This window comes from Ascaphus truei, chromosome 9 (genome assembly GCF_040206685.1).
Source record: "Ascaphus truei isolate aAscTru1 chromosome 9, aAscTru1.hap1, whole genome shotgun sequence".
NCBI classification, from domain to species: domain Eukaryota; kingdom Metazoa; phylum Chordata; class Amphibia; order Anura; family Ascaphidae; genus Ascaphus; species Ascaphus truei.
This window is the reverse complement of record NC_134491.1, coordinates 62,631,191-62,703,279: the sequence shown is the minus strand read 5'-3', so window position 1 is coordinate 62,703,279 and position 72,089 is coordinate 62,631,191. Positions and strand designations below refer to the sequence as shown.

Sequence of the window (72,089 nt, the reverse complement as noted above, 5' to 3'; positions counted from 1 at the left end):
AATGAAGTAAATGGATTACTCACTGCTGACCTTGGGGATATCCTGGTCCTGTCCTGCGTGCTCCTACCAAGGAACAATTGAAGAAAGTACAGGGAAAACGGCGGTGCATCTGCTGCTGCTGCTGAAGATTGGAAACCACAAACTGCAAACCACAAAATATCCTAGGTGCAAAAATTTATTTTAGGGCATTGTAACAGCCAAAAAGAACACTCTGACGCGTTTCCCGTGGTATCCCACGCTTTATCAATGTGGGATACCACGGGAAACGCGTCAGAGTGTTCTTTTTGGCTGTTACTATGCCCTAAAATAAATTTTTGCACCTAGGATATTTTGTGGTTTGCAGTTTGTGGTTTCCAATCTTCAGCAGCAGCAGCAGATGCACCGCCGTTTTCCCTGTACTCTCTTCAATGATTACACATTAGGAGGGGAGGAGATTAATGGAAGGGGGGAAGGGGACAGCATTTGAAATCATGTAACATATTAAATAACAGATTAAATACAACATAAATCATAAGTCATAAATCACTCTGTTCCGAACAATCTAATCTAAATATGGGGATATACCTGCATGTCTAAACCAAGGAGCCCATGTCTCTGAGAATTGTGAAGTGGAACCAGTTAGGTAGGCAGTGAGTTTTTCCATGTAGACTATGTGCCAGATTTTGTTATTGATTTGGTTTAAGGATGGGGGAGTTGGTTGTTTCCAGTTTCTGGCGATGGTGCATCTAGTAGCATTTAGAATTTGGGAGATAACTTTAATTTCTTTTTTGTTACAATTGGCCATTGGCTTTCCCAATACTATATATATTGGGTCCTGGGCCCAAAACCCTGTGTATTAAAGCAAACACTTCCCTCCATGTTTGCTGGATTTTTGGACACGACCAGAATATGTGCAGTATATTCCCCATTTTGCCACAACCATGCCAACATAAAGGAGAGACACCTGGGAGAAAAGAGTTCAACCTGGTGGGAGTCATGTACCATCTATATATTAGTTTGTAAATATTCTCCTTAATCACCACACAAGAAGAGTTTTTGGAGGCGGCTTCCCAAACATCTTTCCAAATGTCAAGGTCCAAATCGATATTCAACTCCTTCTCCCAGGACACCATATATTTATCAGGAGTTTGGTTATTTTTGACGGAAGTCAAACTATGAAGTAATGCCCTTCATAAGAGGCTGACGTACACACCAGTCTTCATATAGCGTTAACACATGTGGTTGGTTTGGCTTGTAAATGGATTGGATATACTGCTGCGGCAGCTTTTATTCTTACTAATCACCGGCTTTTACCTGGCATGTTCCTGGAATGCCACGCTGTTCACCTGGAGCATGCCGGGCTCCTTTTGCCTTCCCAACCAGGCGCATGCCCGGCTGACGCGCGGTTGATGTGTTAATTGATAATGGTTCAGGATTTACTAGGCTGCAATGCTTCGCGTGTCTGCCAGATGGCATAAATTCATGACTTGTAATGCGCCGAATCAGTAATGTGTCGGCTTGCAGGTGTTTCGTTTAAAAAAGATACTGTACCACAGTGTGCCATTGTAACTTGGCCTTGGCCTTGAGACTGAAGGAAGAGTTGCCAAAATGTATCAATTTAGGCTTTTCATATTAAAGAAAGACAAAGACCAGTTTCAGTTTGTGTTACACTATTCTCCAGAGACACACCCGCCATGAGTGTTCAAGTGCAGCCTGCTTTCCAAAAACCTGACAGAAGTTACGCGTATTTGATATGGGCCGCGATTAATGCAACAGAGGATAAGATGGCAACAGTTGCTCAAATTTATCAGTATTTTATCGAAAAATATGACTTTTACAAATTTTCTCTAACTCCTCATACGTGGAAGCGTGCAGTAAGGAAAAGGTTATGTAGTGACCCCTGTTTTCACCATATTGAGCCCCAATTTGTTGGAGGGTATTGGTGTGTATCACCGGGTTTTTCCCGTATCTATGATCATGGAGGCGGCAAAAGGCGAAGGGTCATGTTAAAACCAACTAAGAAGCGACAGTCGCTGCCAAGCAATGCACCAGCACCAGCACCAGCACCGGCTTCCAATGATGGTCCCACTGTCAGTGACAACCCTGAGCCTGAGCCTGAGGCTGAGCTGGATTTGGCGTGCAGTTTTGATGAAGCTTGCATGTACCTAAGCGATTTCCAGCCTCACCTGCTGACTACAGATGGACTAGTCCCGCTGCCAACTATCGACGTGGATGATTAAGAAAGCTGGACCGGCAGTGGACCGGCACCGGCGCAAGCTGAATGGGAAATTCAATGGTGAGTAATGGTGGCGAGAAAGGGTCACGCCGGCGAGGAGGGTCCTACCATTGAGCGCAATGGCGGGCGGAGAAAGCTTTGAACTGGCTAAGTCAGAATGAGCAGAAACCTAGAACCCACAACTCCGGTTCGGTTCCAGCTAGAGGGCTCAGATTCGGGCACCATGTAGTCCTAGTTGCGGCAGGATTGCATGGCAAATTGCGACCCTCTCGTGGCAACAGAACGGAGTCAGGGTGATGTTAAAGTTCAGGTTTCTGCCATTGACTTGCCTGGCAGAAAAAAAGTCACTTTGGGAATGTGCTTTTAAACTGTCTTTTGGTATCTCCGGTTCCGGGGGTCTTGGAAGGCTGATATTTTGCCACTATGGCAAGGGTCCTCCTGCATGGGGACCAGGTAAATTTCAACCCGCTCAGACCCACAGAATGGGTTATTTTACATTATATTCGCGCAATTGGCGTGGGAACTACTTAGGGCCGCGGTCAAGTTCACGGGCAATTGGAGTGGGAACTTCTGTTCTAGGGCACCTAGGAATAAAATTATTTTTGCCCATAGATGTTAGGCACTGTATACCACTGTACAGTATACTGTTGAGGACAAATAATGAAACGATACTGAATATGTAGAATAAATGCATAGTTTTATTTAATCAGGGTTTATTACACAGTATACTGTACGGCCGGAAAACATCAGCATACAGTACAATATTATCCATCGAAATCCCCCCATTAGCCGTTTTCTTTTCTGAGGAAAAAAAAAGAAAAGTTTTAATGTACAGTAATGGTCAGCCCCCTAAAGAAGTACCCAGCCAGCCCCACCAAAATAATACGGCAACAAGACAGTACTCACCATAGAATTAAAATTCATTTTCCCCCAGATGTTAGGAACCCCCTCACTTCACCCCAACAGGGTCCGAGCATGTACAGTACTGTACTTTAAAATAAATTAAATATGCAATTTTACTGGAGGTTTAATGCAGGTTGAACCGCGAAGGTATTAGACTTCGGAGACAACAGCTCGCAAACGCCCCCATGCGTTTTTACATGGCATTGCAGTATTGCAGCCAGCGGGAATAAAATGCTTAAATCACAGCCGCGAAAATAACACTATACACCCCGGGAGAAAACGACACAAAACCGCACATCACCGGGATCTTCAGAAATTCGCGGAGCTAACCAAGTAAGAATAAAGTTGGTCGCCACTGTAGAGCCTAACTTGGAGAAATCGGAAAAATTCAGAGGAGGGAATGTCGTGGCTTGTTTATAACGAGGTGATTGGAGGAACTTTGCCTTTGATGAGAATATCGTTAACTCTTAGGAGTCCTTTTTGGACCCAAAGGTTAGATTGTTGGTTATTAGTGTAAAAAGCGAGCGAGGGATCTGAAAACAGAGGTTGCATGAGGTATGGGGTACCCGTAAGTTGGAACCTAACTTTAAGGGAGTCCCAAAGATTTCATGCGAAAGATAGCACCGGGTTTGTGTAAACCACAGCTGGTCTGGATTTTCTATTAAGCCAGAGGAGAGTCTTAATTTCGAATGGGGAGCAAATCAATTCTTCTAGTTCGACCCATCTTTTTTCGGTTGGGTTTGAATGCCAACTAGCTAGTTGCCCTAGTTGTGCCGCTCTATAGTACTTTTGTAGGTTTGGAAGGGCTAAGCCTCCTTCTAACTTAGATTTATAAAGGAAATCTTTGCGGACTCTAGGGCGTCTATTTTGCCATACAAATTTCAGAATTTTATTTTGAATGTTATTTAGGTCCTTCTGACAAATCTTTATTGGGAGAGTTTGGAAGAGATACAGTATTCTAGGTAAGATGTTCATTTTAATAGTGGCGATCCTTCCGAACCAAGAGATAATGTATGGATTCCAGGTGGACAAGTCCTTTGTAACTTGGTCGAATAAAGGTTTAAAGTTTATTTTGTATAGGGATGAGTAATCTTTTGTTATTTGAACCCCTAAATATTTAATGTGGGTCTGATTCCACTTGAAGTCAAAATTAAGTTGAAGTAATTTTACCATATCCTTGGGAAGGTTTAAGCCAAGAGCCATAGATTTAGCGTGGTTAATTTTGTATCCTGAAAGGGAGCCGAACTCAGATAGAGCTTGGAAGAGATTGGGGAGTGAGATAAGGGGATTCGAGAGCGTCAGTAATATGTCATCCGCGTAGAGAGCTATCTTAAATTCCTTCTGTCCAACATTAATACCCGTGATATTGGGGTTCATTCTTATCTGGCAGGCTAATGGTTCTATTGCCAAAGCAAACAACAAGGGGGACAGTGGGCACCCCTGTCTGGTTCCGTTCGATATTAGGAAAGGGTCAGACAAGGAGTTATTCGTTTTTACTATGGCTGTCGGAGCCGAGTATAGCTTGTTTATGCTGTTTAAGGTTTTGGGAGTAAATCCCATTTGTGAGAGTGTTGCGTTCATAAACTGCCAATCTAGCCGATCAAAAGCTTTTTCAGCATCTAGTGAAAGTAGTAATGATGGACGTGTAGTTTGTTTTGCTACATGTATTAAGTTTACCGTCCTCCTTGTGTTGTCAAGGGCTTGCCTGCCAGAACAAAGCCAACCTGGTCCGAATGGATCAATCGTGGAAGAATATTGTTTAATCTAGTGGCCAAGATTTTTGCGTATAATTTTAGATCTGTATTTAACAAAGAGATAGGTCTGTAGCTAGAGCACATCATGGGATCTTTTCCATCTTTTGGGATTACAACTATGGTTGCTCGTAGCATATCTCTGGATGGGGGGAGGCCTAAAAGAATCTCATTAAATACTTTGGATAAGTGTGGGAGGAGTATTGTGGAGAATTTTTTGTAGTAAAGGTTTGAAAATACATCCGGACCAGGGGCCTTCCCATTCTTCAAAGATTTGATAGCCTCTAGGATTTCAGGGGGTTCTATATTTTTTTCAAGATTTATTACATCTTCTGGTTCCAGCGTCGGGAGCCGGCATTGAGTTAGAAAGTTTTGAATTTTTTTCGCTTTTTTCTTTTTAGCGATTCTCCCACTGGGCCAGGCAGATTGGAAAGAGATGCATAATAGTCCTTAAAGGCGTCACTTATAACTTTGGGGCTGTGAGATATCTTTCCATTTTTAGTATAGATATTATGGATCTTAGCTTTAACCTGCTTTTGTTTGAGTTGACGTGCCAGCATCTTATCTGCTTTATTTCTTTTTTCGTAATATTTCTGTTGGGTCCATCGTATAGCTCTCTCTGCGTTTGTCACTAACAAAAGATTTAATTGCCCTCTAACTGAGATTATTTGTCTATAGTTTTTTCGGGAGGGGTTTGCTTTATGGATACTTTCTAGTTCTGATAACTTTTGTGTTAATGTCACAATGTGTTCCGCTTTTTCCTTCTTTTTCCGAGAAGCCAGCGCAATCAGTTTACCTCTAAGCACAGATTTATGGGCCTCCCAAAGGGTAAAAGGGAAACGTCCGGGGTGTTATTTATATCCAAAATATTGGATCAGTTCCTCTTCCAATTGTTGGAGATTTTGTGAGTTCGACAATAGTGATTCATTTAAAGACCACAACCTTGTTTTGTTTTTGGTTGTGAGGCCACCCAGTTTAGTTATAATTGTAGAGTGGTCTGCGCTCGGCGCTCCCCACCTCCGCTGCTCTGCGTCACCCTGCCCCACCAGGAGCAAATTATGCCGCACCGTGACCCAGCTGGGGATAACTTGATCCCCTGGGGAATTCCTCTGGACGGCGGGACCCCCCCCCCCCAAGCCGCGCAGGGATCCCGGAGATGGTGACCCCCCTCTCTTGGTGCCGATATCGGTGGCAAGATGGCCGCTCCTCTCCGTCCCCAGCCCCGAACCCCTCGCTCCTCAGGTATGTTTAAAAGGCTTTAATGGGATGGGAGAGGATCCTCGCGGCATCCACTGCTGCTGCAGAGGAGAGTCCATGCGCTGATTTAGTGGTTGTGATTATGGCCCAGTGCTGCAGTGAATAGCAAACTGAGTGAGTGTGACCCCTCTATTAGCTCCGTTTTGGGCAGGGGAGTTGGTTTTACTTACTCAGTTAGTTGCGTTGGGTATGTCCACCCAGAAGTAGTACCCACAGCTGTCCCTCTGGCCAAGCACCAAAAGGGAGAGAGGGTGATGATCAGTTCCAAATCGTGTGCACTGCGGCCTTGAGGAGCGCAGCCCCATCTGCCAGGTCCTCTGCCACTCTTATTTTCTTTTTATTTTGAAGGGGCTAGGTAATAATTAATTTGGTCACTTTTGGTCTCTAATTGATCTTTGCTTCAGGGAGTATCTACTGTTATCGAAATTTGTTTATTTAGTTAGATTTAGATAAGGATTGCTCCGGATTAGTTTTCTGTATTGGAGGAGCCTCAGATGAAAGCAGCCATCTCCATCAGGCTCCAAGCCATGCCCCCGATCCAGAGGATTTTTGACCTCACAATTCCCCCGGACCGTGGCTGTTCCTTCTGAATAGACCATGGCCGGGTCTCTCTAAAACTGGAAATAAATTAGTTGCACATTTCGCAACGGCAACGCGGTGTGAGATCGCAGCTATGTGGAAACAACCCGAAATCCCAAATATCCCCAAGATTCGAAATCGAATGTGGTACATATGCCAGATTGAGAAATTAACGAGCTTGGTTAATGACACTGGTGATAAATATCTAAAAGTCTGGTCGCCCTGGTTGGAACAGACAGATATCGCAGGGGTAGAGGTCACCACAATTTGGCAATAATAGTTCAAAATGCATTTTCACTCAAAGGACGGGAGAATCGCAGTGGGCAACCCGGGCACACACAGGGAAGCAATAGGATATAGGAGACCCAAGAACTAAGTCGGCAAGAGCTGAGGGAAAATGCAAATTGTGATCTGAATACTAATTCTATTCTAAAAACTGGAGAGGACCGCGCCCGCTGGGTCATCACCCCCCCCCACCCCCACCTATTCCCCCCCCCCCCCCCCCCATCCTCACTTTTATTTTATTTTTCCCATAGCACAGCACCCTAATTGTACCACATAATGCAAAACCGGAGTTATGGCAATGTTCAGACTACATAGGTACCCAGGAGAGCACTTAGGTATCGCACTGGAATGTTATGTTTGAGAGATTCACTTTATATGTACTGTGATACTGTTTGTACTGAAAACTCTTTCAATAAACGCAAAGTTGGAAAAAAAAAAAATTCCTGGATAAAAGAAAGAGACATTCTGTAAGCATAAATACAGGGAGAAACATATGACCCAAAGAGCTTGCACTCTTAATGATATGTTGGAAGGTAAAAATCAGAATGGTAGCTATATATCAATTGTACAGGTGGTAATCAAGTTTATTCTTAGTGTAGTCATTGTTGTTTTTAAAGCTATTGAACATCGTTATGGAAATGTGCAGATACTGTACTATCAATGTTGCAGAGAAAGTACAGTATCAACTTTAAAAAGAACGTGGGAAGATGAGAGAGGAACCAATATAACATCTCTTATGCTAACTGACGCATTATACTGGAGAAGAAGGCAGTCGGATCTGGTGTATAAGGAAAGATGAGGAGCTGTATTTTTGTACACATTAGCCCCTATTCAATATGCTGTGAAGACGTCGCCTGTTTTGAAATTTAAGCTGAAATCTTCCACAGCGAGGGTAAGACAGCTTATCCGTTGGATCCGTTGAATATGAGGTGACTTATAAGATCCAGACAGAAACTGGGAACAGTGTCACATCTGGAAAAACACTCAATAGAAAACATGATTACCCCCCCAAATAGTACAAAGTATAGCTCTACTTAGAAAAGTATTTTGCAATTATTTTCATTTATTTAGGGACAGTGGAGAGTGCAACGTTTCAGGTCCAACACGGACCTTTCATAATGTACAAAAGACAATCCAAAGCACTCATGTACAGCAACATGTTGGTGCCAAATCACACACATCTGAAACAGGTGCATTTACAGGTATGTGATTGTCATCTGAATAGAGAACACCAAACATTTATTTATTTTTTGTTTCAATTTTTTTTTATTGTTTTGGAGAGACATAACAAATATATAGTTTTGGAATACATGTGATGTTTTAACAGTGTCACTTCTCCATACAACAAAGGGCATTAACAGTTCGTCATCATTACTGAAATAAAATATTTGCTATAACACGGTTTTATAATAAGTGTGGTCTGTCTTCTTATTTCCGGTTGTGTTAGGGAAGCAGCCGCTTCCATAGGCGTCTCTCATGAGCTTAACAAAGGAATGAGAAGAACGTAGAAAAGAAGAAAGGGAGGGGGTGGAAGGGGGGGAGGGAGTGGAAGGGTGGGGGAGGGCGAGCCCATTTGTCTGGTCTTTCTGTATTTATTTCTATGGGGTCCCTAGTTTCCTGGCCATATTTCCCAAATTTTGTGAAATTTGTCAGTTTTCTGGCTCAACTGTGCTGTGAGGAGCTCCATCATTTTTATTTCCTTTAGTCTCCGTAGGACCTTCTGCCTAGAAGGCGCATTCACCTTTTTCCAGGCAGCCGCAATAACACAGCGGGGAGCCGTCATTACATGAGTTATCATCTTACTTTCTGCCATTCCTAATTCATCTATTGGTTTGGCCAGCACCATGGTCAGCGGTTCCACCTCAACGTCCACCCCTAGGTACTCTCTGATCAATGTTTGTATCATGACCCAGAATACCTGAATTTTTGAGCAACTCCACCAAATATGAACCATATCTCCTTTTTGCCCGCATCCCCTCCAGCACAAATCCGGAGACCCGGGGAAGATCTGGGCCAGCCTGCTCGGGGTTAGGTACCAATGAAATAGAATTTTATAAATATTCTCTTTGATAGTGGTACAGATTGACGTTTTTGCAGCTACCTCCCAAATGTCCTCCCAGTCTTCTCTATCGATCCCTGTATTCAAATCTTCTTCCCATTTGATCATATAGCTATGTTGGGAACAACCCGCTGATCGCGCCAGGCCCAGATATATCTCTGAAATCAGCCCTTTACAGTAGTATCCTTTCCTACACAGTCTTTCAAAATGTGTTAAAGGTTTGAATGCCGAATCTTTGGAGACTGATTGCAGGTAGTGCCTGATTTGGAGGTAACCAAACACTGGTATATTTATGATTTGGTGTTTCTTCTCCAGCGCCTGGAGTGGTAGAATTATACCGTTATCTACAAAGTCGTCAGCTACCATCAACTTTAACGTCTTAAATTTATTGAGTCTCTGTGGGAGCCAGCCTGGGGGGAATTCAGGGTTGTGGAATATAGGTGTTAGTAGTGTTGGACTGGCTGTCAGACCATATTTATCTTTATTTCTAGACCATATCCGCCATGTACATTTCATTGCTCCCAGTTTTAATGTTTCCAAGAGGGTCTCTCCTCCCATCTCGGTCCACATAGTGGCCGGGAGAGAGAGAGGTCTCGTATAGGTAGACTCAAGTCCCACCCAGCAACTGGTGGTTGGATCATTGTTCCACATTATTGCTTGTTTGAGTTGGGCCGCCAAATAGTATTTAATGATATCCGGGACTGCCAAGCCTCCGCAATCTTTTGGGGCTAGCATAATAGATCTAGCTACCCTGGGTCTTTTATTTTGCCAGATAAATTGGAAAATTCTGTTTTGTATATTTTTAAGCTCCGGCATTGGAATATCTATAGGAAGAGTCTGGAAATAATACAGGAGCCTTGGTAGGATATTCATTTTGATCGTGGCTATTCTTCCTAACCAAGATATCTGGTATTCGTTCCAGCTCTGGAGGTCCTTTTTAGCCTCTCAAATAAGGGTGGATAGTTATGTTTGTATAGCGAATTATACTCCCTTGTTATTTGGATTCCTAAGTATTTGATCTTTGTGGAGTTCCACCTATATTTAAAATTTGCTTGTAGTAATTTAACTTCAGAATCCAATAGGGCTAGGTTCAAAGCTTCCGACTTATCCATGTTGATTTTATAGCCCGATATTTTGCTAAATTTATCTAGTTGTAAATGTAAGTTCGGGAGTGAAATCAAGGGGTTGGCGAGAGTTAGGATAATGTCGTCAGCAAATAGGGATATTTTGTAGTTTGTCTCTCCTATTACAATTCCGTTTATGTTTTTTTCGTCTCTAATTGTTGCTGCCAAGGGTTCGATAGAGAGAGCAAACAGAAGCGGAGACAATGGGCATCCCTGTCGAGTACCATTCTTTATGCTTATAGGGTTTGAGTCTCCTCCTGGGAGTTTCACTATAGCCGTGGGAGATCTGTATAGGGCTCTGACCCCTTCTAGATATGGGCCCTGAAATCCATATTTAAGTAGGGTTTGGTCTAGGAAGTCCCACCTAATCCTGTCGAATGATTTTTCCGCATCCAAGCTCAACAGGATGGCCTTTGTGGATGAGAGATGTACATGGTCGATTATGTCTATAATTTTCCTAGTATTGTCTGAGGCCTGTCTGCCGGAAATAAACCCGACTTGATCTATATGTATCAGGCTTGGGAGTATGGGGGTCAGTCTATTTGCCAGAATTTTGCTGAATAGTTTTAGATCCGAATTAAGAAGGGCTATAGGGCGATAGTTACCACACTGTAGTGGGTCTCTCCCTTCCTTTGGTATGATTGCTAAATTAGCTTTAGACATAGATGGTGGGATGACTGTTCCTTCCAGAAATGCATTAAACATATCAAGTAGATACGGGGCCAGAACCGCCTTAAATTTTTTGTAGTATTGATTGGAGAATCCATCCGGGCCTGGCGTTTTGCTGGGTTTTAATTGGGCGATTGCATCTATCAATTCTTCTAGGGAGATTTCTTTATTTAGGTCTGAGAGGTTACTTTCCGAAAGTGTCGGGAGTTTACACGTTTCCAAGTATGTAAATATAGCCTCCGCGTCTGATGATTTATTTTTGGGAAAATTTAGGTTATATAATTTGTTATAATAGTCCGAAAATTTGTTCGCTATTTGCGTCTCACAAAGTGTCTTCGTACCTGATTTTGTCAAAATAGCTGATATTTGGGATTTAGCTCTCATACAGTGCAATTTGGAGGCGAGTAATCGGTCGGCTTTATTACCTTTATCGTAATAGTTTTGTTTGGTCCACCACAACGCCCTCTCCAGTTCATCCATTTGGGTCTGCTTAAGTTCAGATCTAGTTTTATCTAGCAATTTGAATAGTTTTTTCGAGGGATTAGTTTTATGTTTCTGCTCCAAAAGTTGGACTTTCTCCACTAGCTCATTATAGAGTTTTTGCTTTATTTTTTTCTTATGTGATGCTATGGAGATGATATTCCCTCTGATTGTCGCCTTATGGGCTTCCCATAACATTGCTGGTGACACTACAGAGCCCTTATTCAGCGTGAAGTATTCTCTGAGTTTTTGTTTAATCTCTATTTCTACATCTACTTGGTTTAACAGAGAATCGTTCAGTTTCCAATTATATTGGTTAGTTCTATAGAAGGGGAGGGAGAGTGTCAGCGAGACCGAGGCGTGATCCGATCAAGATATTGATCCTATGTCTGACTGGGAGGTTGCCTGGAAGATATCTTTAGTACCCAGAAAATAATCAATCCTTGAGTAGGTTTGGTGTGGGGGGGGAGAAATAGGAGTAGTCCCGCTGCCCCCGGTGCTGGGCCCTCCAAATGTCTGTCAGGGAGAACTCCTTCATTATCTGTCTAAATTCTCTGGCATTTTTTTCCGTGACACGGGGATGTGGAGTCCCTGTGGGGCGTGTTCTATCTAGTTCCGGCATTGCTATCATATTTAGATCTCCTACTAGTAACAATGTAGTTCGAGTTTGGGGGTTGATAAGGTCACATAGATCTCTTAAGAATTTGGGCTGGCCTTCGTTTGGGGCATAGATGTTAACAAGAGTGACATCCACTCCCGACAGGGTACCTTGGAGGATAATGTATCTCCCTTCTGGGTCAGCAGTCTCTTGTTTTAACAAGAATTTGACCGTATGCTTAAATAAGACCGCTACCCCTCTTTTTTTTGTGGGGCATGACGCATAGTACGCCTGTGGAAAAACCCTCTGGAAGGTGTTTGGGGGGGCGTAATATTGAAATGCGTTTCCTGTAAAAACAGTATGTCGCCTTTTGTTTTTTTGAACTCTTGGAGGGCAAGTTTTCTTTTGGTGGTCGAATTAAACCCTCTAAAATTTAAGGATATTCATTTAAGTGCTGTTTTAAGAGCCATTTATGGTTTTGGGGTGTGTAGTGCGTCCTACAGTAGAGGCAACTCTTTTCGAACAAAAACCAGTGGCAATTCCCCAAAAAACCCAGGAAACACCCAGGTACATTCTGAATACATGCCTTAAACTTTCCTTAAACTAGCCCCAGCATTTCTGCATTGATTAATGGCCTATCAGATTAACAGCGGGGGTCCCTGGCAGTTCCATTCAAACTGAATTGGACTGCCAGGGATCACTGCTGTGTTAATCCTATGGGTCGTTAGTCAATGCAGAAATGCCTTAAACGTGCCTCAAACTAGCCCAGAACATACCCAGCACATACCCAGCACATACCCAGAATGTAACCCGGCTAGTTTACGGCAAATGTTAGAATAAACATTGCCTCTACTGTACCTTTCCCTCCATTTGCCCACGATGGAGGGGGGACCTGCCTTCAGAGCTCCTCTTGTGATCTGCGCAGTTGCTTTGTGGAATCTCAGTGTCTGGACTTTCCGTTCGGCTCAGCTGGGTTTTGTCTCTGTTTAGCGTGGGCTGAGGGAGGTAGGTAGGGAAGGATGGGGGGGGGGGGATAGAGAAGGAGAAAAAGAAAAAGAGAATGAGTGGGCGATATGTACGCCCCGTCATGGGTACCCCTACCACTCTAAGGGTGGGGGGGTAGGGCATAGTGCCCCTTGAGAACCTCTCGGGACGTCCCGTCCGTGGACCCATCTGGATACACCCGGAACCCCCTGTGGTTAGTCATGTGGTCAACTGGACCTAGTTAAAAGGTAAATACGTTAACAAGGAAATGTATAACAAGTTAACTGAACGTTTCCTGAGAATCAACATGAAGACCCGCCTTGTCCTTCAGTGCACTTTGGGTATTTATTCTCGATCTGGGTGGGCACCTGCTCCCCGTATCTGGTATCTCTGCCCTCCTCTGAAGTCTATAATTCTCCAACTGGGACACCTATCCTCGGTTCCATCTTAATGTCCTTTCCCTCGGTGTCTAGCTTCTCTATCTTTGGGGAATATATAGCTGGCTCGCATCTTAGGTATTGGGTATTACTACAACTGGGTTCAACCCGGGGCTATATTTATTTTTGTGTTCGCATTGGTCTGCTTCGCCTACTTGCTTACTAGGTGCACCCAGTTGTCCCTGATCTATGCCAGAGATTAGGTTTCCCTGTCACCGTGCTATGGCCATACTCATTTATTGTGGAGTTGATGTGATGCTTCCCCACTAGATGGCCCCAGAGGCATGCAGATCTCGCCCAGGGGCTGCCGAAAGAATATTAGATACTCCTCTGTTATCTGAAGCTCACTGGCATAGGTCCCCGGCCCTAGAACCAGGTAAGTGCCAACAAACCTCCCCCTCAGCCCCATCCCAGCCCCCACCCCCCCAACCCCAACACCCGCACCCCCCCAAACCCCGCGATCACCCCCCCCGAGGCCCATATTCAGGGCCTCTCCACCCGGCCCCCATCCAGAGGAGCTGGAGAGAGCCGTGGCCACAGCCCACGGAGGGGGGGCAACCACGTGGAGAGGGGGAGAGGAGGGGAAGGAGAGGACCCCCCCACGCCCGCGAACCCCACGGGGATGGGGGGGCAAAAAAAAAGGGGGGGGGAGACAGGGCAGGCCAAGTCCGGGCCCAGGCGCATCAGCAGGTAAATGGGCGTCAGGAACCCAGAGGTCCCCCAAGTCTCGTGCATCTTTCAGGACAGCGGCAGGATCCCCAACGGCACAGTCCTCAGCGTCGCTGCATCCTCCTGGAGCTCCGCATGTCAGCAGGGCAGGCAAGTGCTCCTCTTATGCGTACAGCAGGTGAGACGACTGGGGGGGATCCCCTACTCCTCCTCTGCTGGGGCCCTCTGTGTGGCGATCCATTGTGATGCTCGCTGTGGTCTCGGCTGCTGGTGTTGGCGCTCTTTATCCTCCGCATCCCCAGTGTTGTCCTCTTCTCCAGCTTGTGTCAGACCCAGGCCTCGTAGGAACTGCGTGCAGTCCTCAGGGTAGGAGAGCGTATGGAATTTGCCTCCCTTATTTACCACGATTTTAAAGGGAATACCCCAGCGGTATTTTACGTTGTTGTCTTTTAGCTTTTGGGTCAAAGGCTTTAGCTCTCTCCGTCTGTCAATGGTTTTTTTTGAGAGGTCACTGTATATTTCAAGCTTAGTGTTCTGAAACTGCACTGTGCCCCTCTCCCTGCTTGCCTTCAGGATCACCTCCTTTGTCAGGTAGTGGTGCAGTTTAATGATGACATCTCTTGTTCTTCTGGGATCCGCAGACTTTGGCCCCAGGGCTCTGTGGGCACGGTCCATCTCCATCTTGTCGAGAGTGAGGCCTCGGACCGAATCCTTAAACAGATCTAGCAGATATGGGCGAAGCAGGTCCGCGTCAACCGTCTCTGGGATATATCTGATCCGGACGTTTTGTCTGCAGTCGCGGTTCTCCTGTTCTTCCACTTGCTCATTGAGTGCCCGTATTTCGAACTGCATTCTGTTAATTTCGTCTTCGTCTTCGTCTTGGGCATGTTCCAGACTGTCCACTTTATTTTTAATAGTGTCTGTGCGCTGTGAGAGGCGATTCATGTCAGTTTGCAGGGTATGCACCGCTTTAGAGAGATCGTCTTGGAAGCCTTGTCTCATCCTGGTGAACAGGTCTTCGAGATATGCCTTGTTTATTTCCCTACTCACACCGTCATTGTCGGCCGCACCGCCAGGCCCTTCCCGCGAGTTTGATGCGTCGCCATCTTGGAGTAGGCCGCAGCTCCCTGCGGGCCTCTGACTCGTCGGGAAGCAGCTAGAGACGCTTTGTTGCGCTGGTTTCTTCGAGCGGTTAGCCACAGCTGGTGGCTTCCCCTGCTATTTGCTTCTATTTGGGAGCGTTTTGGGGTCCAGTAACCACTATTATGTTATATTAGACTTTCAGTGGCTCGGGAGCTCTCCATCTATGTATCCATGTGCGGTGGCGTCACCGGAAGTCCTCCTATATTGTGTTTTTTAATTCTTTGCTTTGGGGTTTCATGTCTGTTTGCTGTGGACATTTGCCGTGAGGGAGGGGGGGGGGCACCCACAGGTACCTTCACTCTTGGCCGGTGTTGCTCTTAGGTGGGTCTGGTGTTAGGGCTAGGGGGGGGTGCAGACTCACTTCTGGCAGCTCTCCTTCAGTGTGCAGACTAGGTGTCCTCTGCTCCCTGTTTCCCCAGTCCAGCTATTATGAGATGCTGCCCTCCCTCTCTCCCACACCTGTTGGCTTTATTTTAGTTGCTTTTGTGCTGGTATGCTGGGACCCCCTCGTTCCCTCCCCCACCTCCCCCGTCGAGTAGTCATTCAGGCTGGGTGCCGCCACTGCAGGGCTCCTTTAATTTCGTCCGGCGGCCATTTTGGAAATTTCGTCTGCAGGGACACTGGGGCTCCGGTTCTCCCGAGCGCTTGTCGCTCGCTCGTTTTGCCGCCACGGGGCCTCTCGAGGTGCGGGTGAGTCTCCCCTGCTCGTGGGGCACTTTTTCGCCCCTTTTTGGGTGGTTTTATGGTGTACTTCACCGTTTTTAAACTGGAGCCGCACGGAGCTCTCTGGTTTTCATCAGTATGATTTTTAACAGCCTTTATTTATTTATTTATATGCCGCTGAGTTGCGCTGGGTCGGGCGGCTATGCGGCTCTCCCGATCGTCAGCCCCAGCTTTTCCCCTGAACCGCCGAACCGCCGATCCTCAGGAGTCCCGCGCGGCTCCGGTGGCCATCTTAGTGTCAGGCGCAGAGGGAGATGAGGGAGACGAGCCTTCGGCAGCCGAGGAACCCCAGACGCTCCCCGTTAAAGTTTATTTTTTTATTTGCCTGTGGGTCGGGCGGCTATGCGGCTTGCAGGCAGTGCGCGCGGGCGGGAAAGAACGGGGGGGGGGGCAGGATCCACTCACTCTCTCTCCGCCGAGCTCTCCTCCACGACCTCTCGTCAGCGCCAGGCTTCTATTCCTGTAATCGTTAGATTAGGTTAAGCTTGAGAGATAATATTGATATTGGCTTGCAGCTCCTGAAATGGTCTTTAGAGATTTGCTAATTATAAGTTGTGTTATTAGTTTTGGAGTATGGATGGGTTAGGATTCACTAAGTTTCCCTAGGGAGCTCCAGTTCTAAGCAACCATCTTGTTAGCGTGCCAGGCCACGCCTATCCAAACATTTATTTTTAATGCTAGTACTTGTGCAATTTAATACGTACTTTAATGTACGCATATGGTGTACAGTTAACGTAGGAGAGATCATTTTTGATTAGTTATCTACATACGTTCAGCCTTCCAGATATCCACTGATATAGTATGTTCTAGTATACTATGTGTAATGTTAAATCCTAATTATTTACAAGTTGGTACTTACCGTACATCTGTTATTAGGCAAATGTGCCTCTATGCAGAAATGTTATTTATAATGTTTGACTAGCACAGTTGACAATAACCCTCTTTTGTGTATCTCCTTTTTGCAACTCTGTCAGCTTCTTACATGGATTATTCAGCCCCCGGTGTAGTTTGGGGTTCGTGGCAATGATAATAATAGGACTCAGGGCAGAGTAAGAGGCAGCAAGAAATATCCGAGTTTCATTCATTGCAGGGATCACAGAGGACGCCGATAGGGAGTAGATCCATATGGAGTTATCTATGCCAACCAAGACCACATAAAGTGCAACCAGCAAGATGATCGCCATGGAGGCCTTGTATTCAACTGTCTTACTTTGGCCCCTATTGGAGCTGCGCATGCCTTTCATTGATTTCCCATGCTTTTTCAACACAGACACCATGTAGCTGCTGGAAAGGGTCATCAGCACCACAAACAGGATCTCTCGTATTATGGATATCAGCAAATATATAAAGTAAGAGACATAGGTCAAAAAGTCAACAACACAATACACCAAATGTAGCGTGTATGGCGAGGTTGTAGAATTTATTCTTTTCCGTGAATACAAAATACTGGACGATGTTAAAGACATATTAAAACAAAAGAACAGTATAACAATGAAAAATATATTCTGAGTTATGATTGTCTTGATGTAAGTCCAATATCTAGTCTTTGGAGCGATGAGCATGCATTGGTGACAGCTAAGCAAAGTAGTGAGACAGATAGACATGGATCTACTCGTTCTGTAGGTTTTGAGCTGCAAAATGGGGACAATAAAGATGGTGGAGGGGAAAAAAGGTAATTACGGTGTACAGACAATTAACCCCTTCAGTCCCATCACGATTTAGTGTTAACCAGCCGGGTATAATGCCTTTATTAGTGGCCTGGTTAACCCCCTACAGTGAGCTAATGATACTTGGTTTAAGCGCCTGAAGCTGAGGCTTTGTATATTTAAAATGGAGATTATTATTGTGGTATAGATATAATTGTGGTGTTTATTTTTTTCTCCCACCTCCTATTCAAGCCTTGGAGAATTAATTACTTATATCAATATTTATTTTTTTATTCTGGAGTCAGCATACTTATAATCTTAATGATATGTTGGAAGATATAAAAATCAGAATGGTAACTACAAATCAATTGCAAAGGTGGTAATCAAGTTTATTTTAGTGTGGCCATTTTGTTTTTAAAGCTATTGAACGTCGTTATGGAAATCTGCAGATTCTGTACTATCTCTGTTACAGAGAAAGTATAGCATCAACTTTAAAAAGAACGTGAGAAGATGAGAGAGGAACCAATATAACATCTCTTATGCTAACTGACGTATTATAATAGAGAAGAAGGCAGTAGGATAAGGCATATAAGGAAAGATGAGGAGCTGCATTTTTGTACACATTAGCCCCTATTCAATATGCTGTGAAGATGTCGTCTGTATTCAAATTTAAGCTGACATTTTCCACAGCGAGGATCCATTGAGTTTGTGGTGACTTTTAAGATCTAGGCAAAATCTGGGAATGGTGTCACATCTGGAAAAACTGTCAATAGAAAATAGGATTACCCCCAAAAAAGTACAAAGTATAGCTCTACTTACAAAAGTGTATTGCAGTAATTTTCATTTATTTAGGAAAAGTAGAGAGTGCAACGTTTCAGGTCCAACACGGACAGTTCATAAGGTACAAAAGACAACCCAAAGAACACATGTACAGGAAAATGTTGAAGCCAAACCATACACAAACATCTGACATGGGTACATACTGTATATTCGATTGTCATCTGAATAGAGAACACCAAACATGCATTTTTAATGTTACTACTGAGAGAGAAGAGGATAGTCCTGAGGCACTTCAATATATAGGGTATAAGAGAAGTGCTTTTATACAGCATCACCAGAGTTAGGACTGTGAAGGGGAAGGGACTGGTCATCAGTGAGTCAGAAAACAGGTCAAGAGAGCAGCATAATGGATTTTGAAGTATAGAAACATAAATGTCACTGGTTACTTGAATAAGAGCAATGGTAGAGTCTTTGTAGAAATTATCATGCAGCCTTTGGATTTATATGTACGCATGGTGTACAGTTGACATAGGAGAGATGATTTTTGATTAGTTATCTACACATAAGTTCAGCCTTCCATATATCCACTTATATCTTCTAGTACACTACAGTATGTGTAAAGTTAAATCCTAATTATATACAAGTTGGTACTTATTGTACTGTACATCTATTTTTAGGTAAATGTGCATCTATGAAGACATGTTATTTATCAGGTTTTGACTAACACAGTTGACAATAACCCTCTTTTGTGTATCCCCTTTTTGCAACTCTATCAGCTTCTTACATTGATTATTCACCCCCTGGTGTAGTTTGGGGTTTGTTGCAATGATAACAATAGGACTCAGGGCAGAGAAAGAGGCAGCAAGAAATATCCGAGTTTCATTCATTATAGGACTCACATAGGATGGCGACAGGGAATAGATCCACATGGAGTTATCTATGCCAAACAAAATTACATAAAGTGATACCAGCAAGATGACTGCTCTGGAGGCCTTGTATTCAACTGTCTTACTTTGACCCCTGTCGGAGCTGCGCATGCCTTTCATGGATTTCCCATGCCGGTGCAACACAGACACCATGTAGCTGCTTGATATGGTCATCAACCCCACAACAAAGAACTCTCTTATTATGGATGCCATTCCATATATTAAGTAAGAGACATAGGTCAAATAGTCTACATCACAATACACCAAGTGTAGTGTGTATGGTGAGGTTGTACAATTTGTTCTTTTCCGTGCAAACAAAATACTGGAAGTGTATACAGACATATTCATGCCCAAGAGCAATATAACAATTAAAAATATATTCTGAGTTATCATTGTCTTGAAGTAAATCCAATATCTAGTTGCTGGAGCAATGAGCATGCATTGGTGACAGCTAAGCAAAGTGGTGAGACAGATAGACATGGCTCTACTCACTCTGTAGGTGTGAAGGGAAATTTTACACTCTATGTCTTCCAGTAAATTCTCCACTCCTAAAGCATCTAGAGTTTGGGGGATGATACGGGAGAGAACCACAAGAAGATTTGCTAGTGCTAGGATCATCAGGATGATGTTGGCTGGAATTATTTTTTTTTCTGTACACTTGATATAGGTAAATTTCAGTAGAATGAAGACATTTCCAGGAATTCCTAACAGAAGCAGGAGGATGAAGCAGAGAGCTTTGAAAAGAAGATGGATCTCCATGACACTGGTGTAATGTTAGTGTCCGATATCTGAAAGGAGAAACAATAAACTGCAGGTAATATACATGTACAACACATGATGCAAACACAAGGATTGTATCCTTATGCACAGCACAGTAAGGGATTATTCTGCTTATATGTTCTTCCAGTCCAACTATTTAGCTTCCAGTCTTTTCCATGTTTCATACAGTACATGTGTCTACAGCTTCTCCCAGCTTCCATAGATATTAGACTCTTAAACACTGCAGAGATTGTGTGAGCCATTTATTAAAGTCCCATGGCTTAATGGGTAAAAATGTCTAGCTCTTTGGGGCAGGGACTCCCTTTCCTATTGTTACATTCATGTCGTCAGAGCTTTTTTGCACTATGTGTTATATTATTATGTCACGTCATTACTGCTGTGAAGTACTAGTATGTACATGGATGGTGCTATGTAACCAAAGATATACATACATACAAACATACATACATACATACATACATGAAAAATATTGGTGCTGTATTATGTCATTAATCAATCTGCCCTTTTATATTATGGCCCTGTAAATTCTAACAAATATGTACAATCAATCCCACCACACACCATAAAATGTATTTGATATTGTGTTGTTGGATTCTGTATGTTGTAACTTACAAAGAAAGATTATTAACCACAAATTATGTAATAGTTTGGTGTTAAGTAACCATTGGTGCTAAGAAGCCAAAGCATTAGTTATGGAAGTGTTCAGTTTCTAAATGCTGCAAATGCAATTATGCAATTATCAAAGTGTTGTGTGTAATTAGTTCCTTATATAGAATGCAAGCTTTATTATTATTATTATATTTTTATTCAGCACCAATCATGAGTGCTTCTATGTGTAGTGTTGAAAGTCAAATTACATTCCAGGTGAATTATACAAATACATGTATAAAAGAAAGAGACATTGACATAAATACAGGGAGAAACTAATCTGTGTTTCCGAAGAGCTTTATATCTTAATGATATGTAAAAAGATGTAATTGGCTACAATATCATTGTATATCTGTTAGTGGAAACAGTTCAGATCTCCAGCTATCACAATCAATGGTGGTTGTGTTAGCATGATATCATTAGATCTGAATCCTTTCAGTAAGAGTCAACAGCTTTTAAACTGTGGGAATGATGGATTCCCCCTTCTGTTTGCCAGTGCCAAGTCACAGTAAAAGTCACTCTACAACCTACTCTATCCCTCTGCTCTCATTCTGATCACATAGCCTGAGGACAGGAAGGCTGGAGCATAAATACTCTTTCCTTCCACTATGTCCACCTTGTTCTATAGTCCCCATCACCTTATTCCTGATATTGCATTATACAGTATCATCCTCTTATTTCTGTGTGATTCCCGGACTGCCTTTCCCTGACTTTATGATCAAACAATTAATGTTTTAAGTTTGAAATTTAAATCCAGTTTTCCTAAAGTGTGTGTTGGCGGATCAAAAATTCTGACACCTCCTGCCCTCTCATACAGAACCATCACACATACGTTACTGGGTCCCACTTCTATCATTGGTAACTAATGTTATAAAGCGGTCTGTAAGCATTCAAGGTCATTGTATTTTATTCTTACCTTTAAAGTCATGGTTTGCGTTTTGAAATTGGATTATTAAATTACTGTAGTTGTGAAATGTCCCTGTATTTATACTTCCTTTTCCCCCTAAAGTCATGCCCCAGGAGATTAATTAGACAAGCAATTAATATGATCTGCATTGTAACAGAAAGATTCTCTTACCACTTGCTAGAATAATATTCTGTCTTTTTAACACTCTTTAGCCTCACTGCTTTACATTCAGTGCATATTGTACAAATTATGAAAACATTTTTTATCATTGAATCATAGATACATTGAAACAAATTGCATAAATATATCTTTTATTAAATTAGATTTGAATCAGAGTTAAGGTCTACAGTAAGCCCTCTTTCTATCTATTGTGCTAATGTCTGAAAGTTTGATCATTATTATTCAAATGAGCTACAAATGACCGATAAATTAACAATTATTACAATTGTGTCACTTTAACAACTATTGTAGTCAAATTGAATAATTTTACCATGCTGTACAAATATATTAATCAGTGGGTGGACTTGCATGAACAAAGCAACATGTGACTGTAATTTGTAAGTAAGGATTACAAATACAAGAATTCTGCACTCCTCCCAATTAGACTTGTAATTTATCAGTGAAATTCTAAATTTTGGCCTTAAGTCTTATAACAAAAGAGTCATTTAGTTAGGTATTTTGATCAAAAATTAATTAAGCCTGCTAGGCCCATCAAGTTAGAGATGTAGTCAGCAGAGCCGCTAATAGGGGGGGACAGCCAGGGCAAGTGTCAAGGGCCCAGTGGCTGCAGGGGGTCAAGTGGCTGGACAAAGCATTTGGGCCTGACATCTTGTTGCCACCGGGCCCCAGCTCTCTCCTGCTGCCGGCCTCTACCTCACTCTGTTCAACGCTTCCGATGTCAGCGCTTCATTGGGTCTTCCTCATACCAGTTTGCACCGGAAGCTCAGCCCAGGTTACTTCCATTGCGTGCTGACATCAGAGAGGACCGGCGTGCGCCAGAAGTTTGGTGTGGGACAGTGAGGGAGAGGCCTGAGACCTGACACCTGAGACCAGCCACAAGGTAACTGTTTATATGTATTTGTTATTTTTGTTTTATTGTTATATATATATATATATATATATATATATATATATATATATATATATATATTATTTTTTTTTAAATATGCATTGGGGTCTTTTTTATATATATGTTTTTTTATATGTATTTGTTTTTTAATTATTATTGAGAGTTTTTATATGTATTGGGGATTTTATATGTATTTGGGTGGGTTTTATATGTATTGGGATTTTTTTTATATGCATTGGGTTCTTTTATATGTATTAGGAGTTCTTTTTATATGTACTGGGAGATTTTAACATGTTTTGGGAGTTTTTTATATGCATTGGTTTTTTTTATATGTATCTGTGTGGTGGTTTTTTTTGTATGTGTTTGGGGGTTTGTATATATTTGGGGGGGGTTGTATATATTTGGGGGGGTGGGCGGGTATGTATATATTTGTTGGTGTGGGGATATGTTTTAAGTTAAACTTCTTTGCTGGCACCTATAGTGTTTTATGTGAAAAAATCTTTGCATTGTAGCGAAAAACCATAACGCAAATGACGTCACACTCCTAATGGGCGCACGCCTGTCACTCTCGAGCATCTTGGGAAGTAGGGGGTCCCCGGAACTCAAACCAAAGCGCTTCTGCTCCGGAGACCCCCTGCTCATATACACTAGGAATAAAATGTTTATTAAAAAATATTTAATCAGCACCAATACATCACCCACCCATGTTGCCCCCCCGTTGCTCCCCCCAATACTGTAAAACCATGATTTATTATTTTACATACAGGATTAATACCCCCAGGCCAATGAGGGTCCCCAGTGGGCCTGACGGGTGTCCGCAGGCCCCACAGAGCAACCCCGGGGTTCCCACGGTTGTCTGGGGCAACACGGTGGGCCCAGCGGGCCCCAATGGGGTCTATGGGTGGTCCCCATGGGTGTCTGGTGTCCCTTTTGCATCCCCACAGGTGTCTGTGGGCCTTCGGGTGGTTCCCATGGGGGTCTGGGGCCCTTGTATGGTCCCTGGGGGGCCCTAGGTTCTTCCCCACATGTGTCCCACGTGGATCCGCAGGTGGTACCCGTGGGCATCCGGGTGTCCTCGGGTGGTACCTGTGGGCGTTCGGGGGTCCTCAGGGGGTCTCCATAGGCATAACGTACGCTTATTTAATATGATCCGCAATTAATGCAGCAGATGATAAGATTGCCACAGTTGGTCAATTTTATCAATATTTTATCAAAATTTAAAAAAAATTATTAACAAAAAATTTCACCAGATGCTCGTGCGTGGAAGCGTGGTCCGCAATGAATGCAATTGGTCCACAATTAATGCAACATAAATGTGATACTGGAGAGAAACAGAACAAGAGGAAGTGCTAATTTCCATAGGAAAAAGGCTAGCAGCCTATGATATAACTCTGACCCCCAGGTCAGACTGATAGAATGGAGTTTGTATTTTTTTTTGTCTATGTGTTTGTACTTGCACTCTGATTACTTACAGTATCACGCTATGTTATTTCATTTATTTTATTTTCATGATTGATCGTCTGCACGTGGAGCACCCAAGTGGATTTGCCACAACCATGCCATCTGGTAGCATATATCCTTTATACAGTTTGTTTTAGTGCTGAGCGCCAGGGATATAACATTTTCTCCATCAATGTGATACTGTAACACGCCTATGCGTTTCAACAATGTTCCAGTGAGACATACACGCATGCGCATAAAATAAAAACAGTATGAAAAGAAGAGCAAGCCTAGTAAAGGTATTGATTAATAAATAATACATATACTGTAGAAAAGTGATAATGTTATTTTCGGAAGAAGATGATACGTTATATTTTTGTAATACGGTACTTATTTTCCCTAAAGAGCCTCATACTACTTCTGTATACAGTATGAACTCGTAACATTAATTAATCTCTGCTTCAAATATAAATCTTCCAATTTACAGAACAATTACTGTGCACACACACAGACTAGCAGAAATGTACGGCTGTACTGTAGGTTGAATTGCTATTAGACTTTTAAGACAACAGCTCGCGATCGCCCACCTGAGTTTCTAGACAGTATTGCAGTATTGCAGACAATGCTAAAATAAAAGCTGCTAAAATAATGAAAACCGTTCGGAAAAATAAGAAAACAGAACGCGTCTGGCCGCGGTTATCAGAGCTTAGGCTGATTTAGAATAAAGGCTGTCGCAGCTGTGTGTGAATTTGCTATTTAGTGAGGTACAGCAGTATTTTGGTAGTACATACTGATACTATACTCTCTGTTTTGTGTTGTTTTGTGTTTGTCTGTTTTCTCCCACATATACCAGTTTGGGATGGTGAGCTGAGCCTATGCACTGGAGGACTTCCCCTTTTCTTAAACATATTGTTTTAAAAAAAAAGAATATTTTTTTTTAAACACGGCAGCTTGAACTGCAGCTTTAAAGATAATACTGTTCTGTATAGTGTAATACAGTATACTATAGTACATTATATTTGCATTCATTATAAACTTTGCCAAATGGGTGGAGATAAGCCACTGTCACTCCTGTATTCTGCATTATAGTTGACAGGTGACAGCTGGCCTGCTACACCTATAGTTGACAACTGACGAAGCTGGTAATCAAGTTGGTAAGCATACTGGTACAGGTACAGTACGTGTAATCTGGTTGGAAATCAGGCTCAGGCTGGAATTCTTACGGGTAATCTGGCACGGCCAGATAGCAAGGATTGCCGTTTACCAGGTTGTCACTGACGGTCAGACCGTTATTGTAAGCCGATGCCGGTGCAGGCGCTGGCACATTGCTGTATTGGGATTGACGAATTTTATATGGATTAAACCGACCTTTCTCCTTTTGAAGTTGCCATGATCAAACATACTGTAAAAATTGGGAACTACACCCCAATACCCTCTTCTATCTCCCGGAGTAAGGACGATGCGATAAAAACAATGATCGTTAGTTAAGTTTCGAAACGCGTTGGAAGTGTGCTATTTGACTCTCTGCCCCGTTATTAATACTGATCCGGCCACCGGAGAAGGACTGTGACGTGATGCGAGTTGTAGTGACGTCACTACCCGGAAGTGCTGAAGCGGTGGACAGAAGGAGAGAGACCAGCCGTCGTGAGGATCCGCGGGACACGGCTGCTCCCCAGTGAGCCACAAGTGGCTGAGCACTGCTCACTTTTACCGGGGACAGATAAAGGACTCCCTACTTACCCATTCGAAACCTGGGACTCACGCACAAGCTCCAGTCCCAGTAGATGACAACTGATCCGGTCCACAGTGTTGGTGCATGGTCCCTGCTGATGACATCTGATCCGGGTCACAGTGTTGGTGGATGGGTAACTTACCCCAAAATGCTTATTTGATTTTTATTGATGTACGCACAATAATTACCTTATTGATTTACTGTCTTAATATACTTTTAATGCACTATGAGCGTTGTGCGCTGTGTTTTTTGTGTATTTGTCAAATGTTACAAGCGGCTTTTTTTCTATCAGCTAGCGTACGTAAAGTTTAAAAATGCTAACAGGGGGAAAAAAGCAACCCGTACACTGTGGCTGTTTTGAGCCCGTACGTTAGAAAATGGGATCAAGGCCTTAGTGAATCGCGTCTCCGGCTTCACTTTTTAACGGACATGCTTTTTGTTTTCATCCGGACTCAAAAGCCTTGAGCTTAGTGCATAACCCCCCAAGTCTTTGTTTCTTATTTGATGGTTTATTCTGTGGTTTATTAGAGTGCTATTATTAAGGGTTGTTTTAGTCTTTTGTGTGTTCTATATTATCTACATCCCTTAGCACCACCAGTTTCCCTGAGTAATTGTATTGTAGACTATCCTGGTTACTCCAATCAGGGTATTTCTATTTATTTATGGATCTGGCTTAGCCGTTAGTTATATATAGTGTGAGCAACTCTGATTGGCTCTAGTATACCAAGTGACAGAGGCTTGGGGGAGAACGGATGTGACGTCATTGAAAGCCTGTCACATGGTACTAGAGCCAATCAGAGTAGGGATAGACTTCCCATGCTCTGATTGACTACCGTACCATGTGAGGACGGCCATGTTTCTTTTAATGACGTCATCTTAAAGGCAATTGAAGCAAAGCCATTCTGATTGGCTGTGCTTTCATTGCCTTTAAGTTATGTCATCATTTTTTTTTTCTCGGCCAAAACACATGGTTTTCATGGGCCAAACAGGCCCGTGGGAACAATGACGAAAATGTGACGTCATAGGCCTTTAAAAGCCTATGTCGTCTCATTTTGAAGGCAGACGCCGAGGAGGAAGGACCTCCTCCAGAAGACAAGGCCAGGGCGTGGCCGTAGAAGATAAGAAGACCCCAGAAGAGAGCCGCAGATAGAAGAAAGAAGAATACAGATGAAGATGGATTACAAATTGAAGACCCGTGGATTGTTTTGGATTTTTATTTAAATGTTTATTTTTTTATATTTTTTTATTTTATGGGTTCCTGTGCGTGGTGGATTGGTTCGAGAGTAAGCTGTTCAACGGGAGTCGGTGAGTGGGTCAAGTAATGGTAAGTGACCTAAAGAAATTTATTTTATTTAACTTGTCCTTTTTGTTAAAGCTTTTTTACATGTGTATTTTGTATTTTTTGGTATACTGTATCATTTCTTTGCCACTGTATGTATGTATGTATGTATGTATGTCTAGATCGATATATACATACAGGGTAAGAAATTATGTTGTTTTAAAAGCTTGATTTGCTGTGTTTTAAATTATTTTGGATATGCTGCTATGCATAAATGTGTGTGTCATGTATTTTTAAATTAGATAGATGTAATTTTGGCTATTGTATGGTGTACTTTAGGTCAGGGTGAGGCTTGCTTTTGTATATTGTATTCTTGTTGGTACTTTTATTTTTTCAGAGGCTAACTTGTTCTGTTCAACGCTTGAATTAGTTAATTGTTTAATTGTTAGGGATGGAATGTAAATTGTTTACGGATTTAATTAATGAATGCTAATTGATTAATGGTTACTGTTTTGGTTTAAATAGTATACATGTTTGGATGTATTGGTATTTTGTTTGGAATATGTTATTGTTAACATTCATATGCAGAATGTATATGGTGCATAGATTGTATGCATCATGTATACAATGTAAATGTAATGTTTTCAGTGGCATTTGAGGCTTTTAATTGGCATTTGAGGATTTTGATTGGAAGATCAGATTTTATTATTAAAGGAAATGGATTTTATGTAGTGTGTCTGTATGGAGAAGTGGTATTTGTAGTACAGCATGTTTTTGATAACCCTTCTACATTTATTTGTATATTGGTTCATCATATGTGTGTATGTATGTGTGTGTATATATATATATATATATATATCTGTATAATTATCTGTATATAAATATATATCTGTGTATATGTATGTACATACATACATACACACATATGATGAACCAATATACAAATAAATGTAGAAGGATTATCAAAAACATGCTGTACTAAAAATACCACTTCTCCATACAGACACACTACATAAAATCCATTTCCTTTAATAATAAAATCTGATCTTCCAATCAAAATCCTCAAATGCCAATTAAAAGCCTCAAATGCCACTGAAAACATTACATTTACATTGTATACATGATGCATACAATCTATGCACCATATACATTCTGCAAATGAATGTTAACAATAACATATTCCAAACAAAATACCAATACATCCAAACATGTATATGTTTATATATGTATATATATATATATATATATATATATATATATATATATATATATATATATATATGTATATATATATATATATATATATACATATATATATATATATATATATATATATATATATATATATATATATATACATATATATATATAGTTGCATGATGAAGCCACTGTACAAATGAATGGGTGAAGGGTGGGTATCGGGCCAGTGTGGCTTAACCCCTTAATTACCTTTGCGGTTATTATCCGATAAGGAGTTTTAGGGGTTAATTGATATCTGAATGTAATTGCAATGTATTGGCTATGTTTTGGCTATGTATTTTGTGGGCAACGAAAGACAAGGATGTTGCTGGCGACGGGGGTTTCTTATTGATGAGGTCAGTAGTACTTTATTTATTTTAATATGCTAGTTAATGTGTTTAATAATGGGCAAATAATCTATTATCCCTATCTGGATAATAGTTATTTTGCACATTATTGTACTGTAGGTGTTGGGGGGGGGGGGTAATTTATGTATTGAATGTATAGGCCAGGTTTATTTATTTTACATTCAGGGTTGGTTTCTTGGTTCTGTGTGAGACCTCTGGAGACGACCTGCGGTCTCCTCGGGTATCTCACGGGTATCTCACGGGTATCAGGCTGGTGGTTCCACGGGTGACACCTGCGGGGATGAAGCGGTGGTCCCACATCTGTGGGGGCACTGTGGACCCGTAGTCTGCGGGGAAGAAACGGTGGTCCCACATCCGTGGGGGCACCGCGGACCCGTAGGTGCGGGGATGAAGCGGTGGTCCCACATCCGTGGGTGCACCGCGGACCCGTAGTGAGCACTTGTGAGTTCCCCATACCCCCATGAGAACCACCCGAGGCCCCGCAGACACCTGTGGGTCTGACCCGGGGCTCCCAGACATCCGCGGACCTACCGTGGGGACACAATTGTGGCCCACGGTGACCCCAATGAGACCACCTGGGGGCCATGGCACTTGGCGGGACCCACCAAAAGGCCTCCAGAACCTGTGTGAAACAAGTTGCTGGTACCCTGTAGGTCTGTCAGGTGACCCGCCAGCCCGCCGGTGACTCGCGTGGGGCTGGGGTATGAACCCTGTATGTAAAAGGATAAATCAAGTATTTATGGGGGGGGCAGAGGGGGTGGGTAATGTATTTAATAAATATAATGATGTTTACTGTGGGTCAGTGTATTGTTTTGATTGTGGGTACTGGGGGTGGGGGGAGGGGTTATTGGCCCCAAGGGTATGTGGGCTAGAATTCCTTTGTGGGTAGTGGGTGAGGGTGGTTAGGCCTCACGGGGTGGGGGGTTAGTGTGGGAGGGTATGTAGGCCTCCCGAGTGGTAGGTGAGGGTGGGTTAACCCCTTAATGACTGTAGCGGTTAATAACCGCTATGTTGATTAAGGGGTTAGGGGACATTACATTGGATGTTTTCATTCTTGTGTCTGTTTTGCAGCAGCGGAGGGGACATGAACAGGATGAATATGAGGATGGCCTTCATCGTGGCAGCCGGACATGGGTGAGTGCTATATGTATTTAATGTATTGATTGGTGTTTATGTATTTAAAATGGGCACATTCACTATTATCCATTTGTGGAAAATAGTCATTGTGCCCATTACTATACTGTATGTGTTAAGGGGGGGGGTTATTTATTTATAAGTATGTGTGTTTTTTACATTAATTTGGGGGGGGGCACATAATTGGTACTGCAGGCCTGGAGGTAACACCCGAGGGCCCCCGCCGGCCTATAGTATCATTGATGTGCATATATGTGTATGTTAGGGGTTATAGGGGTTGTTGGGGTACTATATATATATATATATATATATATATATACAGTGGTTGACAAATCACCAAAAAATCTACTCGCCACACAAAAAAATCTACTCGCCACCTAGTACCAAACGTGTGCAGCTTGGGCCAATATTTACTCGCCCTGGGGTTAAATCCACTCGCCAGGGGCGAGCAAATGTATAGGTTTGTCGAACACTGTATATATATATATATATATATATATATATATATATATATATATATTTATAATTATTTATAATTATTTATTAATTTATTTAGATATATTTATTTATTTAGTGTGGGGCTGTTTTGTGTGATTTTTTTTTATTGTGGGTAGCGGGGGTGGGTGAAGGGGGTATTAGCCCCAACGGCGGTTGTTTAGGGCTTGCGGGTGGGTAGCGGGAGGACTTAACCCCTTCATGACCGTAGCGGTATTAACTGCTACGGTCGTGAAGGGGTTAAGTGCACCCGCAACTGCCCCGCAAGCCCTAAACAAACAACAAGGGCCAAGTACCCCCTTCACCCATCCCCGCTACCCACTATAAAGCTGGCACGGTGGGTTAACCCCTTCATTGCCTTAGCGGTTATCCGCTAAGATAATGAAGTGGGCTTTACATGCATTTTTCCTGCCTCGGATGCCTGCCGGGGGGGCTCCGGTGCTGGTATCAGCTCCGGAGACCCCCGACATCAATCACAGACAGGAAAAAGGCCTTATTTTTTCTAAGTGTCGCCCTTGCCAATGCGTCTCCCACTGACCCGCCAACTTTGAGTTGGCGGGACGATTTGCCGTAAAAATGGCTTTTCGGGACTGCCTATCAGCTCAGATCAGCACCGAAAACAGGATCTTGCCTACTAGAATACAGCCGAATTAAAAAAGTGCCGAAAGGTGCCGAAAAGTGGCTTGGCTGCCGATAATTTTTTATCGGGGACAAAAAATGCCGATTTGGCCAAATTATCGGCGCTTACTGAATACCAAAGGCATTTTTTGGCGATAAAAAACTTTTCGGCGCTTTGTGCATAGAGCCCCAAGTCTTTGGTTCTTATTTGGTGGTTTATTCTGAGGCTTATTTAGAGTGCTATTATTAGGTATTGTCTTAGTCTTTTGTGAGTTCTATATTATCTGCATCCCTTAGCACCACCAGTTTCCCTGAGTTATTGTATTATAGACTATCCTGGTTACTCCAATCAGGGTATTTCTATTTATTTATGGGTCTGGCTTATATATAGTGTGAGCAACTTCCCTTTTTGTGTGTGTGTGTCTGTCATATATATATATATATATATATATATATATATATATATATATATATATATATATATATATAAAATGGTTATTGAGGCAAAAAGTGACACTGTGTGCTCATTTGCATGTCATTTCCCAGAATCCCTTGCTGCAGTGGAAGTGCTGTATGCTGGGTGATAATGGGGAAAGGCGGGGTTGCAGACCTGCCTAAGACATGCAGATGAGCATACAGTTATATTTGCATATTTGCTTTCCTGTGGAGGGTTTTTGTCACTTTTTTTACTCACTATAACTTAACTCAGTATTATGGTTTAGCCTATCCCATAGCCTCTCTTGCAATCCCAGTAAAATCAACCCCACACTGATGAGACCCATCAAGGTTGAAACAGCTGTGTAGCTGAGACTGTGCCCCCTTGGCCTTGAGTCATCGTTCCGGAAGGGACTTAAGACTCATGCTGCTATTAGGGGGGTACGCCATCTCAGGCAGCGGGAGATGATCAAGAGCAAACAAGGAGAGAGAGAGATGGTGAAGGGCCGGCGCCTTGGCCTTGGGGGATCGTCCTGATGGACTAAACCCCCTCGCTGCTTTTGGGGTGCCGCACCAGATCCTTGACGGTCGGACAACGGAGCATGACAGCTTGAGTGCAGGGGGCGGTCAGGAGCGGACAAGCACGTGAGCAGGAGAGAAAGAGTGACGGGCCGACGCCTTTGCCTGGGGGGATCGCCATAATAGGCTTAACCCCCCTGCTGCTATTAGGGCGTCGCACCGAAGCTCAGGATGACAAGGACAAAGACGGCGGCGATGGAGAACCGAAAGCAGACCATCAGATTCCTGGTGGTTGAGGTGGAGAGAGCCCGGGTGAGACTCCAGTATATCGTGGAGGAGATCTTGATTGACCTGGTGGAGATGAAGATTGCACAAGTCTACTGTCTGCAGGACTTCCAGGAAGAGGGAATCTTTGATGTGACCTTCCGCAAGGAGGAGGACTGCTTGAGTGCATATGAGAGATGCAAGAAAAACGCGAGTGACCAGAGGATGAAGGGGATCAGTGTTATCCCAAGTTTTTTTTGGAGGAAAGAAGCATAATTGTGCACATGTATGATCCTTTTGTGAAGAAGGAGGAGATAGCCTTGTTTTTGAGACATTATTGTGCAACTGTAAGAGATGGTGAAGAACTTTTGAATTGCTATGGGATATTTAATGGCAAGCGGGAATTTCACGTACGTCTAAGACCGGACCCAGCATGTGCAGGGGGAGTGAGGCTCCCCCCTGCTGTTTTCAAGGTGGGTGGGAAAAAAGGCTTTTTGGAATATTGGGGCCAACCCAAGAGATGTAAGAACTGTCAACAATATGGACATTTGGAAGAGAGATGTGGGGAGGTGGGAATGGTGTGTCACAACTGTGGTAAAGAGGGTCACGTGGCTGCAAAATGCAGAGTACAAAAGAAATGTGACTTTTGCTATGAGTCTGGACATTTGGCGAGAAAGTGTTTAAAGAAGAGTGAGATTTGGTGCGCAAAAAGGACAAGTACGATGTCATCAATTGTGGGTAATCGTGCTAGACAAATGACGAGACAGAGTCCGGAAAAGACTAATGTACAGGTGCAGAATAGTGAGAAAGGTCAGCTCAGAGGTTATGTCAGTGAGGATGGAAAGGGAAAAGAAGGAGAGGCGGGAAAATTTTTGGAGTTTGTGAGTGAAATATTGTGTGAGTCTGAAGAGAAGGAAGTATATCAGCTTACAACAGAGGAGAGGTTATTTTGTGACTTTCTGTGTGATTATAAAGAGAATGAAGAATGTCAGCCTAGAGTAGAGGAGGAGGTAGAGGTTGAGAGGGGAAGTAAGAAGGGTCTTTCTGTGGAAAGGGAAAAGTTAGTGGAGGAAGACTGTGAGGACGATTGGATAATTAGACATGCAGCAGAGGTAGACGCAGCATCCTGTAAAGCAAAAGAAGAGGAGAGGAGGAGAGAAGAGTTTTGTTCAGGGGAAGAGGTGGAAAAAGTTTTGGAGTTTGTGGGGATTGTAAATGGGGAGGAAATAATGGAATGGGTGTATGTTAAAAAGCAGGAAAAGCAGAAAAAACAGAAAAAGAAAGCAAAAATAAAGAAAGGAGGTTTAGAAAAGGAATAGAGGTATAACATTATGTAAAGAAATGAAGAGGAAAAAGAGAAAGAAAATGTAATGAGAATAGTATATATAGGGAGAATATGAGAATCTAGGTGGTGTTAGTTGAAGGTGTGGACAAGTGGTTTTGTTGTTGTGTGTTTAGAAGGAAAAGCTGTGGAATGACAAGATAAATTCTGACCTTTTTTGTAAAGAAAGTAATGTATTTACAGTATGTGTTTTTGAAGAAATGTAATTATGTGATTTATTATCTTTTGGAAAAGTTCTCATTTTCTGTTTGTAAATATATGTGATGTGAATAAAACATTTAAAAAAAAAAAAAAAAAAAAAAAGTCGAAACAGCTGTCTGTGGGTGGTTTTCTGGCTATGCACCTTAACCCTGGCTGTGCTCAAAGCTGTGACCATGCAGCAAGCTTAAGCCTATAGGGAACCATGTTAAAAATGGTTATTGAGGCAAAAAGTGACACTGTGTGCTCATTTGCATGTCATTTCCCAGAATCCCTTGCTGCAGTGGAAGTGCTGTATGCTGGGTGATAATGGGGAAAGGCGGGGTTGCAGACCTGCCTAAGACATGCAGATGAGCATACAGTTATATTTGCACCGCCTTTCACCATTATCACCCAGCACTTCCACTGCAGCAAGGGATTCTGGGAAATGACATGCAAATGAGCACACAGTGTCACTTTTTGCCTCAATAACCATTTTTAACATGGTTCCCTATAGGCTTAAGCTTGCTGCATGGTCACAGCTTTGAGCACAGCCAGGGTTAAGGTGCATAGCCAGAAAACCACCCACAGACAGCTGTTTCGACCTTGATGGGTCTCATCAGTGTGGGGTTGATTTTACTGGGAATGCAAGAGAGGCTATGGGATAGGCTAAACCATAATACTGAGTTAAGTTATGGTGAGTAAAAAAAGTGACAAAAACCCTCCACAGGAAAGCAAATATGCAAATATAACTGTATGCTCATCTGCATGTCTTAGGCAGGTCTGCAACCATGTTAAAAATGTTTATTGAGGCAAAAAGTGACACTGTGTGCTCATTTGCATGTCATTTCCCAGAATCCCTTGCTGCAGTGGAAGTGCTGTATGCTGGGTGATAATGGGGAAAGGCGGGGTTGCAGACCTGCCTAAGACATGCAGATGAGCATACAGTTATATTTGCATATTTGCTTTCCTGTGGAGGGTTTTTGTCACTTTTTTTACTCACCATAACTTAACTCAGTATTATATATAGATATAGATATAGATATAGATGATATAGATATAGATGATATAGATATAGATGATATAGATATAGATATATTACACCAACAGTGAGGTTTATTTAGAGTGCTATTATTAGGGATTGTCTTAGTCTTAGTCTTTTGTAGCCCCTGACGAAGTCTTTAGAGATGAAACGCGTAGAGAGTGCTTTGCGGACGTGATATTGTCCAGTTTTAATACATACTTATTATCTCATTTACGGGACTTTATACATTGGGTAATTTATACCTATATCAGCCAGTTATTTGCTATCCCTGCGGGGGCTGCTACTACCTATCTGGTGAATCCTGTGACGTCATCGAGTTCTCGCGGGTTTTTGATCGGAGACTCACTGCAGTGATGAGGGGCTTGGAATTGGCGGCGCTCCTTACCTTCTCCGGTACACGGAGTATACTGTGGAAGCTGCTGCTGAATTTTCCCCATACCGTACGATCTCATCGGAGAACCTGGTTTCTTCATTCTGGCTGGCGATTGAGTATTACTCATTACTGCTTATATTCCCGTTATGTTTGTGAGTGTGTTTTTTTAGATTATCTACTGCACATAAATTTTGTTAAACTTTACTATGCTATGAGTGCGCCTGTTTTTTGTTTATTTTTTTAGATATCCTCAAGGAAGTGGTGTTCCCTTACATTCAGGCTGCAAAGACTCTATTGGATTGCGTGTGGAGTTACATTTGGATTTGTATTGCACTATTCTGGACATTATCTTTTCAATTTGTTTATTATTTTATTATACACATTTTATATATACTTTTTTATTATATTGTTTTTTATTGTATATTTTTGTGTATCAGTCCCATACAACATAGATTTTCATCATTGTTTGCATTTTTATACGTTTGGTGGGTTTGGGTGGCGCCATATCTTTTTTCCTTTTGTATTTGTGTATATGTAACCATGCTGTAAAATGGATTACAGTCATCTCTCCTGCTGACAGTAAGGCCTGGTAAGTTATGGGCATGCCAGCAGTAATTATGGAGGTTTGCCCTCACACCCTGGTGAGGTGCCCTATGTATGGATGGGAGTGGTCACATGTTCTGAATCCATGATTATTGATGTCAGAGTTGTGCCAGCCCCCAGAGGATACATAAGGCACAGCACTGCTCAAAAGTTAGTTAATTCAGAGTGAGTTCAGAGGTTATGAGAGAAATTCAGTTGGTAGTTGGAGTAAGGAGCTAGTCTGAGTACAGACTTGGGAGAATGCAGCTCATAAGACTGTGACCAGGGACCTGGCACAGGGAATATCTCTCTAAGGGGAGATAGGGAATCCACCAATTTGGGAAAGGACACCTTTCAAAGGGAAGTGCGGTAATCATGAGCGGCTGAGTACAACCGCTGTGAGGGGCAGTTGGCCCACCGCAAAGCAATAAAGATGATCTTGTTAAATCATACCCTGGTGTGTAAGTGTGGAGTGATTACACAGAGAAGTGCACCACAGAGGAGTTCCTCACCAGGACCATCCACAAGCGGACGCTGGGATCCTGATGAGGTGGAGGCGCTGCACTGGATCTAGGTAGGACTCAAGCACACAACCTCAGCTGCCTGTCTGGGTTGGCATTCCCCACACAACATCATGCGGGAGACTCAGGAGTCCTGTTGCCAACAGGTGCACCACCAGACACTACACTGTAATGGGGACTGGTTAGACCACAGGGGCCAAGGTGAGAATGGGTGGGTCAGGCTAGGCCATAAAATCCGTTACATATATATATATATATATATATATATATATATATATATATATATATATATATATATATATATGTATATATATATAAAACATAACAAACAGAAAACATGGCGCCAACCTAAACCACTAAATGAATAAAAATGATGAAAAAAACCCTATACTATACAAGGTGGAGAAAAATAGTATAAACAATACACAAACATATAAATATAAAAATAACAGATGAAAAGTCCAGGAAAAATATATAATATAAAAAATATACAAATCCTAAAAAATGCTCCAATTGCTATCCAAAAGAGTCTCTGCAGCCCGATTGAAGGGAACGCCACTACCTTGAAGATTATTGGATGGCGCTTCACTTTACAGATGGACAATGACCCAAAACATACCGTGAAAGCAACCCAGGAGTTTTTTTAAGGCAAATAAGTGGAATATTCTGCAATGGCCGAGTCAATCACCTGATCTCAACTAGATCGAGCATGCATTTCACTTGCTGAAGACAAAACTTAATGCAGAAAGACCCACGAACAAACAACAACTGAAGACAGCTGCAGTAAAGGCCTGGCAAAACATCACAAAGGACGAAACACAGCGTTTGGTGATGTCCATGCGTTCCAGACTTCAAGCAGTCATTGCCTGCAAAGGATTCTCGACAAAGTATTAAAAATGAACTTTTTATTTATGATTGTGTTAATTTGTCTAATTACATTTGAGCCCCTGAAATAAGCTGATCCCCAGCTGCGCGGCAACTCACTCGCTTTCGACTCTCCTGCGGTTTCCCCACCTCGCTATCGGGTCCCTTCCTTTCTCTCAGCTTGTGTGTAGGAGCACAAGCATAACATTATGCTCGGACGAACAAACGGACCCCCAGAGGTGGCCCTGCCTTCTCTCCTGTTCCTGTACCCCTTTAACGTTGGGAGATCCCAAATTCCCCCCTAGTCTAGTAGGGATCGCTCGGAGTTCGATCCTGAAGAGGGGGATACTGTAAGGAATCGGGGAACACGCCCCCTGCGGCGTGCTCCCTCCTTACCTGCCGCATCTCAGTTCCCGCTCTCCTTATAGAGCATGCACGCACCCGCGGTTCCCCACTCGTACCACGGAGCCCGGCCACCCCTGGTCGCATTGTGCATTTTCCCACGCGTGGCGCGTAAACGTGATGGCGTGCGCCGCCCTCCAGCTGCAAGTAAAGTTTCACGCCCCCTTGAGGCATATTCTCTACCTGTGTGCCTAGATTCCCTGATGTCTCTCTGTATGGCGTGCACCGCCCTCTAGCTGTGAGTCAAGATTCTCTGATGTCTCTCTGTATGGCATGCGCCGCCCTCTAGCTGTGAGTCAAGATTCCCTGTTGATTCTCTGTGTGGCGGGCGCTGCCCTCTAGCTGTGAGTCTATCTTCCTATGCATCTCTGACCCTTAGTCTGCTGGATCGCTCGGAGTTGGATCCTGAAGAGGGGGGTACTGTTATGATGCGCGGAACACGCCCCCTGCCCCACGCCTTCCTTACCTGTTTAATTTCTGATCGCCACCCTCTAGCTGCGAGTCATGATCCTGTGTCTTTAAGTATTCTGAAGCAAGCGTCGCCATCTTGCTTTCTGACAATTCCAGCCCTCTTCCTCCTAACAGGAAGTAAGCCTCACTCTGACTCTCATTGCTATCAAGTAATTTGCTACCTGTGCTGGTTCATGCAAGTTCTACCTTCGCATGCTGTTCCTGCCTGGACTTCCTTGGGACCTTTACTCATCTCCTTTGGATTCCGGAAGACTGGGACAGTCACTCATTTACTAGTGAGGTTAGTTTACCATGAGGGTTGTGTAGGACCTTGATGTGGTAGCAGGCTTACAATACTTTGGCCAAAGCATTCAACTATAGAACCCTTACTTTGAACGTAGTATTTGGTGCACTCTTCTGTTACTGGCACTATGCCTTTAAGGAGGCTGGATGTCCTCCAGGAAGCATTTCTATTGTGACCTTGTGCTCTGGACTCTACCTCCCCCTGCTCCACAGCCATAGATACCCTGTTGCACAGCCACAGATACCCTGTTCCACAGCCACAGATAACCTGTTTCTCAGCCACAGATACCCTGATTCTCTCTAGTTCTCATTAGTAGTTCCTGAGTATCCTGAGACCTGCTGCTACTGTCCATGCAGAGGAATGTGTTCCCATGTCTCCTGAGGCCTGCTGTTACTCTCCACGCAGAGGTCAGTACTGCTACTTTCCATGCTAAGGCCTGTGTTCCTGAGTTCCTAAGGTCTGCTGCTACTCTCCACGCAGAGGCCTGTTGTAAACTCCTGTGCTGAAGCGTTGGCTTTTCACCGCGTTGGTGACTGAGAGGAGTTGAAGGTTATCTGATATCACGCGTGAGTCAACGGGGGAGATAACACAGCTCAGCAAAGCCTCAAACTCTCACAGGTCTACACTAGTTACTGTGGTTACCAAGAAGGGCTAATCAGATTAAAATATTAAATTCGAGAAGGGATTATCACACATGCGCATGCGTTACTGTAAACAAAGCCTCAAATATTTTAAAGAATGGCTTTGGGGTTTGGGGAGCGGATGCATGAGTCATTCTCATGGTTTGTGAGAGGTGTTGATAAGAAGTTAAAATCCTTGAGCCTTGTGTGTGTGCGGGGGGGGGGAGGGAGGGAAGCTGTATGATGGATTACCTGTAGTTCAAATAAATATTTTAAACATGTCATCATAATGTTTTGATCCCCACACCCCCAAATAAAAATCACAGTATGCCACCCACGTCCTAAAGCATGTGCATGACTAGTGTAGAATTAAAAAGCTACAGTACTGATTGATGATCAGAATATCAAGAATTGTTATGTAGGCACAGCACATGACGAGAAACGGAAAAAAAAGAACCAAAAAAAACCTTTTTTTCAAACTTGAACTTCTAATTGAATGGGAAGTTATACACGCAAGCGCAGGAATGTGATGACAGGTTCGGGAAGATTAAAGCCAGAAAGCCATCTATTCCAAGGAATGGTGTGGGAGAGGTGTACTGTAGATAAGAATTTGAAATACTTTAGCCTTGTGTGTGTGCGGGGACAAGGGGGAGAGCGCTGTATGATGGATTATCAGTTCAAATAAATATTTTCAAAACGACATCATAATGTTTAATGCGCCGAAATGTGATACTGTAACACGCCTATGCATTTCAACAATGTTTAAATGAGACATACTGTACAGTACACGCATACACATAAAATAAACAGTATGAAAAGAAGTAAAAGTAAATAATACATACTGTATACTGAAGAAATTGATAATTTTATATTCGAATAAGACGCAGCGTTATATTTTTATAATACGGTATATATCTTTAAATTTACAATTACTGCACGCGCACACACAGACTTGCAGAAAATGTACGGCTGTACTGTAGGTTGAATTGCTATTGGACTTTTAAGACAACAGCTCGCGAACGCCCACCTGAGTTTTTAGACGGTATTGCAGTATTGCAGACAGCGCTAAAAATCCGACCATTAACATATCAAAAACCGCTCCGGATAAAAAGAAAACAGACCGCGTCAGGCCGTGGGTATCAGAGCCGCTCGGCTACGGCTGCCTTAGGATGAAGGCGGTCGCATCTGTAATTCAGCCTTTCAGATTTCCACTAAAATCTTCTAGTTAAATCCTAATTATAAAGAAGTTGGTACTTACTGTACATCTGTTTTTAGGTAAATGTGTATCTATGAAGACATGTTATTTATCAGGGTTTGACTAACACAGTTGACAATAACCCTCTTTTGTGTATCTCCTTTTTGCAACTCTGTCAGCTTCTTACATTGATTATTCACCCACCGGTGTAGTTTGGGGTTTGTGGCAATGATAACAATAGGACTCAGGGCAGAGAAAGAGGCAGCAAGAAATATCCGAGTTTCATTCATTATAAGACTCACATAGGACAGCGACAAGGAATAGATCCACATGGAGTTATCTATGCCAAACAAAACTACATACAGTGATACCAGCAAGATGACTGCTCTGGCGGCCTTGTATTCAACTGTCTTACTTTGACCCCTGTCGGAGCTGCGAATGCCTTTCATGGATTTCCCATGCCGGTGCAACACAGACACCATGTAGCTGCTGGATAGGGTCATCAACCCCACAACAAAGACCTCTCTTATTATGGATGCCATTCCATATATTAAGTAAGAGACATAGGTCAAAAAGTCAACATCACAGTACACCAAGTGTAGTGTGTATGGTGAGGTTGTAGAATTTGTTCTTTTCCGTGCAAACAAAATACTGGAAGAGTATAATGACATATTCATGCCCAAGAGCAATATAACAATTAAAAATACATTCTGAGTTATCATTGTCTTGAAGTAAATCCAATATCTAGTTGATGGAGCGATGAGCATGCATTGGTGACAGCTAAGCAAAGTGGTGAGACAGATAGACATGGCTCTACTCACTCTGTAGGTGAGAAGGACAAGTTTACACTCTATGTCTTCCAGTAAATTCTCCACTCCTAAAGCATCTAGAGTTTGGGGCATGATACGGGAGAGAACCACAAGAAGATTTGCTAGTGCTAGGATCATCAGGATGATGTTGGCTGGAATTATTTTTTTTTCTATAAACTTGATATAGGTAAATTTCAGTAGAATAAAGACATTTCCAGGAATTCCTAACACTAGCAGGAGGATGAAGCCAAGGGCTTTGAAAAGAAGACTGATCTCCATGACACTGGTGTAATGTTAGTGTCCGAAATCTGAAAGGAGAAACAATAAACTGCAGGTAATATACATGTACAACACATTATGCAAACACAAGGATTGTGTCCCTTATGCACAGCACAGTAAGGGATTATTCTGCTTTTAAATTCTTCCAGTCCAACTATTTAGCTTCCAGTCTTTTCCATGTTTCATACATGTGTCTACAGCTTCTCTCAGCTTCCATAGATATTAGACTCTGAAACACTGCAGAGATCATGTGGGCCATTTATTAAAGTCCCATGGCTTAATGGGTAAAAATGTCTAGCTCTTTGGGGCAGGGACTCCCTTTCCTATTGTTACATTCATGTCTGCAGTGCTTTTTTGCACTGTGTTATATTATTATGTCACGTTATTACTGCTGTGAAGTACTAGTATGTACATGGATGGCGCTATATAACCAAAGATATACATACATACATACATACATACATACATACATACATACATACATGAAAAAGATTGGTGCTGTTTTATGTCATTAATCAATCTGCCCTTTTATATTATGGCCCTGTAAATTCTAACAAATATGTACAATCAATCCCACCACACACCATAAAATGTATTTGATATTGTGTTGTTGGATTCTGTATGTTGTAACCTACAAAGAAAGATTATTAACCACAAATGATGTAATAGTTTGGTGTTAAGTAACCATTGGTTCTAAGAAGCCAAAGCATTAGTTTTGGAAGTGTTCCGTTTTTAAAGGCTGCAAATGCAATTATGCAATTACCTAAGTGTTGTGTGTATTTAGTTCATTATATACAATGCACACTTTATTATTATTATATTTTTATTCAGCACTTATCATGAGTGCTTCGATGTGTAATGTTGAAAGTCAAATTACATTCCAGGTGAATTATAAAAATACAAGTATTAAAGAAAGAGACATTGACATAAATACATGGAGAAACTATTCTGTGATCCGAAGAGCTTTATATCTTAATGATATGTAAAAAGATGTAATTGGCTACAATATCATTGTATATCTGTTAGTGGAAACAGTTCAGATATCCAGCTATCACAATCAATGGTGGTTGTGTTAGCATGATATCATTAGTCAACAGCTTTTAAACAGTGGGAATGATGGATTCCCCTTTCTGTTTGCCATTGCCATGTCACAGTAAAAGTCACTCTACAACCTACTCTATCCCTCTGTTCTCTTTCTGATCACATAGCCTGAGGACAGGAAGGCTGGAGCATAAATACGCTTTCCTTCCACTATGTCCACCTTGTTCTATAGTCCCCATCACCTTATTCCTGATATTGCATTATACAGTATCATCCTCTTATTTCTGTGTGATTCCCGGACTGCCTTTCCCTAACTCTATGATCAAACAATTAATGTTTTAAGTTTGAAATTTAAATCCAGTTTTCCTAAAGTGTTTGTTGGCGAATAAAAAATTCTGACACCTCCTGCCCTCTCATACAGAACCGTCACACATATGTTACTGGGTCCCACTTCTATCATTGGTAACTAATGTTATAAAGCGGTCTGTAAGCATTCAAGGTCATTGTATTTTATTCTTACCTTTAAAGTCTGGTTTGCGTTTTGCAATTGGATTATTAAATAACTGTAGTTGTGAAATGTCCCTGTATTTATACTTCCTTTTCCCCCTAAAGTCATGCCCCAGGAGATTAATTAGACAAGCAATTAATATGATCAACATTGTAACAGAAAGATTCTCTTACCACTTGCTAGAATAATATTCTGTCTTTTTAACACTCTTTAGCTTCACTACTTTCCATTCAGTGCATATTGTCCAAATAATTAAAACATTTTTTATCATTAAATCATAGATACATTTGAACAAATTGCATAATTGTAGCTTTAATTGAATTAGACTTGAATCAGATTTATGGGTCTACAGTAAGCCCTCTTTCTATCTATTGTGCTAATGTCTGAAAGTTTGATCATTATTGTTAAAATGAGCTACAAATGACCGATTCTGGGCCTTATGCAGAGAGCATCGTTATTTCGAAATTCGCCATTTTTTGTTCAATTTCGCGCAGAAACCGGTAGAAAATGGCGAGTTACGAAAAACGCGCCATTTTGGTTATTCTATTGCTAAAACTCGCCTCGCGGCTGGCGAGAACCTCAATCTCGCCATTTTTAAAACTCTCCGAATGCAGAGAGGTGCGAACGGCATGTAGCGGCTGTTCGCGCCAAAAAAAGGCGCGATTCTCGCATTTTTGCCGCGCCAGGAAAAGATGGCAATTTGGCGCTCGCCGCCTATAGTAAAGGGGAAAAAAAAGGCGCAAATTTGTTTTTACACGTTTCTGAAGCGCGCATCTCGCCAATTTAAACTCGCCACACGCATCCATGTTAAACATAGCAGAATTCGCACTTTTCTGCATATGGAGAATAAAACTCTCCAAAAAAGCTACTTTTTATGAAATTCGCCATTTTTCAAATTCTATGCTCTCTGCATGAGGCCCTCTGTAACAATTATTACAATTGTGTCACTTTAACAACTATTGTAGTCAAAATTAATAATTTTACCATGCTGTACAAATATATTAATCAGTGGGTGAACTTGCATGAACAAAGCAACATGTGACTGTAATTTGTAAGTAAGGAATTACAAATACAAGAATTCTGCACTCCTCCCAATTAGATTTGTAATTTATCTGTCAAATTCAAAATTTTGACCTTAAGTCTTATAACAAAGATTCATTTAGTTAGGTATTTTGATCAACAATTAATTAAGCCTGCTAGGCCCATCAAGTTAGAGATGTAGTCAGCAGGGCCACCAATAGGGGGGGGACAGCCAGGACAAGTGTCACGGGCCCAGTGGTTGCAGGGGGTCTAGCGGCTGGACATAGCATTTGGGCCCGACATCTCGTAGCCAACGGGCCCCAGCTCTCTCCTGCTGCAGGCCTCTCCTTCACTCTGTTCAACGCTTCCGATGTCAGCGCTTCACTGGGTTTTCCTCATACCAGTGCGCACCGGAAGCTCAGCCCAGGTTACTTCCATTGCGTGCTGACATCAGAGAGGACCGGCGTGCGCCAGAAGCTAGGTCTGGGATAGAGTGAGGGAGAGGCCTGCAGCTGGAGAGAGCTGGGGCACGGTTGCCAAAAGAGGTCGGGCCCAAGTGCTTTGTCTCACCACCGGGGCCCCCCTGCAGCCAAACTGATATTAAAAGAATTATAAGGAAGCATTGGGGAATTCACCTTAGGGATGAGAAGTTAAAAACAATTCTCCCTACTCATCCACAAATAATTTTTAGGAAAGCGAGAAATTTAAAGCAATCTTTGGCACCGAGCTGCCTGAAAAAAAGTTGCCATTGGCACCACCTGGCTAACAGAATCTACTTGGCAGAGTGGATGTACAGATATAGCCTGTCTGTTTGTTCGGTTTTCCTTAACTAAAGTCCTAATATCAATCGCTTTGTATTGGAGATGTAACCAATATACATCCCGTTTAGTTGAAGGCATCTGGAGTCAGCATTTCGTGTTGCTATTCACTCCTGATTTAAACAGGTTATGCAGACAGATTTCTGATCTGTTTGTTTGAAGTTCATTGTTTACCCGCAAGGTGGCACACTGAATGTCTTAAAATGAGTTAGTTACTGTCTGTACGTGGAGTTCTGTAAGTCTCAAGCAGGTGCAAGACTGACCCCGCATTATACTGTAATTCGTTACAATTGCTGTATTGTGTAATGGCCTTCACCTTTCAAAACATTATCCAAAGTTGGTTGTTTTATATATTTTGTTGCAAAATGTAACATTTCAAGGTCTACATCTTTTAGTTAGAGTTTATGGCCACTCCATGCACTCACTCCTGAGTTTTTTCGTGAACTGAGAAAGACTGCAATGTCAATTCCGTAGGGAACGCAGATTGTAGTTTTGTTTATCTAATTTATTCCGCGATTAATGATGCCACAGATAAGAAAGCAACTGTATCAGAAATATATGAGTATCTCATCCTTTGAAAAAGCGCCCTTGCCGGCGCGAAACGATCATCAGGGTTCCGGTGGCGTCCTGACTATGACGTCAGCCGAAGGAGATGAATGCCGAGATAACCACAGACGCCGAGAACGGGTTGTATGAATCTCTTCTTTGAAAATTGGGTTCTCCTTGATTTACTTGTATAAATCTAGATATGGATGCTGCATCTTGTGCTGACTAAATTGTAAATGCAGCCACCGGACTCCTTAAAGTAATTAGTGAGGGCTGCAGTACGGCTGCAATAGCAGTACCTGATAATTTAGCTGTTATAGTGTGAACATACATACCATGCTATTCGAAATTGCAAATTGCTCCCTTGTTTGATGGTTTTTTATGAAAACACCCAGTTGATTTTGATTGTAATCAGCCTGTTTCCCTTTGGCATCTAATTAAGACATTTACGTACAGTATATTATATATGTTTATGGATTATTTCAGAAAGGATGAAGTAAATAATTGAATTATTATTCTATGTGATACCATACTAAGGGCATTGTACACCACTCAACTTACTTCATCCATAAAACCACTTTAGGATCTGTGGTTTAAAAGAAAAATGGGATAATTGCGCCAACCATACTACTGTATAGTCCAAGACTTCAGTCCTTCACAGAGTGTAATCCTGCTGCCCGAGTCTCTTAGAGGTGATTCACCAACCTCTATATATTGTCACAAAAAAAAAGGGGGGGGGGATCCTCCAGCGCGTCGTTCCACTTGTGGGTCCAGTAAACAGCAGGGAGGATCTCCAGGATCTCCAGGATCTCCACGAACCGGGTCTCGGTTCGTGCACGAGTTCCTGGAGATCCTCCCTGCTGTTTACTGGACCCTGCACACCATCTTAACATCTTTCCAGCTGGAACGGAGGCCACGAGAGACCATCCATTCTTTGAAAGGACGCTCTGTGGAGTCTGGAGACATCTCCTCTTTATGCCAATAGTTATTGGCCGCTTGTGAGTTTTTAATCTCTATTTTATTTATTGTTAATAAACAGTGTTACACTATATTTCCCTTCTCTTCCCTATTTTGAGGAATCATCAAGAGGTCCCCCCCTCTTCCCCCCCCACCTGTACCTGAAGATCAGCTATTTGATGTAAGTGTGTTCCCCTTTTTAAAGCTATAAGGTACTCTTATGTATTGAATTACCCCTGATTGTGGTCCCCCATTTCTTTTTTACGTTGCATGTGTCCTGGAATCACGAGTGGAACGACGCGCCGGAGGATCCCCCCCCCCTTTTTTTTTAGGATCTGTGGTGTCTGTGAATTCAAAGGACTTATTTCTGTGGTATACATTCTGTATAGATCAACCGGCATTCTATCACACTGAGAGATATTTTAAATTACTTTATAGCATTTAATATACACTTAGATGAGTTATTTACTTAATAAAACTTTTTTATTTTTTGGTTTTACCCTTCTTAGAATAATTATCCTGCATACTCAGTATTTGTTTAATTGTACTATACTTATTACCCATTATAATTGGCAGAGTGCAATAATCTGGGGTTCTTTTTTTGATAATTTCTGATCATTTGGTACTACTGCTAAGGATTACCAGGAAGTAATACCAGCGGAGGCTCTACACGTGGACCCACAGATGCAAGGATCCAAGAAGCCACAGAGGAAAAAGACAACAAAGGGCCCCCACAACAAGGCTTAAAGGGTTGGAAGGCTCACAAAGTACGAAGGAATTCATGAGTTTTATTCCAAGTGTTTGTTTTTAAATGTTGGTTCATTACATTTTGGAATATAGAATTTCTGTGCTATATTTTCATTTTTCTTTTCCACATATTATTGCTGAGAATTGTTCCTTCGGGTAGAGGTGCAATTTTTTCATCTTCAACTCTATTGATATGAGTGTTCTCTATTAACTATCATTCACGGTGTAATCTAAGAGTACTATGGTGTAATAAGATACAGTTATTTTGGACATTATTGTACTGTATGTGTTGGGGGGGGGGGATTAATGTATTTAATGTATAGGTCAGGTTTATTTTTTTTAAATACAGGGTCGGTTCATTTTGGTCTGCGGGAGACCTCTGGAGACCACCTGAGGTCTCCTCAGGCTTTCCATGGGTAGCAGGCTGCTGGGTCCACGGGGGACACCTGCGAGAAAAACCGGTGGCCCCACATCTGTGGGGGCACCGCAGACACGTAGGGACCACCCGTGGGTCTCCAGACCCCCTTGGGAACCATCCTAGGCCCCTCAGACACCTGTGGGTCTGACCCGTTGCCCCCCAAACAGCCGCAGGCCTACCCGTGGGGACCCCATTGTGGCCCACGGTGACCCGCAGAGACCACCTGGTGGACCATGGCTCCTGGCGGTGACCACCCGCAGGCCTCCAGACCCTGTTTGAAACATGGTGCTGGGCTACTGTAGGTCTGTGAGGTGACCCGTCGGGCTCACCGGGGACTCCCGTGGGCCTGTGGTATTAACCCTGTATGTAAAATAATAAATCATGTATTTATGGGGGGCACAGGGGGTGGGTTATGTATATAATAAATATAATGATGTTTATTGTTGGGCTGTGTATTGTTTATCTTGTGGGTACTGGGGGTAGAGGAACGGGGTATTGGCCCCAAGGGTATGTGGGTAGGCCTCCCGCCTGGGTTAGTGGTTAGTGGGTGAGGGTGGTTAGGCCTCACGGGATGGGTAGTGGGGGAGGGTATTTACTGTAGGCCTCCCGCATGGGTTAGTGGATGAGTGTGGGTTAACCCCTTAATGACTGTAGCGGTTAATGACCGCTAAGGTGATTAAGGGGTTAGGGGCTATTTTTATTCTTGTGTACAGTATCTTTTACAGCACCGGAGGGACATGGACAGGATGAAGATGAGGATGAAGACGGCCTTCATCATGGGTGCCTGCAAAAGGTAAGTGTAATATGTATTTACTGTATTTATTGTAATTTATATATATTTAAAATGGGCAAATGCATTATTATCCATATGTGAATAATAGTTTTTTTTGCCCATTACAGTACTGTATGTGTTAGGGGGCAGGAGGGATGTGTGTTGTATATTGCTATGTTTATTGGGGGCAATTGTCCCCAATAAACATGCTATTGTGCCTTAACCCCTTCATTGCCTTAGCTGATAGCCGCTATGGTAATGAAGCTGCTTTAATATATTTTTAATAATAGTGTGCAGGAGCAGGGGGTCCCCTGAGCTGAACCACATTGATTTCTGCCTCAGGGACCCCCTGCTTCCCGAGTTACAGGCCCCGGATTGGGGCATCGGTGCCAGTGTCGCCACCATCTTTATAGAGCCCACGTCGTGTCTTGGACGCTATAAAGATAGCTGCGACATTGGCCTCCGATGCCCCATACCGGGGCCTGTAACTCGGGAAGCAGGGGGTCTCTGAGACAGAAATCAATGCAGTTCAGCTCAGGGGACCCCCTGCTCCCGCACACTATTATTAAAATGTACATGAAAGTAGCTTCATTACCATAGCGGATAGCCGCTAAGGTAAGGAATTATTGTTTATTGATATGTGTGTTTTGAAAGTAGTTTAGATGTGTAGGGGGTCTCCAGAGCTGAACCGCATTGGTTTCAGCCTCGGGGACCCCCTACTTCAGGAGATACAGGTCCGGTTTGGGGTGCCGGTATCCCCTGCAGAATGTAAATATTCCGGTTACGTTACGCGGGAGCTTTAAAGTGCAGGGGATACCGGCACCCTATAACGGGGCCTGTATCTCCTGAAGTAGGTGGTCCTTGGACCTGAAACCAATGCGGTTCAGCTCAGGAGACCCCCTGCACATGTACACTATTGTTAAAATGTATTTATTTAGTGTACGATCACCTGTAACAGCCTTGCATGTAGATACAGAATCTCCATGCAAATGTTACAAGCGGCTTTTTTTCTATCACCTAGCGTACGGGAAGTTTAAGAACGCTAGCAGGGGGAAAAAAGCAACCCGTACGCTGTGGCTATTTTGAGCACGTACGTTAAAAAATGGGCTCAAGGCCTTAGTGAATTGCGTCCCCAGCCTCACTTTTTAACGGAGGTGCTTCTTTGGAACATCAGAACGCAAACCCATTGAGCTTAGTGCATAGCCCCTTTGGTCTTCGTTAGGAGAATTTAGGCTTACTATGGTTAGTTCTACTGTGCCGTTTACCAGAGATAATTATCATTCTACCTACTTTATCCCTTTTTATTTTTTAAATTGCAAAGGGGACATTCATTTTAATCAAGATAGCTACTCCTGCCTTTATGTTTTTCGCAGGCGAGTGATACATGTGGTGGAAATTTTTGTCTCTTAGCCTAGTTACGTCTTACCTATTTAGATGTGTTTCCTGTAATATGAATATATCGCCTTGTCTAGATTTGAAAATCTCTGAATATCAGCCTCCTTTTCACAGGTGAATTTAGACCAATGACACTCTGGGAAACTACTTTTAGACAACTAGCCATTCATTTGTTTAGAGTATGCCATAGGGTATTCCATAGGAATTTTTGTCTTTTTTTAGTCTGCTCTGTAGTAGGGGGCGTCAGTAGTGGATGTCAGAAGGGGCAGTTGAAAAAGAAAAAAATAAGAAGAAAAACAAACAATGGGGGGTCATTAACTTGGTGTGGTTGAGGCCCTCAAGTAACATGGGCCTTTGACTCTGCCTGTTGGATATTTGGGTCATGCAGAGTCTAAGAAAAATGTGTTTAGGGTGCACTGTGGTACATGCTGTCTGATCGTCGAGTATCCATACTTATCGTGTCTACTCCGTATGACAGGCCGTATGACAGGTACAATGTGCATCGTGTGTCACAAGCTCCCGAGAGGGTATCCAAGCTTTGTATCTCTCATGGAAAAACAATGATTATAATGTAACAATTTATACAATGCAGAAACAGAATTATCAACACTGCTGCTGACCTAAACTCCCTGGGGCCCAGCCCCTGAGTGGATGGCACTCAAGGTTTTCATTGCCTTTCTACTCTTTAAAAACTATCTTAAGATTGAAATAGCTTGCGTTTGTCACAGGAGACCAGGCATTTACACCTTTTTACCAGGATCATACATTGAGAAAAACAGGTAAAGTGAAATAAATTGTAAATTTATTCGCAGGAAAAGGCATACACATAATAATACACAAACTACATAAGAAGAGACTTACTTGGGACCTGGGAAAAAAACAAAAATTTGCTAACTAAAATAGAACGTAAAACAAGAGTTTTTAGTTGACCGAGACTAAGCCAAAATGTCCTGGAACTCAAATCAGCATGAAGTTCCAGGTGACAACACTCCTTTCACTCCGGAGGACTTGAAATTGCTTCACCGGGACATAGCACCAGACGTCCTGGAACTAAAATCGGCTTGCAATCCCAGCCATGACCGCTATGCACAGCTGCATTGAATCTCAACCACCCAGTGTACATCTGCTTTGCCAAAAAGGCGGACAGCCTGATGGTGCTCCCCAAGAGCTGTTACCCTTTGCACAGGACCAGCGTGCTAAGGGTTAACATTTGCTTGTAGTTTGTGGAATGTCAACCCCACCCACTGGAATGTTAATGAGCCAAGAGGACACAAAGAACTTTGTATTTACAGCTGCATTGAATCTCAACCACCCAGTGCACATCTGCGTTTCCCCAAAGGCGGATAACCTTTGGCTCAGCGGAAGGGCTGCCAAAGGGTGTGAGCCGTTTGCTGATGTTTGGTGATGTTAATGTGATGTTGAAGCTGCTCTATAACAATCTGAAACTCAAAAACCTTTATCCCCTGTACCCAATTTTCCAACTCTATCTGTCCATGAAACGTCTGTGAATTGACTGTATACAGTGGCGGCCGCCTTTATCCTAATGCGGCTGGATCCGTGGCGCTCTGATAATCTCGGACAGATGCATTTTTTTTTGGTCCGTAGTAAATTGCGTTATTTTGGCGCTCGTGATATTAGCATTTTATTATCGCTGTCTGCAATACTGCAATACCGTCTAAAAACTCAGTGGGGGGTGTTCACGAGCTGTTGTCTTGGAAGTCTAATACCTTAGTAGTTCAACCTACGTCAGTACGCAGTCTGCGTGTGCGCGCACAGTAATTGTAAATTTGCATATTTACTGTATAAATGCTTTTGCAGTGCTGTATGTCTCATTTGAAAATTGTTGAAACGCATAGGCGTGTATAACAGTGTCACATTTCGGCATATACTGTACAGCGCTCTCCCCTCACTCGCCCCCGCACACACCGGATAATTTACAGCATTGCTGGGTATTTCAACTTCTTATCTTATCTACAGTGCAATACATCTCTCCCACACCATTCCTTTGAACGTGTGTCTTTCTGGTTTCAATCACATTCCTGCTTGACAGAAGATGATTACTGCGCATGCGCCTGTAACTTCACCCACCACTGCTTGCTTGAGTGAGTGACCAAAAAAAAAATTCTCCTCATTTTTTATGTTTATTTTCTCCACAAACCTGCAAAAAGCTTTTCACTGTGATCCTGTGCGTTTGATTGCACATGGTTGATTTGTGTGCTTTTTATGTACTGTATTTGGGGGTGTAGGGATCAAATTATTATTATGACCTGCCTTTTGAAATTATGTCATTTCTTTGAACTACTGCACAGCAGCTGTACCCTGTAGCCCCCTCCCCCACGCACACACAAGGCTTGCTCAAGGATTTGAAACTCTTACCGACAGACACCTCTACAGAGTCATTCATTTTTTGAAGCTTGCCATTGTGTTTTAATCCGTCCCTAGCCGAGCGTCACCTCACTGCGCCTGCGTGTAATCCTCTTTGAGATGGGAGCTAGCTGATTACTGCGCATGACTGCGCATATTGTTTTTTCATTCATTCTTTTACTTTGGTGTACTGTAGGTGTGTGTGTGGGGGGTGGGTTGTTGTCAATTATTATGATTATCATTAATGTAAATAAATATTTATTTTATCAGGAACCAAAAAAATATATATAAAACGCTTGCCATTGTGTTTTTAATCCGTCCCTAGCAGAGCATCACCTCTCTATGCGCCTGAGTGTAATCCAGGCAATGTAATACAGGTAAGACCATACTGTTGTGATGTACTGAACATGTTTTGACCTGCTGTACTTAAATAAAGACGATGTTGTGTGTTTTAACTTGTATTAATAAATAAATGTTTTTATTTACTGTACACAAGACCTGCACAATTCCAGTCCCCGAGGGCCGCAAACAGGCCCGTTTTTCAAAGGTTATCCTGAAAACCGGGCCTGTTTGCGGCCCTCGAGGACTGGAGTTGTGCAGGCCTGACTGACTGCTCTGCACGCCATCCTACTGTAAAGGTTTTGACTTGCTGTACTATAATAAAGGAGATGTTGTGTTTTGTATATTTTATGAATAAAGATTTTTTTTTAATAACAACATGTGACTGTAAACCATACTGTACTGACTGACTGTAAATGTTTTGACTTTCTGTACTTTAATAAAGGAGACTGACTGTAAATGTTTTTACTTTCTGTACATAAATGTTTTCACGAGCAGTAAACCATACACCTGTTGATGTTTTGAATTGCTGTGCACTTAAAATGTTTTTACATAGTATAGTATTTGTAAATAAATGTTTTTGTACTTACTCCACCAATAAAAGAAAATGTTGATTTGTTTTAAATTGTTCCATTGTCTCCTTTTATACTGTAACAAAATACAGTGTTTCTAGAATGTACAGTACTGTCCAGGCATACTGTACTGTATACTGTAGGCATGCTCAGCACTGTACATCACAAGAGTATTAAAAAAATACAAGACACATACTGTACTGTATGTACTGTATAGAAGACACATACTGTATGGACTGGAATATATGTAGAATCAATGCATACTTTTTATTTTTCGGGTTTATTATTCTGTATATATGAAAAAAGTATTGTATACGGTCTGAAAACATCAGCATACTGTTTCAAGTATTCTATCCTAATCAATAACAACGGCCACTAAACTGTAGACTCCGGTACGTGGTTTTTTAAATCCGATTCAGCAATGTGCAGGCATTGTTACACAAAGTGATATTATCCATCGAAATCCCTCCATTTGCCGTTTTCTTTTCTGAGGAAAAACAAAAATAAAAGTTTTACTGTAATGGTCAGTCCCCTAAAGAAGTTCCCAGTCAGTCCCACCAATAATTTTCTCGGGGGGCGTCTCCTGTTCACATGCGCATGCGCCTACGGTCGATTTAATGACACGCATATGCGTTTCAAGAAGGTTCCAATGCGCATGCACCTAGCGTTCCACCAATTGTTCAGTATCTGCAGTACTGTAGAAGCCGCTCAGCCAATGATATTGCTTACAGGAGAATCGCTTGACTTTTGAATCGCACCGATATTGATATTTTCAAAATAAAAAAAAACAGAATAAAATACGGCAACATTACTCACCATAGAATTTCCCATTCAGCTGGCGCCGGCGCCGGCGCCGGCGCCGGGCCACTGCCAGTCCAGTATTCTTGATCATACACGTTGACAGTTGACAGCGGGACTACTACACCTGCCGTCAGCTGATGAGGCTGGAAATCGCTTAGGTACATGCAACCTTGCTCGAAACTGTACGCAAAATCCGTCTCAGGCTGCAGGTATCCGTGTGTGGACAGACACCTAGGGTTGTCACTGACGGTAGGACCATTATTGGAAGCCGGTGCTGGTGCTGGTGCTGGCGCATTGCTTGCCAGCGACTGACGTTTCTTACTTTGTTTTAACACGACCTTTCGCCTTTTGCCGTCTGCATGATCATAGATACAAGAAAAACCCGGTGATACACACCAATACCCTCCAATAAATTCGGAATCAATACGAAAAAAACATGGATCGCAACTTAACTTTTTCCTTATTGCACGCTTCCACACATCAGGAGCTGGCGAAAATTTGTAAAAGTCAAAGTTTTCGACAAAATACAGATAAATTTGTTGCCATCTTATCATCTGTTGCATTAATCGCGGCCCATATTAAATACGCGTACGTTCTGTCGGGTTTTTGGAACACGGGTTGCATTTGTACACTCATGGCGGCGGGACTGACTCTGGAGAATAACAGAAACTGGTGTTTGTCTTTCTTTAATATGAAAATCCTAAATTGATACATTATTGTAACCTCTTCCTTCAGTCCCAAGGACAAATTACAATAGCCCACTGTGGTATCTTTTTTAAACGAAAAACCTGCAAGTCGACACATTACTGAAGCGCATGCACATTACAATTCATGAATATCTGCCATCTGGCGGACACGCAAAGAATTGCAACCTATTAAATCCGTACCATTCTCAATAAACGCATGAACCGCGCATGATCCGCGGCTGAGAATGCAACATGAATGCGGCATGAATGCGGCATGCACCCGGTGAAGTGCGCAGCATTCGAAAAAAAATCCAGGAAAAATGCGGTGATGTTGTAGAATAAAAGGGGCCGCGACAATAACATGTTCCAACATTCTTCAAAACTTATGTGAGAGGCTGATTAGCAGTAACAGGCAACGCTTAGTTGAAGTCATTGCTGCTCAAGGGGTACTGAATCTAAAGGTTCACATACTTTTTCGCACATGGATATTGAATGTTGAATCATTTGTGAATAAATAAATGTTGAAAACGTGTCATGTTTTTGTGTCATTTGTTCAGGTTATCTTTATCTATTATTAGGACTTAGATTAAGATCTAATGATATTTTAGTTTTGAAATATGTGAAACTCCTAAAGGGTTCACAATCTTTTTCTTGACACGGGGCGTAAGATCCAGTGTCTTTCTGCAGTCAAGGAACAGCAACTTCTTGGGCTGCACGTCCCCCTCCTTTTAAACCTTTACTACCCAGGTAGTCTTGTAAATCCCCCAGACAGGGATGAACTCCTTGCTGGCCGACATCCAACAGACCTGCAGTAGGATTTGGTAACAGGCTTGCCCATTACAATAACCTACAGAGAAAGATTTTTCACCATGAACAATGCATAAGTACGGTGCTAAGTGCAGAAGCCAAAGAATTAGTTTTATAAGAGATCAATTGCTAAATGTTGCAAATGCAATTATGCAATTACCAAAGTGCTTTGTTCAAGTAGTTCATTATATACAATTTAAGATGTATTACTTTGGTATGTATATTCAGCACTAGCCATGTGCTCTGGGATTTCTAGTATTCACAGTCAAAAAAAATTCCTGGGAGGCGCATGCGCGAAGCCAGGGTGAATGGCAGCTTAGGGATCTAGCTCCCTTCACACTGGCAAGAATTATATATCACAGTGACAACAAAAATCAACATAAAACCCTCCCGAAGGCTGATAAATTCAGCGGAATACCTGGGGATGCCAGCCAAGGCAAAATCGAAGCAACAGGACCCCTCGGTCAAGCCATATTTTAATAAAACCACTCCGTCAGCAGCTGGAGGCTCCATCTCACCCACACCAACTATGCATTCAGAGTCCGACAGTGAGACACTGACCCCTCAGGCAGATGACCAGGAACTGGTCAGGAGAAAGGATCTCCGAGAATTTTGTGGGAAATGAAGAACTTTTTTCGCAAGGAACTGTGGAACCTGCGGTGAGACCTGGACGCGATGGGCGATCGGACCGGGACCCTAGAGACAAAAATGGATGCCAACACGAGGGCAATCGTGCAAACTAATAAATCAGTCTCCCAGCTAGCAGATAAGGTCTGCGAGATAGCAGATAAGCAGGAGGATTCCGAGAACCGGGACCGCAGGAACAATATACGCATAAGGGGGGTCCCAGAAACCATCACTGACCACGAGGACTTTGTGCAAAAATGGCTGGAGCATTTGCTCCCAGATAAATCTGAACAGGACTTACACTTAGACCGTTGCCACTGAGCACTTCGTTCAAAACCGCAAGCAGGAGACCCCCCTCAAGACCCACTATTACCGCATCAAAGACGCTATCTGCCAGATTGCAAAGGAGGCGAGATCCCTGGAGTTCGAGGGGTTCAGGCTTCAGGTCTATCAAGATCTGTCACCAGCTACCCTTGCCAGATGCAGGAACCTGGGCCCCGTAACAAAGGTACTGCAAGAGAAAGGGATCCGGTACCGGTAGCTATTCCCGTTTGCCTTGCACGTAGTAAAAAATGGGGTCGCAAAAACGCTGAGGAAGGCAGAAGATGGCGGCGCATTTCTGAAGAAGCAGAGATCACCTAGCCCCGGTCCCTCCCAACCTCCTCACCTTAATCCGAAGCCCGATCCAGTGCTGGAGGCGTCCTGGCAGAGAGTGGGGACTTCTGTAGCTGCTGACCTGTGAAGAGCCGAGTCTACCCGCAGCAGCCGTGCCCAATTAAACATTTAAAGGCAAAGTGCCCTATTTCCCCCCCCCCCACAGAATACATGGCCATCGGGTCTCCTTGCCTTTTCCTTTTTCTTCTCTCTGCCTCCCCCTAGTGGTCGTCTTCGAGCATCGCAGGCCGCATTTTAAGCAGACGGCATCTTCAGCAGCGTATGGCGGGAACCCAGGAAAAGAGCGCGAAGGCAGTGGAGGTGGCGTTGCAGGACTGAGGATGGTTCCGCGTCACCACTACGACGTGGCCTATGTGACTTCCACCTGACGCTGTGACCTCGTCGACAGCGGAACTTCCGGTCTGACGCACATGGAGCCATTATCCCTCCACCGATACAACATGAGGATTACACCCTCCACGGAGGGGTTGCAGCCTTCACGGAAGGGACGGAGGGGGGTAGCCGGGGAGGGGGAGCAACCGGGGACTACTAGGGGAGAGACTACTGGACTTTGAGGGGCCAGCTTGATGGCCTGATCCCCGTCGCCCCCTTGAGGTCTCACGGGCGGTAGCCGGGCAGGCCGGGTGCAGCGGGCAGAGGGTGGATTCCTGGAGGGTCCCTAAATCTTCTTCACCATGTCCCGTTTCAGTGGGGGCCCGGGGGGGAGGCTCGGGGGGGGGGAGAATTTCCTATACTGGACATCCCTTTGATGAAAGGGCCAAACTGGTTGTTTAAAATGACACGGCCATACCAGAAGTATCCAAATTGTTTGCTGTCTCATTCAAAAGATAGTCTAATGTTGTTGTTTTACATTTTCTCTACCTCTACAGTGGGAGGTGGGACTGGGAGTTCGGAGATACCCGTGATGGGGCTCGCCTCGTGTGCCCCTCTGCCCAACAGCGACGTGGAACCTGGCTCGGTCCTGCCCTTGCCGGAGGGGACGGGCGAGACAAGGGATGGAGAAAAGAGCATAACAGGGAGAGGTGTGGCACTGGAGACGGGGGAGACCCTCCGGTCAACGGGGTATCTCCGGACGTCCAGCCACAGCTGCTCAACTAAAGTTAAGTTAAGTTCAGTTAAAAATGCCCGGATTTGTTAGGACTTGTTAGGATGTTTTACACTTACACTGTGCCACTCATTATCCTATGTTGACTTGCCGGTGTGAACAGCCCTGGTAGTTCGTCGGTGCCTCGAGAGATGCCTCATGGAGCTAGTCCATGGGGACCGCTCTTCCCTACAGAGGACAGAACTACAAAGGCCTGGTAGCCCACCCCAGCAGTGCCAGGCAACTGTCCAGTCCGTAGGGCTGAAGAGCCGGCTCTGGTTCACCCCAGACACGGCTCTTTCCATTTTTACTATTCTTTTTGCGCGTTTCCATGCTCCCTTCCCGCCACCCCTCTCCAGGGTACCTCCTCCTACCGGGGCGCGGAACCCCTATGATAAAATATCACAGACGACCACGCCATACGAGATCCTCAATATACACTCCGATGTCATCCATTTAGTAAAGATCACGATACATCAATACTGCAACACAGCAAGAAGCCGCACACACATATTACAATTTGAATGGCGTTAAATATCATATCCAATAATGTTAACGGCTTTAATAGCCCCATAAAAAGGAAGGCCGCATTCATAGATTACAAAAGGAAAAAAGCAGATGTGCTCCTCTTCAGGAAACTCACTTCAGCACCAGTAGCTCCCCTAAGTATTTAGATAACACTACAAACAATTCTACCTAGCGTCTGCAACGGAAAAAAAAAAGAGGGGCAGGGATTCTTTTTCATAATAGCGTCCCCTTTACAATGCAGACACTCAGGAGGGACAGTGCAGGCAGATTTCTGATTGTCGTGGGAATTATTCATGAACAGCCGGTAACCCTGGCGACGCTATATGCATCTTGTGAGCAAAGTCATGATTTCTTCAGAGATTTCTTCCAAAAACTGTCCCAAGTAGCCAAAGGCCACATTATTCTAGCGGGCGACTTTAATCTCACGATGAACCCAAAACTAGATAGGACAGGCACACCTAGGAGTGGGCAGAGGAGGGCTCTGGAGGCTTTAAAGAAGGGACACAAGAAAAATCAGCTGACTGATATCTGGAGGGAGTTGCACCCCACAGAGAGAAATTACACCTTCTATTCCCACCCCCATGACGCATATAGTAGAATCGACTATTTCTTCATCTGTAGTAGACTGGTCCCCCTGGTCTCCTATACAAGGATCCATGATATTTCATGGGCTGACCATGCACCCATAGAGCTACGGTGCACTCAAATTCGTTCTGATAGACCTGGCACAAACTGGAAACTTAATGAGTCACTGTTAAAAATCCCCGATTTTTGTAGCACAGTGAGTGAGGAAATCAACCAATTCTTTAAGATAATCATGGTTCAGTAAAATCATACTTTACCCTATGGGAAGCCCATAAGGCAACCATACGGGGCACATTAATTGGTATAGCAGCTCACAGAAAACGAGAGAGAAACACCAAATTGGTAACACTCCAAAATAAACTGCATGCCCTCACAACAAGGCACAAAAAACGATCTGACCCGCAGACATTAACTGAAATAAAGAACACCAAAATTGAACTTAATCTATTGATGACCTCGCAGGCAGACAAATCATTGAGTTGGTCAAAGAGGAAATACTATGAAAAGGCAAACAGGCCAGATAATATGCTAGCGTGCAAATTACAAACCAAACACTCAAATTATAACATACAGGCGATCCGTTTAAAAACTGGAGCCTCTACATCGAATCCGAAAAGCATAGTGGAAGAATTCAAATCTTTCTACGAAAACTTATATAATGTAGAGTAAGTGACACATAATATCAAAACCACAAGGGCCGCAGAAGATTTTCTGGTGAGCGCCAAACTGACGGGGCTAGATGGGGTGGACAGAGGGGTGTTGGGAGCGGAGTTCACATTAGAGGAGCTTTCCCAGGTCGTAACTGACCTCAAGCCTTCAAAGGCCCCAGGCCCTGATGGCTACACAGGGCTGTATTATAAGAAGTTCATTAAGAACCTAGCCCCATGGCTGCTCCGCATGTTCAACGCCGTATTGGCGGGAACCCCGTTCTTGGAGCAGATGCTCCAAGCATCTATCTCAGTGATTTATAAAGATGGAAAGGATCCGCAAGATTGCAAAAGTTATCGCCCAGTCTCCCTCATTAATACTGATGTTAAAATATATGCCAAACTAATAGCCAACAGATTGAGTCACATCCTGCCCAGACTTATACATCCAGATCAAGTTGGCTTTATTAAGGGTAGACAAGCTGCGGACAACACCCGACGAATTATTGATCTGCTAGAGATAGCCAATTATAAGAGAATACCAGCTATGATGTTGAGTCTGGATGCAGAAAAAGCTTTCGACAGGATAGGCCTTACCTACAAAAGACGCTGGGAGCATTTGGCTTTGGGGACAAGGTGAGTGGCGCTATAATGGTGTTATACTCTGGCCCCACTGCTAGGGTCATATACCAGGGATTCCCATCTAACACATTTCAAATTAAAAGCGGTACATCACAGGGGTGCCCATTATCTCCCCTTTTATTCACCCTGTGTATGGAACCACTAGCAGCGCAGATCCGCAACAACCCGGATATCTCAGGGATTACTATAGACTCGAAATCCCACAAGGTTGCCCTGTATGCTGACGACATCTTATTGATGGTCTCCAAACCCCTTCCCTCTCTGCCGAACCTATTTGACCTGTTGGAAAAATGTAATAAGATATCTGGATTTAAAATTAATCAAACCAAATCAGAGGCCTTGAATATCAGCCTCCCAAAGACAACAGAAAAACTACTGAGTCTGAACTTCAATTTCAATTGGCAACCAAAACACATTAAGTACCTAGGAGTCCATATCACTAAAAACTATAAAGGCATCTACGAAGCAAATTATCCCAAACTGATTCGAACTCTAAAAGAGGATCTGAGAAAGTGGATGCCATATAGGATCTCCTGGATTGGTAGGATACATAGTGTAAAGATGAATCTCCTATACCTCTTTCAGACTCTGCCAGTGCCACTGCGACTAAAGGAAATACTCTCACTTCAGTCTGAAATCTCCAATTTTGTATGGAGAGGAAAAAAACCGAGAGTAAACAAGACTATTATGAGAAAGACAATTCGGACAGGGGGACTAGCGGTACCTTGCCTGGTATCTTATTACAAAGCGGCGCAATTGTGTCAACTCACACAATGGCAGATCAACCCAGCATTGAAAAGATGGGTGGATCTGGAGAAATCGGTCTGCTCCCCATTGGAGTTAGACAATCAGCTGTGGTTACCTAAAACAGACGTTAAATGGGCTGACCAGCCGCTTGCCTCGATGATCAACTCATTGTCGATTTGGGAAGCCGCTAAATCTAAATATGCCTTAACGTCCAAACATTCGCTGATATCCCCACTGTGGGGTAACCCCGACTTTGCGCCATTGCTGTCAGAACACACCTCGGAAATCTGGAAACAAAATAGATATATTCGGCTTAGAGATCTGGAGGGGATACCAAATAAAATGAAATCATTTGAACAAATCAGATCTGAGAAAAACATCCCACATTCCAAATTTTTCCGATACCTCCAGCTCAGGGCGTACTTTAACAAGAACATGCCATACCCGCCATTAACTACATTTAAAAAGCTTTGTCTGACAGAAACAGACACACGGGGACTTACATCGCAGATCTATGGAGAAATAGTGGGTTCTGGGAATACACAACAGGAGAAAAAACTAGCATACAGAATAAAGTGGGAGACCGATCTGGGAGAAGCCCTGGAGGAGGAGGACTGGTCAGCCATCTTAGAGGCGGCAGCCAAAAGCTCTATCTGCACGACTTTGAAGGAAAATGCGTATAAGGTATTGATGAGATGGTACCTCACCCCACTGAAATTATCAAGGTTTGTGCCAGGATACTCCCCGCTGTGTCCAAAACAGTGTGGAGAATCGGCCGACCTGTTGCACATGCTGTGGTCTTGCCCTCGTATCTAACCCATTTGGGAAGAAATTAGAAATTGGATCCAGAGGATTTTTTTTTTTTTTTATTACTTATTTTTTATTAACCATTTTTCAAAAGTAAGAGGGGTACAAAAAAAAAAAAAAGGAGGGGAACAATATAACGGTGCAGTATTGCAAATAGTCTGATTACACATTAGGGAAGGGGAGGGTTAATTCCCACTTGTGATGCTAACCAGGAGTAGGCAATGTTTGATCATGATATAAAAATATAAACATCTTCATAGCATAGGACAGTTCATAAGACTCAGGATTCCAGATAGTCCAATGTTAAACACACTCCCATAGATTATGCCACTAGCCATATAGGTAAGTCTTATGTGGTGGTCTAGGTAACCGTGTGTAGGACTGATCACATAAATGAAGTAAATGGATTACTCACTGCTGACCTTGGGGATATCCTGGTCCTGTCCTGCGTGCTCCTACCAAGGAACAATTGAAGAGAGTACAGGGAAAACGGCGGTGCATCTGCTGCTGCTGCTGAAAATTGGAAACCACAAACTGCAAACCACAAAATATCCTAGGTGCAAAAATTTATTTTAGGGCATTGTAACAGCCAAAAAGAACACTCTGACGCGTTTCCCGTGGTATCCCACGCTTTATCAAGATTAAATACAACATAAATCATAAGTCATAAATCACTGTTCCGAACAATCTAATCTAAATATGGGGATATACCTGCATGTCTAAACCAAGGAGCCCATGTCTCTGAGAATTGTGAAGTGGAACCAGTTAGGTAGGCAGTGAGTTTTTCCATGTAGACTATGTGCCAGATTTTGTTATTGATTTGGTTTAAGGATGGGGGAGTTGGTTGTTTCCAGTTTTTGGCGATGGTGCATCTAGTAGCATTTAGAATTTGGGAGATAACTTTAATTTCTTTTTTGTTACAATTGGCCATTGGCTTTCCCAATACTATATATATATTGGGTCCTGGGCCCAAAACCCTGTGTATTAAAGCAAACACTTCCCTCCATGTTTGCTGGATTTTTGGATACGACCAGAATATGTGCAGTATATTCCCCATTTTGCCACAACCATGCCAACATAAAGGAGAGACACCTGGGAGAAAAGAGTTCAACCTGGTGGGAGTCATGTACCATCTATATATTAGTTTGTAAATATTCTCCTTAATCACCACACAAGAAGAGTTTTTGGAGGCGGCTTCCCAAACATCTTTCCAAATGTCAAGGTCCAAATCGATATTCAACTCCTCCTCCCAGGACACCATATATTTATCAGGAGTTTGGTTATTTTTGACGGAAGTCAAACTATGGTATAGCCTGGAAGTAATGCCCTTCATAAGAGGCTGACGTACACACCAGTCTTCATATAGCGTTAACACATGAGGTTGGATTGGCTTCTAAATGGATTGGATATACTGCTGCGGCAGCTTTTAATCTTACTAATCACCGGCTTTTACCTGGCATGTTCCTGGAATGCCACGCTGTTCACCTGGAGTATGCCGGGCTCCTTTTGCCTTCCCAGCCAGGCCCATGCCCGGCTGACGTGCGGTTGATGTGTTAATTGATAATGGTTCAGGATTTACTAGGCTGCAATGCTTCGCGTGTCCGCCAGATGGCATAAATTCATGACTTGTAATGCGCCGAATCAGTAATGTGTCGGCTTGCAGGTGTTTCGTTTAAAAAAGATACTGTACCACAGCGTGCCATTGTAACTTGGCCTTGGCCTTGAGACTGAAGGAAGAGTTGCCAAAATGTATCAATTTAGGCTTTTCATATTAAAGAAAGACAAAGACCAGTTTCAGTTTGTGTTACACTATTCTCCAGAGACCCACCCGCCATGAGTGTTCAAGTGCAGCCTGCTTTCCAAAAACCTGACAGAAGTTACGCGTATTTGATATGGGCCGCGATTAATGCAACAGATGATAAGATGGCAACAGTTGCTCAAATTTATCAGTATTTTATCGAAAAATATGACTTTTACAAATTTTCTCCAACTCCTCATACGTGGAAGCGTGCAGTAAGGAAAAGGTTATGTAGTGACCCCTGTTTTCACCATATTGAGCCCCAATTTGTTGGAGGGTATTGGTGTGTATCACCGGGTTTTTCCCGTATCTATGATCATGGAGGCGGCAAAAGGCGAAGGGTCATGTTAAAACCAACTAAGAAGCGACAGTCGCTGCCAAGCAATGCACCAGCACCAGCACCAGCACCGGCTTCCAATGACGGTCCCACTATCAGTGACTACCCTGAGCCTGAGCCTGAGGCTGAGCTGGATTTGGCGTGCAGTTTTGATGAAGCTTGCATGTACCTAAGCGATTTCCAGCCTCACCTGCTGACTACAGATGGACTAGTCCCGCTGCCAACTATCGACGTGGATGATGAAGAAAGCTGGACCGGCAGTGGACCGGCGCCGGCGCAAGCTGAATGGGAAATTCAATGGTGAGTAATGGCGGCGAGAAAGGGTCACTCCGGCGAGGAGGGTCCTACCATTGAGCGCAATGGCGGGCGGAGAAAGCTTTGAACTGGCTAAGTCAGAATGAGCAGAAGCCTGGAACCCACAACTCCGGTTCGGTTCCAGCTAGAGGTCTCAGATTCGGGCACCATGTAGTCCTAGTTGCGGCAGGATTGCATGGCAAATTGCGACCCTCTCGTGGCAACAGAACGGAGTCAGGGTGATGTTAAAGTTCAGGTTTCTGCCATTGTCTTGCATGGCAGAAAAAAAGCCACTTTGGGAATGTGCTTATAAACTGTCTTTTGGTATCTCCGGTTCCGGGGGTCTTGGAAGGCTGATATTTTGCCACTATGGCAAGGGTCCTCCCGCATGGGGACCAGGTAAATTTCAACCCGCTCAGACCCACAGAACGGGTTATTTTACATTATATTCGCGCAATTGGTGTGGGAACTACTTAGGGCCGCGGTCAAGTTCACGGGCAATTGGCATGGGAACTTCTGTTCTAGGACACCTAGGAATAAAATTCTGTTTGCCCATAGATGTTAGGCACTGTATACCACTGTACAGTATACTGTGGAGGACAAATAATGAAACGATACTGAATATGTAGAATAAATGCATAGTTTTATTTAATCAGGGTTTATTACACAGTACACTGGCGACACACTTTATTCGAGCTCGGCTAGTCCCACGAATTCGGGTATACCCGGGTGTATTGAGGTTTGTGACTGTTTTCTGCCCGAGTGCATTGAGGTATTTTCCAGGCAGGGATTTAAGCATTTTATTCCCGCTGGCTGCAATACTGCACAGTATATATAAATATACTGCATTACAATTCATGAATTTATGCCATCTGGTAGACACGCGAAGCATTGCAGCCTATTAAATCCTAATCATTATCATTTAACAGATCAGCCGCCCGTCAGCCAGGCATGAGCCCAGGCTGGGAAGGCAAACGCAACGGGGCTTGTCAGAGGTGAGGAGCGGCGCATTCCAGGTATCTGCCAGGTACATACTGGGTATTTGCTCGAATAAAGTGTGTCGGTGCAGTATACTGTACGGCCGGAAAACATCAGCATACAGTACAATATTATCCATCGAAATCCCCCCATTAGCCGTTTTCTTTTCTGAGGAAAAAAAAAGAAAAGTTTTAATGTACAGTAATGGTCAGCCCCCTAAAGAAGTACCCAGCCAGCCCCACCAAAATAATACGGCAACAAGACAGTACTCACCATAGAATTAAAATTCATTTTTCCCCAGATGTTAGGAACCCCCTCACTTCACCCCAACAGGGTCCGAGCATGTACAGTACTGTACTTTAAAATAAATTAAATATGCAATTTTACTGGAGGTTTAATGCAGGTTGAACCGCGAAGGTATTAGACTTCAGAGACAACAGCTCGCAAACGCCCCCATGCGTTTTTACACGGCATTGCAGTATTGCAGCCAGCGGGAATAAAATGCTTAAATCACAGCCGCGAAAATAACGCTATACACCCCGGAGAAAACGACACAAAACCGCACATCACCGGGATCTTCTGAAATTCGCGGAGCTAACCAAGTAAGAATAAAGTTGGTCGCCACTGTAGCACCTAACTTGGAGAAATCGGAAAAATTCAGAGGAGGGAATGTCGTGGCTTGTTTGTAACGAGGTGATTGGAGGAACTTTGCCTTTGATGAGAATATCGTTAACTCTTAGGAGTCCTTTTTGGACCCAAAGGTTAGATTGTTGGTTATTAGTGTAAAAAGCGAGCGAGGGATCTGAAAACAGAGGTTGCATGAGGTATGGGGTACCCGTAAGTTGGAACCTAACTTTAAGGGAGTCCCAAAGATTACATGCGAAAGATAGCACCGGGTTTGTGTAAACCGCAGCTGGTCTGGATTTTCTATTAAGCCAGAGGAGAGTCTTAATTTCGAATGGGGAGCAAATCAATTCTTCTACTTCGACCCATCTTTTTTCGGTTGGGTTTGAATGCCAACTAGCTAGTTGCCCTAGTTGTGCCGCTCTATAGTACTTTTGTAGGTTTGGAAGGGCTAAGCCTCCTTCTAACTTAGATTTATAAAGGAAATCTTTGCGGACTCTAGGGCGTCTATTTTGCCATACAAATTTCAGAATTTTATTTTGAATGTTATTTAGGTCCTTCTGACAAATCTTTATTGGGAGAGTTTGGAAGATATACAGTATTCTAGGTAAGATGTTCATTTTAATAGTGGCGATCCTTCCGAACCAAGAGATAATGTATGGATTCCAGGTGGACAAGTCCTTTGTAACTTGGTCGAATAAAGGTTTAAAGTTAATTTTGTATAGGGATGAGTAATCTTTTGTTATTTGAACCCCTAAATATTTAATGTGGGTCTGATTCCACTTGAAGTCAAAATTAAGTTGAAGTAATTTTACCATATCCTTGGGAAGGTTTAAGCCAAGAGCCATAGATTTAGCGTGGTTAATTTTGTATCCTGAAAGGGAGCCGAACTCAGATAGAGCTTGGAAGAGATTGGGGAGTGAGATAAGGGGATTCGAGAGCGTCAGTAATATGTCATCCGCGTAGAGAGCTATCTTAAATTCCTTCTGTCCAACATTAATACCCGTGATATTGGGGTTCATTCTTATCTGGCAGGCTAATGGTTCTATTGCCAAAGCAAACAACAAGGGGGACAGTGGGCACCCCTGTCTGGTTCCGTTCGATATTAGGAAAGGGTCAGACAAGGAGTTATTCGTTTTTACTATGGCTGTCGGAGCCGAGTATAGCGTGTTTATGCTGTTTAAGGTTTTGGGAGTAAATCCCATTTGTGAGAGTGTTGCGTTCATAAACTGCCAATCTAGCCGATCAAAAGCTTTTTCAGCATCTAGTGAAAGTAGTAATGATGGGCGTGTAGTTTGTTTTGCTACATGTATTAAGTTTACCGTCCTCCTTGTGTTGTCAAGGGCTTGCCTGCCCAGAACAAAGCTAACCTGGTCCGAATGGATCAATCGTGGAAGAATATTGTTTAATCTTGTGGCCAAGATTTTTGCGTATAATTTTAGATCTGTATTTAACAAAGAGATAGGTCTGTAGCTAGAGCACATCATGGGATCTTTTCCATCTTTTGGGATTACAACTATGGTTGCTCGTAGCATATCTCTGGATGGGGGGAGGCCTAAAAGAATCTCATTAAATACTTTGGATAAGTGTGGGAGGAGTATTGTGGAGAATTTTTTGTAGTAAAGGTTTGAAAATACATCCGGACCAGGGGCCTTCCCATTTTTCAAAGATTTTATAGCCTCTAGGATTTCAGGGGGTTCTATATTTTTTTCAAGATTTATTACATATTCTGGTTCCAGCGTCGGGAGCCGGCATTGAGTTAGAAAGTTTTGAATTTTTTTCGCTTTTTTCTTTTTAGCGATTCTCCCACTGGGCCAGGCAGATTGTAAAGAGATGCATAATAGTCCTTAAAGGCGTCACTTATAACTTTGGGGCTGTGAGATATCTTTCCATTTTTAGTATAGATATTATGGATCATAGCTTTAACCTGCTTTTGTTTGAGTTGACGTGCCAGCATCTTATCTGCTTTATTTCTTTTTTCGTAGTATTTCTGTTGGGTCCATCGTATAGCTCTCTCTGCATTTGTCACTAACAAAAGATTTAATTGCCCTCTAACTGAGATTATTTGTCTATTGTTTTTTCGGGAGGGGTTTGCTTTATGGATACTTTCTAGTTCTGATAACTTTTGTGTTAATGTCACAATGTGTTCCGCTTTTTCCTTCTTTTTCCGAGAAGCCAGCGCAATCAGTTTACCTCTAAGCACAGATTTATGGGCCTCCCAAAATGTAAAAGGGAAACGTCCGGGGTGTTATTTATATCAAAATATTGGATCAGTTCCTCTTCCAATTGTTGGAGATTTTGTGAGTTCAACAATAGTGATTCATTTAAAGACCACAACCTTGTTTTGTTTTTGGTTGTGAGGCCACCCAGTTTAGTTATAATTGTAGAGTGGTCGGCGCTCGGCGCTCCCCACCTCCGCTGCTCTGCGTCACCCTGCCCCACCAGGAGCAAATTATGCCGCACCGTGACCCAGCTGGGGATAACTTGATCCCCTGGGGAATTCCTCTGGACGGCGGGACCCCCCCCCCCAATCCGCGCAGGGATCCCGGAGATGGTGACCCCCCTCTCTTGGTGCCGATATTGGTGGCAAGATGGCCGCTCTTCTCTGTCCCCAGCCCCGAACCCCTCGCTCCTCAGGTATGTTTAAAAGGCTTTAATGGGATGGGAGAGGATCCTCGCGGCATCCACTGCTGCTGGAAGCCAGGGAAGCAAGGAGAGTCCATGCGCTGATTTAGTGGTTGTGATTATGGCCCAGTGCTGCAGTGAATAGCAAACTGAGTGAGTGTGACCACTCTATTAGCTCCGTTTTGGGCAGGGGAGTTGGTTTTACTTACTCAGTTAGTTGCGTTGGGTATGTCCACCCAGAAGTAGTACCCACAGCTGTCCCTCTGGCCAAGCACCAAAAGGGAGAGAGGGTAATGATCAGTTCCAAATCGTGTGCACTGCGGCCTTGAGGAGTGCAGCCCCGTCAGCCAGGTCCTCTGCCACTCTTATTCTCTTTTTCTTTTGGAGGGGCTAGGTAATAATTAATTTGGTCACTTTTGGTCTCTAATTGATCTTTGCTTCAGGGAGTATCTACTGTTATCGAAATTTGTTTATTTAGTTAGATTTAGATAAGGATTGCTCCGGATTAGTTTTCTGTATTGGAGGAGCCTCAGATGAAAGCAGCCATCTCCATCAGGCTCCAAGCCATGCCCCCGATCCAGAGGATTTTTGACCTCACAATTCCCCCGGACCCGTGGCTGTTCCTTCTGAATAGACCATGGCCGGGTCTCTCTAAAACTGGAAATAAATTAGTTGCACATTTCGCAACGGCAACGCGGTGTGAGATCGCAGCTATGTGGAAACAACCAGAAATCCCAAATATCCCCAAGATTCGAAATCGAATGTGGTACATATGCCAGATTGAGAAATTAACGAGCTTGGTTAATGACACTGGTGATAAATATCTAAAAGTCTGGTCGTCCTGATTGGAACAGACAGATATCACAGGGGTAGAGGTCACCAAAATTTGGCAATAATATTTCAAAATGCATTTTCACTCAAAGGACGGGAGCATCGCAGTGGGCAACCCGGGCACACACAGGGAAGCAATAGAATATAGGAGACCCAAGAACTAAGTCGGCAAGAGCTGAGGGATAATGCAAATCGTGATCTGAATACTAATTCTATTCTAAAAACTGGAGAGGACCGCGCCCGCTGGGTCATCACCCCCCCACCCCCGCCTATTTCCCCCCCCCCCCCCATCCTCACTTTTATTTTATTTTTCCCATAGCACAGCACCCTAATTGTACCACATAATGCAAAACCGGAGTTATGTCAATGTTCAGACTACATAGGTACCCAGGAGAGCACTTAGGTATCGCACTGGAATGTTATGTTTGAGAGATTCACTTTATATGTACTGTGATACTGTTTGTACTGAAAACTCTTTCAATAAACGCAAAGTTGGAAAAAAAAAAAAAATCCTGGATAAAAGAAAGATCCATTCTATAAGCATAAATACAGGGAGAAACATATGACCCAAAGAGCTTGCACTCTTAATGATATGTTGGAAGGTAAAAATCAGAATGGTAGCTATATATCAATTGTACAGGTGGTAATCAAGTTTATTCTTAGTGTAGTCATTGTTGTTTTTAAAGCTATTGAACATTGTTATGGAAATGTGCAGATACTGTACTATCAATGTTGCAGAGAAAGTACAGTATCAACTTTAAAAAGAACGTGGGAAGATGAGAGAGGAACCAATATAACATCTCTTATGCTCACTGACGCATTATACTGGAGAAGAAGGCAGTCGGATCTGGTGTATAAGGAAAGATGAGGAGCTGTATTTTTGTACACATTTGCCCCTATTCAATACAGTATGCTGTGAAGACGTCGCCTGTTTTGAAATTTAAGCTGAAATCTTCCACAGCGAGGGTAAGACAGCTTATCCGTTGGATCCGTTGAATATGAGGTGACTTATAAGATCCAGACAGAAACTGGGAACAGTGTCACATCTGGAAAAACACTCAATAGAAAACAGGATTACCCCCCCAAATAGTACAAAGTATAGCTCTACTTAGAAAAGTATTTTGCAATTATTTTCATTTATTTAGGGACAGTGGAGAGTGCATTGTTTCAGGTCCAACACGGACCTTTCATAAGGTACAAAAGACAATCCAAAGCACTCATGTACAGCAACATGTTGGTGCCAAATCCCACACATCTGAAACAGGTGCATTTACAGGTATGTGATTGTCATCTGAATAGAGAACACCAAACATTTATTTATATTTTGTTTCAATTTTTTTTTATTGTTTTGGAGAGACATAACAAATATATAGTTTTGGAATACATACAACAAAGGGCATTAACAGTTCGTCATCATTACTGAAATAAAATATTTGCTATAACACGGTTTTATAATAAGTGTGGTCTGTCTTCTTATTTCCGGTTGTGTTAGGGAAGCAGCCGCTTCCGTAGGCGTCTCTCATGAGCTTAACAAAGGAATGAGAAGAACGTAGACAAGAAGAAAGGGAGGGGGTGGAAGGGGGGGAGGGAGTGGAAGGGTGGGGGAGGGCGAGCCCATTTGTCTGGTCTTTCTGTATTTATTTCTATGGGGTCCCTAGTTTCCTGGCCATATTTCCCAAATTTTGTGAAATTTGTCAGTTTTCTGGCTCAACTGTGCTGTGAGGAGCTCCATCATTTTTATTTCCTTTAGTCTCCGTAGGACCGTCTGCCTAGAAGGCGCATTCACCTTTTTCTAGGCAGCCGCAATAACACAGCGGGGAGTCGTCATTACATGAGTTATCATCTTACTTTCTGCCATTCCTAATTCATCTATTGGTTTGGCCAGCACCATGGTCAGCGGTTCCACCTCAACCTCCACCCCTAGGTACTCTCTGATCAATGTTTGTATCATGACCCAGAATACCTGAATTTTTGAGCAACTCCACCAAATATGAACCATATCTCCTTTTTGCCCGCATCCCCTCCAGCACAAATCCGGAGACCCGGGGAAGATCTGGGCCAGCCTGCTCGGGGTTAGGTACCAATGAAATAGAATTTTATAAATATTCTCTTTGATAGTGGTACAGATGGACGTTTTTGCAGCTACCTCCCAAATGTCCTCCCAGTCTTCTCTTTCGAACCCTGTATTCAAATCTTCTGCCCATTTGATCATATAGCTATGTTGGGAACAACCCGCTGATCTCGCCAGGCCCAGATATATCTCTGAAATCAGCCCTTTACAGTAGTATCCTTTCCTACACAGTCTTTCAAAATGTGTTAAAGGTTTGAATGCCGAATCTTTGGAGACTGATTGCAGGTAGTGCCTGATTTGGAGGTAACCAAACACTGGTATATTTATGATTTGGTGTTTCTTCTCCAGCGCCTGGAGTGGTAGAATTATACCGTTATCTACAAAGTCGTCAGCTACCATCAACTTTAACGTCTTAAATTTATTGAGTCTCTGTGGGAGCCAGCCTTGGGGGGAATTCAGGGTTGTGGAATATAGGTGTTAGTAGTGTTGGACTGGCTGTCAGACTATATTTATCTTTATTTCTAGACCATATCCGCCATGTGCATTTCATTGCTCCCAGTTTTAATGTTTCCAAGAGGGTCTCTCCTCCCATCTCGGTCCACATAGTGGCCGGGAGAGAGAGAGGTCTCGTATAGGTAGACTCAAGTCCCACCCAGCAACTGGTGGTTGGATCATTGTTCCACATTATTGCTTGTTTGAGTTGGGCCGCCAAATAGTATTTAATGATATCCGGGACTGCCAAGCCTCCGCAATCTTTTGGGGCTAGCATAATAGATCTAGCTACCCTGGGTCTTTTATTTTGCCAGATAAATTGGAAAATTCTGTTTTATATATTTTTAAGCTCCGGCATTGGAATATCTATAGGAAGAGTCTGGAAATAATACAGGAGCCTTGGTAGGATATTCATTTTGATCGTGGCTATTCTTCCTAACCAAGATATCTGGTATTCGTTCCAGCTCTGGAGGTCCTTTTTAGCCTCTCAAATAAGGGTGGATAGTTATGTTTGTATACCGAATTATACTCCCTTGTTATTTGGATTCCTAAGTATTTGATCTTTGTGGAGTTCCACCTATATTTAAAATTTGCTTGTAATAATTTAACTTCAGAATCCGATAGGGTTAGGTTCAAAGCTTCCGACTTATCCATGTTGATTTTATAGCCCGATATTTTGCTAAATTTATCTAGTTGTGAATGTAAGTTCGGGAGTGAAATCAAGGGGTTGGCGAGAGTTAGGATAATGTCGTCAGCAAATAGGGATATTTTGTAGTTTGTCTCTCCTA

General features: G+C 43.0%; 2 protein-coding genes across 2 annotated transcripts; both read right to left on the bottom strand.

Moving 5' to 3' along the window:
• Positions 1-18,789: 18,789 nt before the first annotated feature.
• Positions 18,790-19,987, bottom strand: LOC142502315 (olfactory receptor class A-like protein 1). Its single transcript, XM_075613126.1, has one exon. The coding sequence runs from the start codon at positions 19,985-19,987 to the stop codon at positions 18,992-18,994; it is 996 nt and encodes a 331-aa protein (XP_075469241.1). The 3' UTR covers positions 18,790-18,991.
• Positions 19,988-40,122: 20,135 nt separating this feature from the next.
• On the bottom strand, positions 40,123-41,118 carry LOC142503268 (olfactory receptor class A-like protein 1). Its single transcript, XM_075615430.1, has one exon. The coding sequence runs from the start codon at positions 41,116-41,118 to the stop codon at positions 40,123-40,125; it is 996 nt and encodes a 331-aa protein (XP_075471545.1).
• Positions 41,119-72,089: the final 30,971 nt, after the last annotated feature.

What these genes read in the sequence shown, in the direction of transcription:
- LOC142503268 (XM_075615430.1), bottom strand. Translation starts at nt 41,118, where the DNA reads ATGGAGATCAGTCTTCTTTTCAAAGCCCTTGGCTTCATCCTCCTGCTA.
- LOC142502315 (XM_075613126.1), bottom strand. Translation starts at nt 19,987, where the DNA reads ATGGAGATCCATCTTCTTTTCAAAGCTCTCTGCTTCATCCTCCTGCTT.